Below are 72,089 nucleotides of genomic sequence, written 5' to 3' on the forward strand. Positions count from 1 at the left end.
ATAAAACAATCTGAGGCATCATTTACATATCACACAGACATCTCAAGCTGGCAAGCTTGTTGCTTAGTAAAGAAAATACAAATAAAGCGAGCTCAGCGGTGGGCTGGGGGACGCTGGAGTTAGTGGGGTAAGTGCTGGCTGGTTAGTGAAGCCCTGTACGCCTTGGAAGGGTTAAGGGAAGAGGCAGAGTTCAGTAAGGAGCTGTTTTCTTTCTCACTGTTCTCCACTTATCATCTCTCATCATGAGACAACAGCTCTGAGCAACAGAAGCAGTGATTGTGCAAATTATTTTCTTCCAAACACTGAAGTGATGTTGAATCGAGCGGGGAGGTGGTAGAGCTAGAAACCAGATCAAAATACGCAGATGTGTTTTCATGATGCAGGAAAAAGCAGCTCTAAGAACCATGGACAGTTTCTCAGCCCCCACCCCCTAATAGGGTGCTCTGTTCCCCGGTTTCCAAAGCTCATTCTTATTTGATTTGCCTTTCCTTCCTACATCCTCTTATTTAATATATCAGCTTGTCTTCCTTCTGCTACAACAGCATCCTCTATTCTTAGCATAGTATTTGATGCAGAGTAGATACTCGGTAAACATTTACGCAATCAAATGTTAACAAAGTGCACACATGATAATCTAATTTCCAAGTGAGATTTGCTATTTATTAACAAGGAGGAGGAACAATGGAATTCTGGAAAGAGCTTTTGCACTGGAGTCCTAAACAGCTTGATTCAAATCCTGGTTCTGTCAATTACGTAAACTTCAGGTTTTTTTATTTGTATTGGAAATGAAAAGGTAGGAAGGGTGAGAAGGGAGGAGGGAAAGAGGGAGGAAGATGGAGAGAAAGGAGGGAAAGAGAGGGAGGGAGGGAGAGAGAAAAGGGAAGAAGGAAGTTCATAATTTAATTAATATTGATTACTTAGTACAGGCACTGTTCTAAAATCTTTACATGCATTAGCTGAATACAACTCAAAACAATTATCCCCGTGAGAAAACTGAGACACAGAAGTTAAGTAATTTTCCTAAGGTCATGCAGATGGTATGTAGAAGGTCTGGGATAGAAATCCAGGCAGTATAACTCAAGATACTGTTAATCACTCCCCGCAAACACACACACACACACACACACACACACACACACACACACACACACACTATACTCCCTCTCATGAGACTATAATACACTAACTCCTAGGGCTGCTGTGAGACATCTTGCAGAGCCTGCCTTCCAGTGGTATTTTTAGCAAGCTCCTGGGACGCATGAGCACAAAAAGTTTTTTCATGCCACCTTGAGCCCGAGCCTGTCCTGAATGACAGCACATTCTCCGTCCAGTTTGCCTCCTCCTGGAAACACCAGCGCGTCTCCCCCTCTCGTTTTAGATGTTGCGACAAGACAGAACTTTCTCCAGCAATTCCCCTTCTGGGTATACATCCAAAAGAATTGGAAGTCAGTCTTGGGTTGCAGACCCATGTTCACAGAAGCATCATTCACAATAGTGAAAGGTGGAAGCGAACCCAGATGGTCACCAACAAATGAATGGATAAGCCAACTCTGATATAGAGACATAATGAAATATTACTCAGCCTTCAAAAAGAAACAGATTCTGACATATGACGTAAGGCAGATGAATCGTGAAGACATCATGCTAAGTAAACTAAGTCAGAAACGAAGGGACAAATAGTGTATGATTCCACTTGTATTAGGTGCCTAGAGTAGTCAAATTCATAGAGACAGAAAGTAGACCAGTGCTGTCCAGACACTGGAAGGGAGGGTGAAAAATGGGGTGTTATTGTTTAATGCATATAGAAGATTCATTTTGAAGATGAAAAAAGTTGTGGATGTTGGTTTCACAACAAAGCAAATGTACTTAACACGACAGAACTGGGTACTTAAACATGATTAAGATGGTGAATTTTATAATTTTATTTATTTATATTTTATTTATTTATATTTTACTACAACTAAAAATGAAATAATCTTTTAAACTTTTAAAGGATGCTTTTTTATTTTTAATAATCTCTGTACCCAATGTGGGGCTCTAACTCACCATCCTGAGGTCAAGAGTCTCAAGCTATACCAACTGAGCCAGCCAGACACCCCAAAAATAAAATAAAATTTGGAAAGGCACTGTTCTAAAGCTTACATCAAAATGTCCCGTTTGACTAGTGCATAACAGCATGGTCAGTGCTCCGTAAATATACCCAGCTAGTTCAGATATTTGAAGTCTATGACTATCTATAGCCTTTTGTTGCTAGCAAATTCAAAACAGACACTCTGATTCCAGAATTCTCTGATTCCAGTTTGAAAGTTGTTGGGAGAATTAAAAGGGTGCAGATGATTGTTATTAACCTGCCATATGGATTAAGGGAATAGAGTAAGGGGTATGCCTGGCAACAGGAACGGTTGTATCTTCTAATACCTGCCATTTCTGGTCCTTCCTTCCCTTGCCTTGTGATGAACCAATATTTTCCTCCTATTGCACAAATATTCCTTTCCCCTGACTTCTTACTCCTTCCAAAGAAATAAATTGCCCTTTATGTCCATCTGTGGGTCAGGCTAGTTGAGAAAGAATGCAATTTGAATTAGTTTACATTATATGTACGAATGCCTAATAACCACACACTCTTCTCCTAGGGTTTTACATATATTTTAAATTTGCATAACATGTATTATAAACAGGGTTTTGTATATATTCTAAATTTGCATAACATGTATTAGAGACACAGAAAAATTTCTAATGTGCAGGACTTAGGAAGCAATGACGATATGAAGCATTCTTGACATGTGCATGTTTAGAGTGGTCAGGGGGTGTCTCAAATCACGTCACTTGGTCCACAGCCTGCTTGTCATGAGATGGGGAATATTCTGGATGGATCTTAGGTTCACAGATCTTAAATAAGAGCCTTTCTTGGCATACTGATGGACTTGAGTGGCTTTCATTGAGTCAGACTTCATCAGGGCTCCACAAACAAGTCTTATTTTAGAATCAACACAAAGGGAACTGACCTTTGATATGAGAAAACTCAGCCTCTTGTTCCCCTCGCACCCTTTGAAGCTAAATGACAGATTCCAGGGATTCCAGAACAGTCTCAAATTTTATGATATCACTAAGCAGCAAATTCTCTTTCAGCAACAGAATAAATGTATATATATATGTATGTACATGTACATAGACATATGCAAAAGCATATACATGTCTGCTAGGAGATTGGAAACCGGATCCATGGACAGTGTTTGTCTACCAATTATATTTTAAAGCCTGAGATTTCTCAAAGGCCATTGCTGATTAGATACTTAAATACAACAAAGCGAAGGCTCACCCAAGCAAATTAAAACAGGCAAAGTCACTTTCTGGCAACTCTAACTCACCCTTCCAAGGAATGAAGGACTGTGCCCTTCATTCTAGTTACTCTCCTGGGTCCTTCTCCCAGCTTCAGTGAACTCTCCACCAGTCCTGGTCAGACCTGCTCTTTGTTTGACTCTAAGACACTGTGAAATTCAATCACAGAATCATGTCAATGACCAGTTGACTTAAATGCTACACCACGTAATGAGGATCTCAGTTTTATGATCAAATAATATTAGGTTCGAAAGGGACTTCAAAGGTCATCTTGCTAATTTTTCCACATAATTAGAAGAAGTTTATTTACAGTTTTTCCCTCCCCACAACATAACATAGCCTCTACCTGAACCCTTAGCTGCTGGCTGCCCATTCTGTTACAGAAAGCATTTCCTGTGTCTGATGGCTTTTCCAATTAGAAAGTTATCTCAAAGCTTAGTTGGTTAAGTGTCTGACTTGGGCTCAGGTCGTTATCTCATGGTCCATGGGTTCAAGCCCCATGTTGGGCTCTGTGCTGACAGGTTGGAGCCTGGAGCCTGCTTCAGATTCTGTGTCTCCCTCTCTCTCTCTGCCCCTCCCCACTTTCTCTCTCTCTCTCTCTCTCTCTCTCTCTCTCTCTCTCTCTCTCTCTCTCTCTCCAAAGTAAATAAAAACATTTTTAAAAAATTAGAAAGTTATCTGTGAGGTTTAACCATATTTTTCCAATATCTTTATTTCTGTTATTTTAGGTCATCATAGTTTCTGAACTTTACACATTCTTTTTACTCTCCTGTGAACATAGGAATAGTTATATCTTGCATATGCCAGGAACTAAGCTAAGTGCTTAAATTGATTATTTTATTTGTCCTTACCACAGTTCTGTAAGAGAGTTCTAATGATAAAATGAGTTATTTTTCATCAAAAGCATGGTTTCTTCTAATGATAAAGGAAGGAAGGTGTAGAAACTTGAGTGCACAAAGTCATGCATTCCTAAGTGGACAGAATCACGATTCTGTCCTATCCCAAAGTATTCAGATAAATTACTTATTACTCAATCTTTTATCAGAAATTTTCACACTGTGATGTATTTTTGCTTTCTACATTTTCTATTTGGTTTACTTAATGTTAAATATCATTGTAAATAATATTTATAAAGTTCTTCTTCAGTCATGGCAAATGGGTATACAGATGCTATTTACCAGTAAATGTAACTGTTGGCAAACAAGTCTAAATACTCTGGGATATTTCTAGAGAATAAACATATATTCTAGTTCATCACAGACATCAAACATTAGGGAAGGACTACTCTTGTTATAGAATGCCTGAGGGCTTTAGGGGTTTGATGGGAGTAGTGGGAGGAGCTAAAACTTCAGAGGTGATGCCAAATTTTAAAAACTTAATGTTTATTTATTTTTGAGACAGAGAGAGACAGAGCATGAGTGGGAGAGGGGCAGAGAGAGAGAGAGGGAGACGCAGAATCTGAAACAGGCTCCAGGCTCTGAGTAGTCAGCACAGAGCCCGAGGTGGGGCTCGAATTCATCAACTGCGAGATCATAACTTGAGCCGAAGTCAGACACTCAACTGACTGAGCCACCTAGGCACTCCAGTTAAAATTTTATTTAAAGATAACAGCAGCACTGTGAAGTGGCCTTTGTTAATAGACTCCAACTGAAATCAGAGAATGGGGTTGTTTATAGGAGCCCAGAGCACAGGCACATGCAGGTTCTCTTGACACAGATGGAGGGAAGGAGAGAACCTGACTACAGGTCAGGAAAATGTAGGTTTAATCCCATTTTTACAATTCACTGCATGACCAGGTAAACCCCTCAGACATCCAGAGCCTTTATTTCCTTAGCTGCAAAAAAGATTGTTTTTGTGTCCACCTTCCCAAATATTGTGATAATGGCACAATTGTTTTACACTATTTAAAGAGCTTTGTAAACTGGCAAGGAAAATGTGGGTTGATGTATTTGATCAACAAATATTATTTAATGCCAGCTATCGTGGGAACCACAAAACACAGCAGAACTAGCAGCCTGGGACTAAGTGCAAGATGTCGCGCCCTCAGCGTTCCCAGGAGAGCTATCCATGGAGGGCCACCTGGGTCCGAGAAGGTCAGTGAGCATGGCACAGCAGCGATAGGAGACCAGTCAAAGGACCGCCGCAGAAGTCCATGTAGCAGCAGCCGGGGCCCAAACAACAGCAGGTGAACTGAGGACGGGGAGAGGGAGGAAGAGTTGGGCATTATTATAGAGCCAGCAGTTAGCCGACTTCACGATTATTGTTTTTGATGAAATAGAGGAAATAGTGACAGATGGGGGAGAAATCAAACAATACTGTGAATTAATCTCAGCTTGCATGACTTTTCAGTGAGTATTAAGTCAAGAAAGGAAATAATAAGATGAAATTGTGGGGGAGTTTGGGGCATGAATAGATGTGTGTATAAGTTGAGGAGCCTAAGATCCAAAGACAGTGGCCACCAGAGAATTACATCTGAATCTCAGAGGGGGATTGGAGGTGGTTTGAAAGTCATCACCTTCCGAGTGATAATTGGATCCATAGAACAAGTGCACAAGGTAAAGAAAAAAAAAAAAACCAAGGTGAGAAGAGACAAAGTGACATAAGAAGAGGGCCAAAGACAAAACCTTGGGGGGAAAGTGACACTTAAAAGTTAGGCAGAGAAGTAAGAGTCAGAAAAAGAAAGTGAATAGTGACCAGAGGGAAAGGAGACCAGAGATAGGGGTTCTCATAGACATCAGGAGACAGAGAATATTCAGGAAGAGCGTGCTCAATTGTGTCAGAGGCTAGGAAGATTTCCTCACAACCATCAAGAGTTTCATAGTGAAGTGAACTTGACTTTGCACCCCAGCTTTGCTGGGTAGGAGAGCAACTTATGCCACCTCTCTAAGATTTTGATCCATCTTCTTTTAATTGGGGGAAAGCACTTACCTCTTTTTGAAGGGCTAAAATGCTTAAACCTGTGCTAACTGCATAGAAGGCACTCACTAACATTATCTGCTACTGTTAATTTTAACCCCTATTTATATAAAGAGGATTAAAAGGGAATTGTCGCAGGTGGTAGTTAGGATGTTACTTATGCATCTTTCAAGGGTGGATTCTGAGTGCCAAAGGCAGAAGGCCGAGGCCTGTGGGTTGAAAAACATTTAACTGGACCAGGTAAGATTACCATTTTGTTCATCAGAAGCAGCCAATGGTTGGCAATTTCTTCTGATTCACCATTAGTAGGCAGTCAATTCATTGTGGAGATATTAGATGCCCAGTACTTTTTGTAAAACTGTTGATATAGGATGAGGATAATGGGGTGGGGGGTTCAGGGCTGGGGTGTTGATGTTTATTTTGTTTTAAGGAAAGAAAGATTTGAGCATTTTTTAGAAAAGAGTTAGCAAGTGCAAAGGAAGAAGGTGAAATTACAGAAGAGGATTTTTTTGCAAAAAAGTAAATTCAAGGAAGCATAGAGTAGTCCCCACGAGATAATAGCTAGTATATCATATGTTATTGTGAGGGTTACGAATACTGTCTAGTATGTACGAGGGGTCCCTGAGTAATAGTACGTTTATCATGGCCGCTACTGTTAGGGTCCACATGACTAGGGTCCTAGAGGAGATGGTCCTCCTAAGACAACAAATCAACTGGGAAGATTATACAAGCAGGTGAAAACGTCTGTCACCTCCACGTCTGAGGACCATAAATAGAACCACCACGTAAACTCTAAAATTCTACCAGAAGATGGTCCATTGCCTTTAAGCCTTAAAAGCTTTCAGTGTCCAAAAGAAAGCTCAATTAAAATGAAAATGTGAGACGGGATTTATTCAGTGTTTTTAGGTATGTCATCACAGATACCACAAGCCTTGGTGGCTTAAAACAAGGAAGCTAGAAATTCTCCATCGAAGTATCAACAGACCTGCACCTCTTTTGCAGAAATCCTTTGCTTCTTCCAACCTTTGAGGTTCTAGATGCTTCTTGACTCTTAGCTGTCTAACTCCAGTCTCTGTCTGTCTGTGTCTCTGTCTTCACATAACCTTCTCCTCTGTGTCTTCTTTCTTCTCTCTTATGAGAATGCTTGTTGCTGAATTTAAGATGCACCAACGAATGTAGGAGGACCTCATCTCAGGACCTTTAACTCAGTTACGTCTGCAAGGACACTTTTTGCAAATTCTCTCACATTCTTTTTTTAAAATTTTTTAAATTTTTTAAAAATAGTTTATTGTCAAATTGGTTTCCAAACAACACCCAGTGCTCTTCCCCACAAGTGCCCTCCCCCATCACCACCACCTCTTTTCCCCTCACCCCCTTCCCCATCAACCCTCAATTCATTTTCAGCATTCAGTAGTCTCTCAAGTTTTGCATCCCTCTCTCTCCGCAAATCTCTTTCCCTCTTCCCCTCCCCCTGGTCCTCCATTAGGTTTCTCCTGTTCTCCTGTTAGACCTATGAGTGCAAACATATGGTTTCTGTCCTCCGCCTGACTTATTTTGCTTAGCATGACACCCTCAAGGTCCATCCACTTTCTTATGTGTCTCAGGTGCCATTCACACTACAGAGATATATCTTAAAGCCTTTTACCCTCTTCTTATTACTCTGTCAAAGATGGGGTGAGATGTACAGATTTCCCTTATAACTAGAGGTCATGAACTAACCAAATTTACCTCTGATTTTCAGCATCCTGTACAGTACCAAGCCTATTACGTACACAATACATCATGTTGTTAAGTAAGGACATTTTAAATGGGTAATTTATAGCTCTGCTTGGCCTGGAGTAGGCCTTGCCATCCACAACACTTCGGTGTAACTAAATCTTTTGATTTTATTTAATTCTACTCTAGATACCACCATAGCTATCAGGGAAAATGAGAGAAGTGATATAAAATTGTTCAAAATACAGAGATGCCTACTTGGAAAAAATAAAATCATAAGATTCTGTGGCATTTAATGTGTACGTATTTTCTAAAAGATGTTTTCTTTTATTACTCTACTTGGTACTAATGATCTCTTCCCTGAAAATATGAGACTTGCAAATACTTTATGAATCTATATTTTAACATTGATATAGGAAAAGATTTATATTACGCTGCTATTATGATTCATAATAATCACACAGATTATGTGTTATTGTGGCTTTAGAAGAAATAGATTTATATTAATCTCACAGACCCATCAAATCACAAATAGAGCAATATATTTAAGTTTTAATACTCCCTCTAAAATAGGACACTTGAAATGCAGCCCCAATTTTCCTACAGTTAAGCTAACTTGAGGTTGTCACCTTCCAACAGGCATTCATCTCTGTGTGGAGAGGGGTGCATTAGACTTACAGATACTAGATCTGTTATGTAAATATCGTAGGATTGCTTCTGCATTTAGATGCTACCCATTACAGGCTATTCTTCACTCTCAGATGATGTCTCTGAGAGGTCTGGAAGAGACGATCTCTAAGATTCCTCTGGTCTGCACACTGTTAAGTTCTCTGACCTTCTACCAGCAGGGGTGTTTTTGAGTTATTTTTCCTCTGGCAAACCGTACTGACCCAGCCTCCTTCTGTCTCCAGATTCTTCCTGTGACACACGACAAACATTTGACATTGCAAGATAAGTGATCATGATCCTAGGTGCAATCTGCGGCCTTTGAGCAGAATAAAGCTAATTGTTCCACATGAAAATAGATCAGTGATCTTGTTAACACAACACTCTAAGCCAGTGTGTGTATACAACAGATTCAAATGCTGCGTGCTCACAGAGATGGATACACACGGTAAAATGTAAGACCTGCAACATACAAAAACAAAGCCAGCTTATTTTTCATTGTCTAGAGCTACTAATAACTTTCAGCAAGGTAAAGTTTCTTATTTAACATGCATAAGCATTTCTGTAGTCGCAGAAGTACATCAAATTCTGTATTTGTACTTGTATTTATCATTCTTGGACAAAAACACTAGAACCAGTGTGTGTGTGTGTGTGTGTGTGTGTGTGTGTGTGTGTGTGAGAGAGAGAGAGGGGGGGGGGATGGGGGATTTTTATTGAATGTGAATATTTAGGTTAATTATTTATTATTACCTATGTAAATAATATCATTAAGCAAAACAAAAATCTGTAATCAATAGTATTTTCTTAATTTGGTTCTCTAGCCTTCTAGTTTAGTAGAAGACAAACTAACAATGTATAACCATATGCTCATTAATTTTATGATGTCCACCTCAAGGATCCAACAGGCTCTCTGATAAAGTTCAAAAATGACATTCCAATTTTCAAAAAGGCTGGCAAATATATTGCCCACTAAATCTCAATCTTCCATCCAAGTCCAGAGGCTTCTCTGGAGCTCAGTAATCCAAACAACATGTCATTCCTAGAGGGCGAGAAATATTGCTCTTTGAACACAAAACAATCTGGAAAAAGATGCCTTTCTGCTATGATATATAATAAACCACAAGAACTTTTGTTGACAATATAAGACATAAAGGAACTTTCACTACCCAGAATGAAATCTTGTAGTACCTGCAGATTCATATGAACATGGGTCCTTTTCTTTAAATTTGAGTCGCAGACAGTTCTATGGACATAGTTACACCATCTTCCAGACATCTATTGAAATATATGACTTATATTACATTTCTCTGAAGAAGTTAGACTTGTTCTATCCAAACTTACTTCCACAACACTTTGTGGGTTCTCTATGATACCTAGGATGTTAGGCACCCTACTTGCACAGAATGCTATACTTAATTTGTTTGCAGACTTTTGAAATTATCTTTTGCTTTTAATCATTTCTGTTTTGATTTGAATTAAATCCTAATCTTGATGATGTATTTCTATGCGAACTCATTTGGGAGAAGAAAAAAATCTGTCTGCTGAAAGAGATGAATTAAGTAGATAAAAGAGAGATTTCATTATCTGAAGGCCCCAAGATAAGAAACACAATCTCTTCTTATAAATAATCTTTTTTTTTTTTTTTGGTAATGATTTTACCCAGTCTGTGATCTCAGTCCTAGCCAGTTAGCCTGGTGTGGGGTGAGGAAAGGTAATTCTGTGGTCCAGACCATCACCAATTAAGGGACTGTATAAAGATACATTTAGCTCTGCATCAAACTGGTTTCCTTTACCTGCACTGAAATATTGTATGACCTGCTCTCAGAACGAGTAGCAAGCTGGCTTCTCGGTGAGCACCAGGTTCCGGGATGCAGCGTTGGCTGAAATTTAACACGATGTTACACAGCCAGGCTCATGCTGTACACAGCTCTCTGAGTCAGCCAGGCCACACGACGGCCAGTGTCAGCTGGCCCACCTGGGAAAGCTTTCCTTTCTTCTGTCTCACCTCCGTGACAGCCACCATCTATCAATAGTTCACTTCCCCTGTAGTACACCATGGAGTCTCTTGCAGTATGTTAGTGAGAGAGAGAGAGAGAGAGAGAGAGAGAGAGAGAGAGTGTGTGTGTGTGTGTGTGTGTATGCACATGCACACTCAGATAGGGTCATAAAGCATAGCAAATATCAAAACTATTTAATTACTAAAAATTTCCTTAACCATTTGGGTATTACAGTTCAAATTCAGCAATATCTGAATTTCCAGTGAATGGTAACACCAGATTTTTGAGATGTGGTTATTTCAACAAGACATAACAGTTTGTATGTAACACCTTACAATCTGACGGTATACTTTCCTACGCATTATCTTGGCTCCTCACACTAACCTAGTGCTAGAGACTGAATGTTACTGCCCCCCCCCTAAAAATCGCATGTTAAAACCTAATATGAAATGTGATAGTATTTGGAGGTGAGACCTTTGGAAGTAATTAGGTCATGGGGGTGGAGCCTTAAGAGAGACCTCACAGACCTCACAGAGCTCCGCATGCCTTTTCCCATGTGAAGTTACAGTAACAAGACCTTCTGTGATGGAGGGGCTCTCATTAGGCACCGAACCTACTCGTACCTAGATCTTGGACTTCCAGTCTCCAGAACTAAGAAATAAATTTCTGTTTATCAGCCACTCAGTCTATGGTATTGTTATGGGAGCCCAAATGGATGAAGACCATGGGTGAAGCTCCCATGAGGGGGTGTTATGCCCCGATCACAGTATCTTCAACGACCAGAGACCACCAGGAAGACCAAGGCATGCATGCAAAGGGCTTTATTTCAGGCTCGGGCTCACAGACTTCACCAGTGCAGTGGATTCGTGCTGTGAGCCCTGAACAAAGGCTGAGCAGGGTTTTCATGGGGTTTGGGAAGGGGAAGTTACAAGAAATTGTGACATAGGTACAGTGATCCAATCATTATCGTATCCCAGTATTGGCAACAACTTTAACCATACACATTGTTTAGAGTGTTCGTTACTTTTGGCGGGACCCAATCATAACATCTAGAGTACCTTTAAAATCAACCAATTACAGAGTGTGTCCAGGGTCTTGTTTGGCAGCTAATGGGTTAACTTTAACATTAGGCCACAAGGTCCTATCTATAGTTTCTATCTACAGGCCTCACCCTTAGGAATGTGGAGGTGGTTACTGGCCTTTTCTGACTGGGTGTTGCAGAGGTGGTCTCTCCTGCCTTGGGCAATGTGTAACTTGCCTGATAGTTTCGGGGAAACTGAAACTTAGGCCTTTAAGGTCAGAGGGAAACTTAAAGCCTGTCATGGAGTCAGTTTGGTTCAGACCTGTGTCCTTTCGGGAGCTGCTCTTACTTTCTTCAATAACACAGGTTAAAAAATAGATTCAAGGTGAAGGCCATGCCCAACTAAGTGCCCTACTCTAAACAACAGCAATGTTAACAGAGCAGGAGGAAAAAACTGAGAAGCGGATGCAATTTGTCTTTGTTCCTTTTTTTAATTTTCTGCCCCATGGGTTCTCCACAGCACGCTATCCAACGATTTCTCCAGCTCTATAGGGTCCTCTCAGAGAAAAACATATGGTTGAGGGACAGAGTAAAATCAGATTTTAAAAGTCCATTCACAGAGGGGCACCTGGTTGACTCAATGGGTAGAAAATGCGACTCTTGATCTCAGGGTTGTAAGTTTGGGTTCCACCCATTGGATGTAGAGATTACTTCTAAAAAACTCTAAATAAGGGGCACCTGAGTAGCTCAGCCAGTTAAGTATCCAACTTTGGCTCAGGTCATGATCTTGCAGTTCATGAGTTTGAGCCCTGCATGGGGCTTCTGTACTGATGACTCAGAGCCTGGACCCTGCTTCAGATTCTGTGTCTCCCTCTCTCTGCCCCTCCCTGCTCACGAACTCTCTCTCTCTCTTCTCTCTCTCTCTCTCTCTCAAAAATAAATAAACACTAAACAAATATTTTAATCTAAATAAATAAATATCCATTCACGGAAAATACCTTTAATGAGAAATAGTTTGTAATTTTGCCTGTCTTTGTCGGAGGCCTATAAAAACAGTGTGGTGGTAGTATGTTGACAAGTCGCTGTAAGAAATGAGCTAACATGCAAACAATTGCTTGGATCTATGTTCAGGTAACATCCATTCATGTAAAAGATGGAGTTTCAGCTAACAATTCATCTGCTGGCCATGTGTTTCTGTTACCATCAGGTGAGGCACCTCTTTGTTCTACTGAATTCTACTTAATGTGTTTCCTCCATTAGTGCCTAAAAGTGAGTGATCCTGTGCTTGTATTTCACAATTAACTGTCAATTCTAGTCTGCTCTTACTTTTCTCATCCAGGTCTAAGCCTCCGTCAACAAATTTTATAAGGTTGGCAGTTCTTATCCTGGCAAAGCATCTTATTGGGGTTAATAAACAATTACACATCAAAATAAACCTAAGGAACAGCAGCTTAATTAGTACATGTGCTTCTGACTGTTCTCTATTTATGAAATTGAAACTTGATATAGAATCATAGTCATGCAACAGGGAAATCATTTGCATACTTTCCTAAGGAGGCATGCAATGAATTTCATTAGTATTTACAAAATCTTTTGAGGGCCCCCCTGGAAGAGCTGTTTTGAGGATTAATTGTTGACTTTAAAGTGCTTATGATAACACAGAAATGCTAACTAATAACTCAAAAAGGCAGCAGAGCACTAGAAATAACGATGAGTTGACATTCCTTAGCTCCCTAGTTTAAGGAGAGAAGATTGTGTAACTTCCAAAACAGTGAATAATGGACACAGATACCTGGGAATGAACAGGCTTTGTGTTAGAAGACAGATAACTGGAATTCAGAAGTGTTTTGTGTGGCAAGGCAAGCGACCTCAACCAGGCCTAAAAACAGAATGGAAGAACAGGAAGGAATCTTGGGGATTCCTATATGAACAACAGGTTTGTTTTATGGACAGACCAAATGTCTTATGCAGATAGCGAGTAGGAAACATTCAGATCGTTAGACTTTCTAGTCTGATTCTTCTTCCAGTAAAACATGCAGCATCATATCTGTCTCTGGACGAAATTTGGAAGGCACATGTCTTTCTCTGCTATTCTCTCTGTTTATGTCTCTGTCTCACTTTCTTTTCCCTCTCCCCCTAAAACTGAGGCGCCAGATGTGCTCAGATGCTGACTTAGGCACCTTGTGTTCCTCTCTTCTTTATTTCAGCCCTTCTCCTTCCCAGGCTCCACTTCACACTGCACGTGCGTGTTTACCTCTCACCATTTTCTTCTGCCACTTCAGGCTTCTTTTAGTTCTTCACTAGTTTAGGATCCTTCATTCACAGAAAATCTGCATGCCAAGGACATTTTCATTGGATATTTACATTTTCATAGATTTACTAACTCCCAGAAGTTGCTTTTGTAATGATAATTCAGTTCCTGTGATGTCACATTGATGTCTGGCAAAAGGGTCATTTGGTGAGTCACCCCAAAACAAATGACATAGAGTGTGCTCCTGACCACTTCCTGCAAATCCTCTCGAAGGTGAACAAGGAGATAGGAATAAAGACCTCAGTTTTTCAAAAGAAGGAAGTTTGAGGGGAGTGATCCTATCTAAGTAAAATACTTCATTTCCATGGAAATTTTCAGAAGCAGTTTAAGTAAAACACAGTAAAGCACTTTTGCTTTCCTTAAAATTTCTGTGTTGAACAAATTTTCACACTCACTATTGTAAACATTTTGTTTCTTATTATTTGCTTACTCTAGTATATCTGCATTTATGTGTTCCCATTTTTATTTTCATATTTTCCATTTGAATCTTCAGTTTTTTATTTAAAAAAAATCTTACCAGCATTTTGTCAATTATGTTAATATTGCTTCAGAAAGCCAACTTTTATATAATAAGTTTGTTTTTAACTTTGCTAATTTATTTTTCTACCATAATATTTAAGTCCATTGTCTTTGGATGAATTTGATTATTTACTCTCTGACTTTTACTTTGGACACGTATCTTCTTCATTTGACCTACCTTCTTTCCTCACCTCGACAGCCTAAACTAAACTCTCTCTACGTTCTTCTTGAACTGTATGTCATAAGTTTGATAAAACATGTAAGCATTCATTTCCTATTATGGTTTTGTCTCTGAACCTCAAGTAATTTGGAAGTATGCATGTTTTATTGTTACTTTTCAAGTGAGTAGATACATTTTTTCCCATATTGATTTCCAATTTAACTGCATTTTACTCGGAGAACATAGTATATATTTGACCAAATATTTAAAATTTGTTGGGATGTGATGTATAGCCCCAAAATGATCAGTTTTCATAAATACTCAACACTTCTCCAGTTGTTATATTTAATTTCTATATATGTCTGTCGAATCACATTTTTTCAATTGTTCCATTTATTTTTATTTTATTTCTTATATTTAATTTTATTTAAGTCAAAGCTAGTTAACATATAGTGTAATAATAGTTACAGGAGTAGAATTCAGTGATATATCAGTGTTCATCTCAGCAAGTGCCCTCTTTAATGCTGATTACCCATGTAGCCCATCGACCTATCCAGCAACCCTCAGTTTGTTCTCTGTATTTAATCTTTTATGGTTTCCTCCCTCTCTATTTTTATATTATTTTTCCTCACCTTTCCTTATGTTCATCTCTTTTGTTTCTTAAATTTCACATATAAATGAAATCATATATTTATATTTCCCTGACTTATTCACTTAGCATAATACACTCTAGTTCCATCTACATTGTTGCAAATGGCATGATTCATTCTTTTTCATTAATATTCCATTATATTCCATTATATATAATATATATGTATGTATGTGTGTATATATATATATATATATATATACACACATATATACATGACATCTTCTCTATCCATTCATGCATCAGTGGACATTTGGGCTCTTTCCTTAATTTGACTATTGTGAATAGTGATGCTATAAATATAAACATCAGGGTGCATGTGCCCCTTCAAATCAGCATGTTTGTATCCTTTGGATAAATACCTAATAGTGCAATTGCAGGGTATAGGGTAGTTCTATTTTTAATTTTTTGAGGACCCTCCATACTGTTTTCCAGAGTGGCTGTGCCAGTTTTCATTTCCACCAGCAGTATAAAAGCATTCCCCTTTCTCTGCATTCTCACCTACACCTGTTGTTTCCAGAGTTGTTCATTTTAGCCATTCTTACAAGTGTGAGGTGGTATCTCATTGTGGTTTTGATTTGTATTCCCAGATGATGAGTGATGTGGAGCATCTTTTCATGTGTCAGTTGGCCATCTGGATGTCTTCTTGGAAAAGTGTCTATTCATGACTTTTGCCCATTTCTTCACTGGATTATTTATTTTTTGCACGTTGAGTTTGATAAGTTTTTTATAGATTTTGGATGCTTACCCTTTATCTAGTATGTCATTTGCAAATATCTTCTCCTATTCCCTTCAGTTGACTTTTCATTTTGTTGATATTTTTCTTCACTGTTCAGAAGCTTTTTATCTTGATGAAATCCCAACAGTTCATTTTTGCATGTATTTCCCTTGCCTCCAGAGATGTGTTCAGTAAGAAGTTGCTGCGACCAAAGTCACAGAGGTTGTTGCCTGTTTTTTCCTAGGCTTTTGATGGTTTCCTGCATTACATTTAGGTCTTTCATCCATTTTGAATTTATTTTTTTGTATGGTGTAAGAAGCTGTTCCAGGTTCATTCTTCTCTTTTTTTTTCAGGTTTTTATTAATTTTTTTTTCACAAAAGAACTTCAAATTTTATTTCCAGAAATGGATTTTATTTATTTTTTAATAGTTTACTGTCAAATTGGTTTCCATACAACACCCAGTGCTCTTCCCCACATGTGCCCTCCTCCATCACCACCACCTCTTTTCTTCCCTCCCCCTTAACCCTTCAACCCTCAGTTAGTTTTCAGTATTCAATAGTCTCTCAAGTTTTGCATCCCTTTCTCTTCCCAACTCTCCTTCTTCCCCTCCCCCTGGTCCTCCATTAGGTTTCTCCTGTTCTGTTAGACCTATGAGTGCAAACATATGGTATCTGTCCTTCTCTGCCTGACTCATTTCACTTAGCATGACACCCTCGAGGTCCATCCACTTTGCTACAAATGGCCATATTTCCTTCTTTCTCATTGCCATTGTGTGTGTGTATATATATATATACATATATATATATATATATATATATATACCACATCTTCTTGATCCACTAATCAGATGATGGACATTTAGGCTCTTTGTCACTGTCCAGTTTTCCTGACACTATTTGCTGAAGAGACTTTTTTCCATTGGTCATTCATTCCTTCCTACTTTGTTGAAGTTTAGTTGGCCATACATTTGTGGCTCCATTTCTGTGTTCTCTGTTCTGTTCCATTGATATGTGTGTCTGTCTTTGTGCCAGTATCATACTGTCTTGATACTTACAGCTTTTAGCCTGTAAGCCTGATGCTTACAGCCTGAAGTCTGGAATTGTGATGCCTCCAACTTTGGTCATTTCCAACATTCCTTTGACTATTCAGGGTCTTCTCTGGTTCCATACAAATTTCAGAATTGTTTGTTCTAGTTCTGTGAAGAGTGCTGAATCACATTTTTTTAAATACTTGGATTTACTGATTTTTTTTGTACCTCAACCTATTAATTACAAAGAGAATGTTTTAAAATATCCCATTATGGTATGAATTTAAACATGTTTACTTGTAATTCCTTCTATTTCTGTTTTCTATATTCTGGAGCAATGTCATTATTGATTCAAGTTTGGGATTATTGTATCTGCATAGTGAATTCAACTTTATAAGGTAACTGTCTTTCTCCATAGGGATAATTTTCACTGTTTTGTTTCTTTAGGCTTATATTAATTTTCTTACAGTAACATTTTCTTGGGGGATATTTATCCAGGAAATATTTTTCTGGTTTTGTACTTACAGATTTTTTTGTATCCTATTTTAGAAATGGCTGCAATGTATTAACAGCCAATACTGTAATCTTTAATAAACAGGATGGTGTTTTAAAACAGTCAGTAAAACTTTGTCTTTCAACTAGAATGTTTAGTGTTTTTACATTTATTGTGTTTCCTTGAATGTTTGGATTTATTCTTACCATCTTATTTCCACATTTTTCTTTTTTTTCTTTTTTGTTTTATTTTTTACTTTCGTCTAATAGCTTAATTATTTTCTCAATCTTCTTTTTTTTGTTTCTCCAATAATTTAGAAGGTACTCACTAGATTAGTTCTTTAGTGGATGTGAAACACTATACATTCTGTTTAGTATTAACACACATTTGAAATATGTGTTGTTGGTAATCAGTTTTACCCTCCTCCAGGAATACATCAAGATCTTAAAACAATTAAATTCCAATTTATATCATTTTGGATTACTTTATCATCTTGCTATATTTTAATTCAGTCTTGTAATTTGAAACCTCACATATTAGACATAGTTATTATTTCATGCCACTAGCTAATTTACCAATGAGATTATAGAATTTTAAAAAACTATTAGTCTTTCATCTAATATTACACACTATGGATCATATTCATGAAACACATCATTTAGAAGTAGCATTAGCAAGAGTCCACAGGGGTAAACTAGTTTATTTCTTGGCTTATTTATTATTATTTGCTTATTATTTGCTTCTATCTCACAAACAGAAGCAAAGTTTCATGTCGTATGTAATTTTAGATGGAATAGTTATTCTGTCTCAGCACTTGGAAGACATCTTTATGCTCTCTTCTAACTTCCAGTGTTGCTGTTTAGGAGTGAAGTATCTATGTAATTGCCTTTACTTTGCAGGAAATTGGTGTTTGACTAATATTAAGATATTTTCTCATTCTTGAGTATATGTCTGAAATACCTGTGTGAAGTTACCTCTTTATACTATTTGGAATTCATTGTAAATTATGGAGTTGAGGCCAGGTATCACTGATCAGCAACTCTCTCTCCAAATATTGTTATCTCCAATGCTTTCCATATTCCTTTTCTTCGTAGATCTCTGACTAAATGCGTATCAGGTCTTTTCATTCATGTCTTCTCCTCTCTTGTACATGTTCTATTCATTTCTCTACATGCACTCTTATTGTGTTATTTTAAAATCTCTTCTAATTCACTAATACTGTGTTCAGGTATTCCTGATTAATTATTTAACTTGTCCAGTAAGTTTTGTTTTATCCTAGATGTTATATTTGTTGATTTACTTGCTTCAGATCTGCCTAGTGCTTTTTTTAAAATTATCTAATCTCTTGCTCTTACATTATTTATCCCATGCTTTCAGTCTGTAAGTGTACGTTGACTTATTTCATAGTCTGTTTTCCTCAGCTGGTAATTCCAAAATCCACATTTGCAGTTTCTGTCCTGATGATTGTTGCTATGGATGTTTCTAAATTATAAACCTTATTTTCTTGCATTTTGAGGATTTTTTTAATAGTGAATATGTTTACTGGAACTTCACTTGTAAAAATAATTTGAGGCCTATGTTGAGCTTGTTGTGTGTTTTTTTTTCCCCTAAAGATCATCTGAATTGTCTCTTCCAGGTGTCTCAGGGTGTTCTTAGTACACAGCAACTTAAGTTCTCTGATTGTAATTGTTTGGCTAGCAAACAGCTTCTGCGCTAATTTAATTCTCTGGCTTTGTGTTTCTGCATTGTATTCTGCCATGGAAAATTTCCTCACTTTTTCCCCCAAACTCAACCATAGTATTCAATGAATTTGGAATGAGTTTTATTTATTTACTTATTTTTTAAATAGTTTATCTAGCATTTGTTAGAATTTCTATTCAAACTTTTTAAGACTATTTGGTCCACCATGTAGATGGAGATAAAGTCTTCAAAATATGTTTTCGTATGTAAAATCTCTCCTTCTACCAAAAGTCCCAGTATACAACACATTCTGAAACATGTATAGAAAATACATCTAATGCAGGTAGTTATACCATAATAGAAATCTTGGATTAAGAAAATATTCTTAGCAACATTTTTGGTCAATACCTTATTTTACATTTAAAAGGTGATTAAGTAGGAATTAAGTAATTTTTGCAAAGTCCTGGAATATTAGAACTTTGGTTATAACCTATTTCACTCAAATCCCAGCTCTGTATTATCTTTCCCTAAGTTTTAAACAAAATGTATGCATTTCAGACAACATCCTCCTCTCAGCACATCCACATCTACATCTACATCTCAGATATTTCATTACTTCCAGGAAAATTATATCCTGAGTTCCTGTGTCCTAGAATCCCCAGTTATTATGCATCAACTCATACTGGTGAAACTTTCTGCTGCATGAAGAACCACAGCTCTTTTTTCCAGGTCTGCATACATGAAATACTGACTTGTATGGGATTTATAAGCCAGAGTCAGACAGACATTAGTTATAGAGAAGGCAGTTATAGGGTAAAGGTTCAAGAAGTCTGTTAAGGGTTAATCACAAGTGACTATGACAGATATAGGAAAATTTGTCAGGTGAGACTGATGTGCTTAGGCTATGTGTGTGTGTGTGTGTGTGTATGTGTGTGTGTCTGTGTCTGTGTGTGTCTGTGTGTGTCTGTGTCTGTGTTTTAACTATACACAAATGCCCCAGTTTTCTTCAAAAGTAGAATAAAATGTCCTAACTATAAATATAACATTGAAGCAATAGCCAAGTATGGCCAGAGAGAAAACTAAAGGGTAGAAAATAGCATATCCCAGTGTATTGAAAGATCTTTTTCATCAGCATCTTGAATTATTTTTATTGCTTTATTTCCCCCCTAATGAACTATCATAGATAGTCATTAGTTACCAGTTTGAGCAACCATATAAACTGGAAGAATTTGAAAAAGTTTGAATGTCAAAGAAACCAGGAAAAATAAGAACAAAAACACAATGGCATCAACTCCCTTTGGCACCATATTGCATCAGGATCCTTGGATAACTCATATTTATTTCATCTCTTTGACATCGCAATAGTCCAGAAGTGTCCGTGAGAAATTTGAAAGACTTCTCTAGGTCAAGAGATTTATAGAACCAACGTGGAAGCTCCGGTTAAATGCCAAACTTTTAGAAACTTAATCAATCCTTGCTGCAGATAGACTCAAGTCCCTGAGTGTTGGCTCTGTGGAGATAGGAAAACGACAATGACAGCAACAACAAAACACACGTCTCTCCATCTTAAGCTTGGTGTGAAGAAAATTGAAACTACTCTTTGATATTGCCTTTCATGAAATGTAAATGTGAAATTAAAGCGATGAGTGCATTAAGAGAAAGACAGGGAGCCAGAGAAAGAAAATTAGGCCTGGCTATTATTTGCTTTATTTTGCCCTTCGGTTGAAATTCCATGTAATTTATTCAGTCATTGCTACGTTCAAAGGAAGAGTAAGTGCCAATTATCACCAGGTATTGCCTTAGGTACAGCAGTGAAACAGAAGGAAACCTGATCTCATGGAGCTTACATTCTAGTAAGGAAGCAAAAAACAATCAACAAAGTAAAATTAGTTATAATTTTTATTTTATTTTTTTAAAAACTCGGCAAGGGAATTGAGTGTCTTGGAAACTACTTTGGAGTAGGTAGTCATACAGCCTCCTGATGGAGAAGACATTTAAGCTGATGGCTACCTAATAAAAAGAACCAAACCAAGTGAATACTTCATGCAAAGATATTTCAGCAAGAGAAAGAGGGAGAGCAAAGAGGGAGGGACGAGGTTGATGTGTGTGAAGGACATTAAGAAGGCAAGTATGCCCGGAAAGTAATAAAAAGGAAGCCTGGTGCAGGATGAAGTCTGAGAGAGAGTTTAGGCTGGAATCCAGTAAGGCCTTGTAGGACATGGTGAGGATTTGAATTAAGTCCAAGATGATGGGAAGCCGTGGAAGACTTTCAAGCAGGGGACTGCTATTTAACCATACCCTTCTCATTACTCCTGCAGGCCCCAGGGCATTGAGGATGTTTGGTCTGTAAATTGCCCAGTTTCAACCCATCTTTAGTTTTACACCACATAAAGTTTGACTCCCAAGGTATAATTTGTAAACTAAATGATATTATTCTTATACGGTGACCTGGGGAAGAGAAAATATTCAGTGTATCAATTTCAAGTGCCTGGATATGAGAAGAAAATCTAATGTACTCTAGCTGGAAAGATTACAGTGCATCTTGTAAATATTTCTCCAGTGTATAATTCCCTACTTGGATGAGTTTTTACCTTGAATCAAACCTCAGTCCATTATAGCCAACAGAAAACGGAATACAAATTATGAATTCTTTCGAAAATAAAGGGGAAAATGCTATTCTGCAACAAATGCCGAGGTCTGTGCTCTATCATGGTTCTCTCTTCCAGAGATCATCATGGAATGACAGCTTTGCTAACAGGGCATTTCTTGGTAAGGCCACGGACTGCTGAAAGGGAGCTATTAGGAAAACAAATGATTCTCTTTAGCTTCTCGGTGCTTGCATAGGTTTTAAGCAGCAATATTATACTGTAGCCTCCGCTGATATACAGGAACTCTTCTGAAGTGTGCTGAAGACAAACCAGTGGCTGAAGTCATCCTTCTCTTTCAATATTAAAGATCAGCTAGAGTCATCGAATATCACTTAGCCTGCTCTCATTTACCTAGCATCAAAAAGTGACATTTTGATACATCTGTCCTTATTAATTAGAATCATTTATCTGATTAAGTTTATATCACTGTGTTAAAATACTTGACAGTCATGGAATGCATATGTTTATGATTCCTAATTGTGTTTGTTTTAGATCATTCTGACATAATCAACAAAGTAAGGTATCTACATGCTGTCTAACAAAGGAAAAATAATCTCACACTTAAGATTTACTCTAAAATTATCACTTGATGTGGCTACTTTAAAATAAAATATTCAGAATACTCTATCTTCACAATTGGAGGATCTGAGAGAAAGAGAGAGAAATTAGTTAAAATGGAGGCCAGGGTTTATGAAATGGACCAGAAATAATAAGCTGAATTGAAGCACACAAATTGGCTGTGACCAGCATACATTCTATTTATTCACACCTCTAACCAAGGCAATGATCCAGATGGGAGTAGGCATGGGTCAAGCTGCATGTAGTATTTAAGCCAAGTATGGTTTTCTACACCTGAGAAGTTTCTCACAGGATATTAGCTGACATTCCATGGGCACGGCAGCTGTTTATATTGGAAAATTTCTACTAAAAAGCATACAAAATCCAGATTTTCTGATTTAGAATTTTTCACAGTGGAATCCAGGAATATATGGTGATTCTAGTTCAGTCTTTCTCCAGGGATATCTGAACTTATCCCTTCTTAAAAAAGAAAAAAAGAAAAAAAATTCTTCAAGCAGATATTATTCTTTATCGTATTCTAAATATTTTGTCATCCGTGTTTTGCCCTAAGTTTTGAGTAGTTTATTTTAGATTTTCTAAAAACCAAGTCCTTTTGGAATCTTACAAATATTCTCAAGATAAATCTTTCTTCCCATGGCAATTTTTAGTGGTGATTTTCCTTACACACCTTTAGACATAAATAAAATTTAGAAAAGAGGAGTATAATAGGAAGCACAGACTCTCAACTGTGAGATGTACCCACCCTCTTGCTTGCTGTTGTTTTTTCTTTCTTATATTTTGTACTCAGAAGACTAAAACATATTTCATCCTGTAGGCCCTAAATTTAGGTGTAATGAACTGCAGACATTTTCTTCTCTAAGGATCTCAGAACATAATGATGTATACTTCTATCTGCCTCCAAGGTGCCGCAACATTTGTAGAAGATTTTAAAATGGCACTCTTGTCTAAGTCACTGTCAATGGGGGTTTTAGCAGGCTTGCCATAGCCTTCAACCTTGTGCATCCTGATGACTCCAAAACCTTCCATTTGGGTTCACCCAAACACAGCAGCAGGACCAACCATGCAAACCCATTTCCACTTGACAGCCAGAAATACATACACTTTCACACAGTCAATTTTAGAATGTAATGCATGGGGTCCTTCCCAGATCCTCAGCACAGCATCTGTTCAGAGCTGGTCCATATGACATAGTCTGACAGTTTTTTACTGCTTTTCCAAGAGAATCTCCTAATGATGTCAACTTCTTGGTTGTCTTTTCTGCAGATAAGTGCCATCTCTAATGTTAAGTGTTGGAATTTCTGGATCTGAATAGTGTTATGTATCTATTACCAAATATATTTTGTAAGACATTCATTCAACAAATGTTTATGAAGGTCTACCATTTGCCTGATGTTATGCTTATGACTAGGTGTAAATAAATGCAAAAAAAATGCATCGTTTCTACTTCCAAGCAGAACTGGTGGGAATCAGAATCAAAAAAATATGGGAAGAGACCCTAAAGGTCACCATCTCCATCTTTGGCTTCACACCAAAGGTTCTTCAAGTTCATAAAGACCTGTCCCTGTCCTGAAATGTCTGCAGTAATTCAGGAACAGAAAGGAGATTAAAGTACATGGGTGTACTTTCTGTATACAGCTGACAATGAAATTTAACTATCATTTAAATAAAAGTTTTTCTATGTTCATTCTTATTGCATATATTTTTAAGACAAAAGACAAAATACTTGCAAATAAAAAAAGGACATATAAAGGAGATATGCTCTCTTTGTTTATGAACCAGCAGCTTAGTTACACAGAAGAAAATTGTAGTTGTGCCTGTCTTCTGAGGCACTCACTATATTTTACAGATAGCATTCAATTATTCCTTGCAATATGCCTATGATGCATTGTTACGAGATTACCTGTATTATGTACAGCATCATTCCTCTTTGGACCTTGAAGGTGTCTTTTGCAGAATCCAGCATAAAAGATGGTAATTCTCATAGTGCCCCAAGGAGATGGAAAAAATATATTAAAACCCATGGAAAGACCAAATTGCTATTGGTAGCTAGGGAAATAAGAGTCACTGAGAGTTAAGGGGCTACACAACAACTATGGGGAAGGGCGGGGGAATCTTTGTTCCCACTTCTTAAAGCAACAGACAAACCTACAACATATATACATATGCCTGTGTTCAGGGAGCCTAACAGAAAATGGAATAGTGGAAGTAGGTAAGGGCAAAAGGAAACACATTCATTTGACATTTTTAGGAGTCAAGACAAGTAGAGAAAGTGGGTCTGCTTCATTGCTCTCACTCTTGTTCATTTAAGAGTCTTTCATAAACATGTTCAGTGTATTATACCATGCTAGAAAAAAGGATGGCAGAAATGAGGAAGACAGTTCCAGGTCTTCATATCTGCAAGTCCACACCCTAGAGCAAGGGCAACCAAGAAAGAGCATGTGAAATCCATCAAGAAAGTAATGTTTATAGCTGTGTCTTCAGTGTCAGGCACATTGTAGGCAATTCAGTGAGTGTTTTTGTTGTTGTCATTGCTGTTTTCATTTTTGTTTTAAATAAATGAATGTGTTCTCTGAGGAAAGTTCCAAAGGATAGTACCTAAGCCACTAACACCCTCTTGAACTTCTCCATTCTACCAAGAGTTCAAGTAGTTTTCATTTTGTCAGAGTTTCCTGTAATCTGATTGAAAGACATCCAAACACACACACACACACACACACCATTTTGTAGACAGCAGTATTAATTTTAAAAGACTTGCTCAAATTCACACAGGAAGCGGAAAGGACACTTATCTCAACAACATATCAGCATCCCCCACAGCTTGGAGGTTTCTACACTAAAAGACATGATTGCAAATTAAGTGCTTTGCTGTCATACTTGTACATCTGCCCCTCTCTGAATCTTCACTATGCCAATGTTTCTTAGTTATCAAAGACCAAAAATGTTGCTGCCTGGAGTTATTGATCATTGTAGCTCTGGTTTTCCAGAAGTATCTTAGCATCTTCCATCCCTGCAGAGATCGAATGAACCACCACATTCATCTTCTACGGAGGCAACCCAATTAGTGTCTGATGAATCTTGGGGATATTGTCTGCAGTTAGACACTGTGAATTTTAATTGATTTCTAGATCTGCAATCTCTTTCTAATATATAGTGGCTAGAAAGTATCTCTTTTTCCATTTTTTTCTTTCAGACATATTCAAATGTACCTGACTTAGAGTTGCCACTGAGATTTACAGAGTATATCTCTTCTTCCTGAAATTGGTTTTATTTTTTCAGAGATAAGTATTAACGTCCTCATTTCTGAAGAAATATTATGTGACCATAGTATCTCAATTTCAGGAAAAAGTAGTATTTGCAGATATCACCATTCTTAAACATCATGGAAAATATCCCTAGTTGCCAGGACAGAAGTAAGTGTCTAAGGATCTGTTCAAACAATTTGTTTGGGCCTATGGTTTAAGGAAATATTCAAGATTTATGGTTTGTGTAACTGGCTCATTTAATGATCTTTGATTTTAAAGAAGTGAAGATAAATAACATGTAAGGAAAGAAAGTAGTGAACAGACTTAAGACCAGTCCAAACTGATGTTTCACTAGGATCAACTTAAAGGCTAAGCAGCAAATATTTATGTTGGACTTGCTTTTTGAAAATATTAGTGACAAAATTTCTGGCAATAACTCATGGAGGCATTCATTTTTGCAGTGATTCATACACAAAGCAAAAATGAATGATATGTGTGGTAGTTAATTTGATGAGTCATCTGTACTGAATCACAATATAACTAGATAGATAGATATAGATAGATAGATAGATAGATAGATAGATAGATAGATAGATATAACTAGATAATAAGAGTTTAGAGATGAACAATGACAAACTGCAATTCTATATGTCAACAAATATGGAGGATGCTTGGTATAATGTAACTTATAATTTAAATATCAAATGACTGTGTCAGGGAGATTCTCAAATAGACCATCTGTCCAAAAACACAGCATATTTCACCAAAAACAGAGACACCTGGTTATGGCATACTTTTCTCTGTTTCACAAGTAGATATGCATGAAGCATTTACATGATTAGAAGTATATTTTTTAAGCAGAGATGAGATGTTTCAATAGCTTAAAATAAAAAAAGGATCATTTCTTGGCATAGATTTAGGTAGAGCACTAATGTGAAAAAATACAGACAAGAACATACAGGGAATTAAAAATCCATGTTTTCAAATATTATTTTTGAGGAAAGTTTATGGAAGGCCTAGAAATAAAACTAGAAGTCATAGTCAACTTAAAATAAATAATAGGCTACATAGGGAAATTATGTGGAAAAAAGGGAAGGAGAGATTTAGGGCAAGAAAAGGACCAGAGAGAAGTAGAAGAAAAAGGGGTCAGGGAAACAGCAGATAAAAGAGCAGATACTAATGAATTAGCAGATACTAATAAATTCCCCTCCATAACTAAGACAAAGTGGGACAAGGTTAAATGACCAGCTAGAAGGGGAATTGGTGGAAACATGTCAATAAAAATGAGAGAGAGAGAGAGAGAAAGAGAAAATGAGATGAAGCTGACTAGTAACAGTTTTCACGGTGGTGAAAAAGGGCTTTCGGATGAATGGGAAATGTAAGCACCTTCCTGACATCAGTGACTATAAGTAGAGCCTACAGGTGGTCTAAGGTTCACCTGCATGTGGGGCGATCCCACCCTGGGGACTGAATGGTGGCAGCAGCTACACAGGCCTGTCCATGGTTTCCTGACATCCAGCTATGGCCCTCCGTGTCTCCCCCGCATAGAGAAGTGGATCAGGATTAGTAACAGGATCACAGAGGTGTGATTGGCATTCAGTATACAGCATGTGTTTACTCCCATAATACCAATCAAAATAACAGTATCCATCAACCCCCAAACTTTTTCTTGGCCCATGTAAGCAAGCCCTACCACTGACTCATATCTCCCAATCCATGTTTTTCTAACCACATATTATTTTGCATATTCTAAAATTTTATAAACAAAATCACATAGTCCACACTCTTTCAGGTCTGGCTTCTTTCACTCAGGCTAATTGATTCCAGATTATTCCCCTTGTATCAGTAGTTTATTACATCCATTTTTCCTGATCACTCTAATTAGAGGCTTATTAATTTTATTGAGCTTCTGAAGGAACTAGTTTTTTTTTTAATTGACTTTCCTCTATTGTTTTTCTGTTTTCTGTTTCATTGTTCCTCCCTGATTTTTTCTTTTTGTATTTCCTTTCTTCTGCTTCTTTGACAGTCACTTGGTCTTTCATCTGTAAAAGGGAAAGAGCTTGCAAGCAGGGGAGAAGTAGAGAGGCAGAGGAGGAGGAAGAGGGAGAATCCCAAGCAGGCTAACAGGGAGCCCAAAGCGGGGTTTGATCCGATGGCCCTGGGATCATGACCTGAACCAAAATCAAGAGTTAGATGTTTAACCCACTGAACCACTGAGGTGCCCCCCCAAGGTAGAATCTCAGTTCATTGATGTAAGCCCTCAATTCTACAGAATTGCATTAAATACTGTTTTAGCTGCTTCAGTAAGTGTTGAGACATTAGGTTTTCATTTTCATTCAATACAAGTAAATTCTTAATTCCTCTGTAGATTTCTTCTTTGACCCATGGGTCATTATAAGTATCTTATTTAGTTCTCAAATGTCAGGATCTATTACAAATGTTTTTTTGATTACTGATTTTTAATGTAATTGCACTGAGATCAGACATCATACTTTGCATGTCTGAGTCCCTTCAAATTATTCAAGGTTTGTTTTATATCCCTCAATGTACATTTGAAAATATGTATTGTTGTTAGTGCAATAGTCTGTGTAAGTATTGATTTGATAAGTTGGTTGATAGTATTTCTAAGTCCTTCGTATACTTACTGATTCTTCTTATTCTGTAGCTTCTGGAGAGAAGTCAGATTAAATCTTTTACCCTAATTGTGATTTGTTTATTTCTTCTGGCACTTGTCAGTTTGGGTTTCATTATTTTTGAAGCTCTGTTCTCACATTTATATGTACTTGGGATTGTTATTTTCTTTTGAGGAACTGACCCTTATATAATTATTAAATAACTCTTTATCTTTTATAATATCCTTTGCTCTGACATCTACCTTACCTACTATCAAACTAGCCACTCCAGTTTCCTATTGTTTAGCATATATTTTGTTTAGTGGTTTCTTGTTTGTTTTTCTGTCTTTTCCTTTTAAACTATTTGTGCCTCAGGGCATCTGGGTGGCTCAGTCAGTTAGGCCTTTGACTTCATCTTAGGTCATGATTTCATGCTTCATGAGTTCGAGCCCTGTATTGGGCTCTGTGCTGACAGCTGGGAGCCTGGAGCCTGCTTTGGATTCTGTCTCTCTCTCTCTCTCCCCTCTCCACATTCTCTCTCTCTCTTTCTTTCAACATACATAAACATTAAAAAATTTTAAGCTATTTGTGGCTTTATGATTAAAGTGGGTTCTTGGCAGCAGCATGTAGTTAGGTCTTGCTTTTTGATGAATCTGACAAATTCTGCAACTTGGTTGAGGTATTTAAATAATTCACTTTTCATATAATTCTTGATATGGCTGAATGGACATCTACTCTCTCTAGGATCTCACTATTTCCTCTTTCTATTGGCTCCTTATTCCCTTTTCACTCTCTTTTGTCCTTCTTTGATTTAATGGCATTCTTCTTTAACATTTCTTTGTTGTTATTGTTGTTGATGATGATGATGATGATGATGTTCACTTATCAGCATAATTCTTTGTTGTGTTATGTTAATGGTTACTTTAGGGTTTATAATATATGTCTCTAAGTTGTTAGAGCCTACCTCCCAGTGATATTATACTACTTTGTGAGTGGTATAGTATAGTTTTGTGCAGTGTAGTACAGAACAGCATAGTTTTATTTCTCTTCTCCTGGCCTTTGTGTTCTTGTGGTCCTACATTTTCTTTCTACATGTGATGAATAAAAATTTAATAGAGCTAGTTTAAAAAATTTTTTTAAATGTTTTTGTTTATTTTTGAGAGACAGAGACAGCAAGAGCAGGGGAGGGAGGGTCAGAGAGAGCAGGAGACACAGAACCTGAAGACAGGCTCCAGGCTCTGAGCTAGCTGTCAGCACAGAGCCTGACGCGGGACTGGAACCCACAAACCATAAGATCATGACCTGAGCCAAAGCCGGATGCTTAACTGACTGAGCCACCCAGGCGCCCCTGTAGACCTAGTTTTTAAAAGTTTATAAGAAAATGTTTTAATACTAACCATGCAGTTACTGTCTTGTTAGTCTCCACTCATTCATGAAAGCCAGGTTTCCATCTTGTATCATTTTACTTTTGTTTGAAGGATTTTCTTTTAAAACTCTTAGAGTGTTATAAAATCTTTTAACTTTTGGGCATCTGAAAAGTTTTTGCTTCACCTTCATTATTCAAAGATATTTTCACTGGTCAATAAATCTTTACTAACGGCTTGTTTGTTGCATTACTTAAAGATGCTGCTACACTCTCTTCCCACTTGTATTGTTTCCAGTGAGAAATCTGTTGCCATCCCTGTTTCTACCCACCTCTATTGAATGTATCCTCTTTGCTCCCTAAGTGCTTTTAAGATGTTCTCTTTTTCCACAGTTGAGGTGCCTGGTGGCTCAGTTGGTTAACTGTCCAACTTAGGCTCAGGTCATCATCTCACAGTCTGTGGGTTCGAGCCCTGTGTCGGGCTCTGTGCTGACAGCTCAGAGCCTGGAGCCTGCTTTGGATTCCGGATCTCCCTCTCTCTCTCCCCCTCCCCTGGTTGTACTCTGTCTCTCTCTCTCTCCAAAATAAATACTTAAAAAAATTTTTTTTTAATTTTCTCATTTTCACCAGTTTTAAATAATTTTCTTATAATGGGCACTGATCTGTGGGTTTATAGTTTTAATCATATTTGGAGAATTTTCAGACATTGCTTATTTGGACTTCTTCCTTTCCCTCCCACTTTGGAGAGTCCAGTTACACATATATTTGGCCTCTTAAATTGTCTCTGTGTTCAGTGATGTTTTACTCATTATTTTTAGTATTTTTCCTCTATGTATTTTCATTTTAGATAGTGTCTGCTGCTATCTCTTAAACTTCATTCATTTTGTCTTCTGATATTCTGAATATCCACTGTTAATGTCATTAGAAGGTTTTTCATCTTTGACATTGCAGTTTTATTCTCTAGAAATCTTATTTGGATTATTTATTTTTCTAATTTTTTTATTATTTATTTTAGAGAAAGAGAGAGAGAGCACAAGCATGGGAGGGTCAGAGAGAGAGGGAGACCCAGAATCCTAAAACAGGCTCTATGCTCTGAGCTAGCTGTCAGCACAGAGCCCAATGTGGGGCTCATACTCATGAACCATGAGATCACAACCTGAACTGAAGTTGGACGCTTAACCAACTGAGCCACCCAGGTGCCTCCTAGTTGGATATTTTAAAAATTGCACATATTGCTTGCTAACATGTCCAACCTTTCCTCTAGCTTCTTGAGCACATGGAATATATTCGTAATTACTGCTTAAATATTTTTGTCTGCTAATTTTGCCGTGGGTCATTTCTGTGTCAATTTTGAATGATGGTTTTTCTCTTCATTATAGATAGTATTTTCTGTCTCTTTGCATGCCTGGTAATTTGTAACTGGATGCCAGATTTTGTACGTTTTACTTTGTTGAAGATCTAAGTGTTTTATGCATTCCTAATTTTCCTGTACTTTGTGTAGTGATAGTAAAGTTACCTGGAAAGAATTTGATCCTTTCAGGTCTTAGTTTTAAGATGTGCCAGATGGGCATCCAACATCATTGGTCCCATGTCAAATTACCTACTACTGAGGCAAGACACTCCTCAGTACTTTACCTAATATCCTATGAATTATGAGATTTTTGGTCTAGCCATTGCAAAGAAACACTGATCAGATGTCTCCTCCCTACACTGCAGTCTAGAAACTTCTTAGGGAGGAAGATAGGGCAATCAGAGAGCTTACCTCATCTTTTTGTATTTTTTCAAGGTCTCTGTCCTTTTTTGCCTGGATTCCAATTTTTTGAGTTTCATTGATTCATATATTTGATCCTATTTATTAGTTGTTTCAAGTTGTAAGATAAATCTGGTCCTTCTTATTCTGCCTTGACCAGAACTGGCAGTCCTCCCTGAGAGCTGCACTTTAAATTTAATTTTACTTCATTGAATTTTTTGAAGAAAATTATTAATAGGGTTTGGGTTTTTTGCTGCTATTTATAACATGCCTTTCATAATGAAGTGTGACCCACCATTATGTTGCCAGGCCCATGCCAAGAGAACATAAAGGGTGTGTTGAATTACACATATCCTCCCGAAAGGAAACACTTAGAAAGGTCAGGGATGTCTCCACACAAGTAAACTTTTATATGGACATTAGCACTCTGAGACTGAGAACAGATTTCTGGAAGATCAGGCTGGAATTTGTTGGAGGTCTAATAATCTTAAAGGGGAGGGATGAATACTTTACCATCAAGGGAGGGTTTTGAGAGGGAGTTTCCCTGAATATATCTGATGTTTCCAACATTTTAAGCAACAGAGTTGACTTAACGCAGCACTCTTCAGATAAAGGCAGCACGTGGGTAGAATCTGTCATATGGATCGTAGGACCTTAATGAAGACTGCTCAGGGTGTAGGGAGCAGGGCTACCATGGAACTGTCACCTAGAAATGTAACCATAAACCATCTAGCCAGAAGATTTCCCAGCCTTCCAGACAAGAATGGGTATGTGGATGTGTGACAGAACTTCATGCATTTTGCTCAAAAAAGACTGACTTAGGTAGCAGAAGTACCTTTTATCTCCCCGAGTAAGTCTCATCTGTTTCTTGGAATGCCAACATGATGAATAGTGTTGAAGCAGCCATCTTGGAAATTGCAGCAAACATGAGGATATGCTGAGGACAACAGAGAAGAAACTAAAGGGAGCCATATCTCCAACAGCTTTGTAGAGCTTTCATGCCAAGAGGATTGCCTATTCCTATCCTTCATTCATGAAAATAAACCCCTATTATTTTGTGTTTCTCTTTGGGCAGCTAAAACTATTCATAAACAATCCAAAGTACAATGGAAGAAAATGTCAAGTGTAAAAATGCTGGGAAAGTACCCGCAGGATACCGGAACCCAACTGATGCTGTCAGAGCGAGCCAAGGTGTGTGGTTAGGGGCCTGTACCAATGGTGGCAAGATACCAAAATCAGGGTAAGTCTGAGATCTGAGCCACTGTCCATGGAATAGTCTGGAATCATAAGTTCAGAGGACAGAGGATCATGAAAAGAGGGCAAGACAAACATTTTTCTGATCTTGCCATATAGGAGAAATTCCAAGGAATATTAGTAATAGTCCTGAGCTCCATTTATAGATATGGAAGTGTTGCCGACACAATTTAATCTGCTTTCCAAACTTTGATTTTCTGAATCCAATATCTGAAACTCTGTTTTAAATTAAAAATGAATAAATAAAACCCATCTTCCTTAAACTCATGGTATTCACAGTGGAAAAGCAAATGAAACAGGGAAATGGAAAGTTATGTGTATTAAGCCAATTCACATCTGTACTTCTAGACTGTAAAATGAAAATGTGTGTGTGTGTGTGTGTGTGTGTGTGTGTCTGTCTGTCTGTCTCAAAGTCAAAATGGTATCAGAGGCATTAAGGAATGGTAAGAGTGGTCAGAAAATAGAAATGGAAAATGAATCCAACTTCCACAAGTGAGGCAAGGCATGGGCTGTAATAAGGGAGCTCATTAAGGGATTGGAAGCAGAGGAGTGGCATTTAGATGCCAAAGGGAATGGAAGGAGGGAGAAGAGTCAGGGAGAACAGGAAGCTGAAAGCAGCGTTGGAAAGGGTCATGATGGGAGTAATGGCCTTGTTCATTGTGCTCTTTAGATGGCCTCTTTCAAGGTATAGCATCCTCTTCTTTCAAGGTCATCTTTCATCTCCAGTGGCAAGTAAACAGTAGCTAGAGAAGGCTGTGGGACTCTTCATCTGCCTTTCCTGTGCGCCTGGCCAGAGGAACACGCATAGCACCAGAAGAACCTGAGATATCCCCTCGTCCTCAGAGAATAGCTTTCCGTATCCTCCAGGGTGCACATATTCCATAAAGATACACCTGGTAATAATCTGTGGGTTTTCTCCTTTATCATAGCCCTTAGAAAAATATTTTGAGCAAAAAAAGTGGAAAGGATGTGCTATTTTAAAAAATAAAAAGAAGATACTTTTTTTTTTTATCTAGAGTTCTTCAACACCATGTCCTTGCTTCTCTAACCATTAAGCACTTAACCACTGAAGAAAAGACTCAGAGGCAAAACTGACTGGCATACCAAAGGAAACAAATGAAATGTACTAATTATAGAGACTGTACTCCATTCTGGATATTTTCTGAAGCTAATTGAATATCCTGAGCCTCAAAATTTGGCTACTAAAGACATTAGAAGGAGAGAAGGAAAATGAGAAAGATCTGTGCAGGAGACAGAGGGAGAATAAACACAAGAGCAGAGAGCACACAGTCTCTCCCCACGAAATCACCCAGCAAATCCAATTTTATCAAATTAAAAGGAAAAGGAAAAGGCTTATCCGGCATCCATTCCATACACTTTGGTATATCCCCGACACAGTTGGACTTTGAGACAATTGCAAGGTGGGGAAGAAAAAAGAAATCACAAAAATGTAAAAATTTCAAATGTGAGCTTCAAATCAGTGGTAAAGTGCAGAGGTGAGAAAGAATTTATCAAATTTCAGTCTGAAAAGTTGGAACAATTAATTGATAATTTGTAGTCAGCTCATGGGACTATAACTGTCTGAAATATAATCATAATATACAGAAACTCTAAAGGTGGAATAAAGGAATATGATTGCTGATGTTTTAAACTTTTCTGGGCCTATAGAAGTTGAGCAAAAGGTAAAAAATTCAATAGTAATCTATAGTTAAAGCTTCCTTGGTAGATAAAAATTATTGCTCTGGGCCATAAAAGCTAGGTTTGGGATAATAGAAGAGATTAGCTATGGAAATGCAGGAAACCATATTTTTCCCTTATGGTTATTTCTGGTTTTTACTGAAATGATGGAAGAAAGACAGGATTCAGGAAACCAAAAGCCATATAATTACAGTAAATTATTACCCATGTCCTAGGCCCATACATTAATTAAACATTCATGTTTGCCTTATTATAAAAACCCACTTTTTTTCTTAACATATATGGTTGTTTTTTTAAAAAACTAAATACAAGAATAAAAGGGCTTAGAATTACATTTAAAGGATTTTCACCCTCATGAAATATATCACTCTATAGACTAAATGGTAAATTGGAGAAAAATTTGCCTAACATAAAACCACTTCTGCTAATGTTCTGATTCTATATTTCTTAATAAAACCAGCTGCAATATTCTGCAGTCCTTTCATAAGTTCTCTTCCTCCAGAACTCTGGTCAAAGCATTAAGTTATTGTAACTCATTTTGAAGGATTTGTTGTACTTGAATTACCACCCTATATATCCCCAAGACTACACATAAATAGTAAACGACAACCAGGCATTGAGGGCAGAAAAAAAGCCATGCTCACAAATGCTCCTGTATTAAAATATCATTATCAGCAGGCTATGGAATGTAACCAGGGCAAGGGAAAAAAGGTGGTACATCACATACGTTTTATTCCTAATGAAGGTGAGAATTTTATGAGCTCTATGCTCCCCTTTCACCCCAAAGCACATGAGATCTAGAGTCCATTGTGACATCAGCAACATTAGTATTGTTCTCTGCTACAGGCACAGAGTATCATAGCTGGATAAGAACCCGGAAATCCGAGTATGAGGGAAAGAGACACTTGGGGAAAAGAACAAAACAGCAACAAAAACAAAAACAAAACCAAGGGAGCATCTCACTAAACAGCCAGATGAAGAGAAAATGTCATTTGCTGGAAATGACTCAGCAACATACTGCGTTGTGTTTTCTAAGCAGATCTGATCCTGCAAGACTTGACATGTTCACTCACGTCACTACCTCTCAGGCCCACTTCTAATGTGGCTTCACTGGGGGTCTCCATGTCTGACCTGGGGGCAGCCATCTCCACCACGGGGGAAGTGATTAGAAAGGGTGACCAGCTTGGAGAGTGATCCCCGGGGGTCTCTCTCTCCTCACCAAGAACCAGAGAGCAATCACAAACACACTCACACCTTTAGAGTCAAAACTCTCTTTCTCTGAACTAGAGGCAGTAGAAACTGGGATGATATTTTTGTTTATTTCGAAAGGGATTTCAAAATGGGGTGCTAGGTGGTGTTTGTGGAGATTCACTGTGAGCACATTGGGTTTCTCTGTTACTTGATCTTTGCTCCTCTTCATTGTTTTCCTTCTGTAACTTGACTCCACACTAACCCCTCACTTTCTGTGAAGGTAAGAGGGGAATCAGGCAGCAATGACTTGTTCTACAATCCAAACACCACCCTGTTGATTCTGTGCACTGAATATTACATGATCTTGGGGCCATAATCTTTGAGACAAAACTGGCATGACTAAGCAAAGATAAGTCCTACAAAATCCTGGCATCCTCTTCTCTTGATCTGACATCTACACGGTCTCCGCAAAGCTTGCCAATGGGCTGTTTCTATTGCTATACATGGACTCATGGCATGAAGTGGATCCCTAGCCTCACCTTTACTTCCTTTCTAATTCACACACACATATTTGGGTTTGGTCACTTGAAGCCATTTAGGTTTTTAGAGACACATATTTAGATTTTCTTAAGTCTTAATATGCATGATCATTCCTTTATCTGCCCTAAATCTTCATATTTGCCAAAATGTCATGTCAGATTTAAACACTGTCTGTGAACCTGAATGGTCTTACCACCTAGTGAGGCGTATACAACATGCCCCAAAACAATACTAAGTCCCACAGAAAAGATTTGCCCGCAAAATGCTCTTATAATAGAAAAGGGACTAATGATTTTGTCCACTTGGAGGTTGAGGGAGTGTGCAAAAAAGAAGGTGCCAAAGGAAGAAAGTACCATCTGAGCCCGGTCCGTGGTTCTCAATCCTCACTGAAGAGCTATTAAAAGTTAATGATGCTCTAATTCCAGCCTCTGACTCAATCGGATTCCAATATATTAGCACAAAGTCATGGTATACAACGAGTGTGAATTACAACTGTTGTATAATTGTTCTTTTCCAAAAAAGTTGAAAATATTTCTGCTCAAAACAAACTATGGCATTTCAGTATTCATGGCTTTTCCAAATCAAAGGATCTGCTCTATTCTTTGAACCACTGGCTGAAATCAACCATAGTGTCGTACCCCTGCGATGGCAAAATAACAAAAAAAAAAATGGCAGGGTAGTGAGTTTTTATTTAAAAAAAAAAACTTTCAGGAATTAAAGAAAGTGTTTATTTGCAAGAAATACAGTCCCTTCCCTTTTTTTAAGAAATAAAAATCCCACCAATAAAGCAAAGCAAATGTGTTTATTTAGGCAAATAATCATATGTATTAAAATTTAAGTAAATTTGAATGTATGTGTTTAAAAAAAGACATTCAGTGATTTTATTTAAACAAATCAAATGGATTTGCTAGAAAATTGAATTCAAATATTTAGATATTTTCGTTTAGTTGCAAGAAGACACTGACAGACTGTAACAATCTACTACTTTCAGCATTAGATGTTGATGTCCGTGCAGTCTAGCTAACTCATCTTCTTAGGGCAGAGCACTGACATATTTTAACAAATAAATAATAACATATGATAGAAGAAACAGTTAAAGGCTCCTTAGTTCAAGGAATCTGAAGTACTATATACTTTGAGAAGAGTTAGTAATATGTAAATAAAAGACTTAGCTGTGACCATGTAGGCTGTTGCTGGGTAATTTTCTCACATTTTCTGTTATTTTCCACAGATACAGCTCTATAGATATTTACTATCATATTGAGAGACATTTTAATCTCCCTGACCTGTTTGTTCTTTGTTTGAGGACAACCAGGGGGTGGAAATTGTTTTTATTTTTCCTCAAAAAGAAATCTCTGTCCTTGAAGACCTTGACACAGCACAGCACATCATTTCCAGACCCAGGTCACATTTGAAGGAGTGCGTGGTACAGTACAGCATCAACAAAAATAGGCTGAAGTTTCCCTAAATCCCAGTCACTGTAACTCTTGGTGACAGATTCACGCTGCTACTAATCAGTTTCACACCAGGGAGATACACACGGTGGAAACATGCAGATTGGGAACAGCACAGAAGTCGCTTGGAAAATGTCTGAAAACCAGAGCTTTCCAGCATCACCTCTCTGTGCCAAGAACTCAAAAACATATGCTTCCCCCTTATTTTTTGCTTTTTTTTTTTTTAATGTAGAAAAATTAGCTTCTGGTAGACTGTTGCCTGCTCAGACTTCTATCACTGGTAATGGGATTGAGTTTTACCATTTCTAAGGAGAGTTAGGAAAGAAACATCAGTCTGTTTGTCTATTACCAAGGCAAATTAGAAACCATTTCCACCCAGTCTTCTTTCTTTCTTCTTAAATACACTTTTCAGAGTTAAAATCAGCTATCTGAATTATTGCTATTACTGGCCTAAACTTAGGTTGCTATTTTCATCTCCTAGAAAAGAGATGCAGAAAACAGGTGAAGTCTTAGATCTTTGTCGAGTATGAAAGCTGAAATACGGAATCACTGCACTCATATGGTATGAGTAACGTGAAGAATTGAGCTCCTTTGTTAGCTTCATTTACATGAACAAACACTAAGATCTTTCAAATCCATTCATCAGAATTAAAATGCATATTTGGTATGAGTTTAGTATCTTAGATAATTGATAAAATGGGAAGTCTTATAGACCCAGTATTTGTCAGGTGAATTTTCAGCAGCATGGATGAGAAGTAGATCAGGTTCGCTTCTATGTGTAATTGGTGTCTGAAAATTCATCTTTCAAGGTAAGGGAAGATGAAAACTAAAATGACTGTCAAATAAACCTCCACAATACAAGGAAAATAGATTGAAATAGCCATGATTCAATATTTTTGTCCAAATGCAACAATAAAACAGGAATTATGTGCCCAGGATCAGTTATAATCAAAATCATCTGGCTAAGTTGTCCCATTTAAAAAAGTACGAAATGATTGGCAAATCTCAATTATTGGGTTTGATTTTGTTGTACTAATTGTTTCATCAGATAGATCAACAATGGTTTAACTATTTGACCTTGGAAAACATACCACAGTAGTGACAGGGGTTTGCTAAAGAAATAATTTCATAGATTTGTCAGGGAAGTAACAGGAACTTACCACATAAACACCAGGAGAGTGATCAGTTTCTTTTCACCCACCATCAGCCTCCATGCATGAGAACATACGCTTAACCAGACATGTACAACTGATGTGTAGGTTTTGGTATGACGTAGTAGGCGTATGGAGGTACATAACTTTCTTCTTTCCATGTAACTCCCTGAGGTTATAGTCAATGTTTATGTCATGAAGATTATATTGGCTATTTGGAGAATCAAGCCCCTAAAATTAGGAATACGTAGTTTTCCCTAACAGCCCCAGATGTTAACTCCCCCTTATCATGACACATGAGACCATGTCATTCTAACACTTCCCTCTACTCCCCTTTTTGGAACCCATGAGGCACTCTGGCTATAAATCCCTGATATTTTTACTCTGTATTTTAAGGGTTCCAATGTCATTTACCCTCCATTCTAGTGCCTTATCTTACCCATCTCCAAGTCCATTTGTCACCACTACTGAGTTCTTTTTGTTTTTTTAACACTTATTCATTTTATTGAGAGATACAGAGTGTGAGTGGGGTTAGGGGCAGAGAGAGAGAGGGAGACACAGAATCCAAAACAGGCTCCAGGCTCTGAGCTGTCAGCACAGAGCCCATTGTTGGGCTCGAACCCACAAGTGGTGAGATCATGACCTGAGCCAAAGTCGGACGCTTAACCAACTGAGTCACCCAAGCGCCCCTACTACTGAGTTCTTTGTGCTAAAGACAGGGGGATGTTGGAAATTTAAAAAATGTAACTTTTTCTGGATATCAGCAAAGTACTCTATAGACTTCATGGGAGCATCTTTAGTGGGAAACCCCTAGATAGCCTTTCTATATTAGCAAGCTTTGGTTTTAATGATCCTTGCGATTGAGTGTAAAGTAACAGCCAGTTACTTTATTTTTGTTTTATATCAATTTTGAAAAATGAATCCACAAGGGGCGCCTGGGTGGCTCAGTCTGTTTGGTGTCCGACTTCGACTCAGGTCTTGATCTCTCAGTCTGTGAGTTCGAGCCCTGCATTGGGCTCTGTGTTGAACAGCCTGGAGCCTGCTTCAGATTCTGTGTCTCCATTTCTCTGCCGCTCCTCATGCTCTGTCTGTCTGTCTGTCTGTCTGTCTCTCTCTCTCTCTCTCTCTCTCAAAAATAAACATTAAAAAAAATTTTTAATGAATTCACAACACCAAAAATTATCATGGCACATAGAATACTCAAGTGATTAATAAAAAATTAAAGTATATCTTAAATTCTAGAGAAAAAATTGAGACACCCAGTTCAGGAAATAATACCACTATATCAACCAAAATGAAAATTGTGTTTTTTACTTCATACAGAAGCATTGAGTTTTATTTTAACAATTTCATAAATGCACAAGATGTCCCTATATTAAATGCCAGAGTCTAAATAAGTATAAAGGAGTAAGATTTGTTTCGGGACTACTACTAATTTGCAGTCTATTTGCAGAAATACCAATGGCCAAACCAAAGGAGTTCTTTTTATTCAGTAAATGTATTTTTGAAGAGCTATGTCATAAAATAGAATTTTTAAATGGCGTCATAGCCTGGCTAACTTTCTCTATTTAAAAGAATGGTGGGTAGGAAGGCGGACTAAAGAGTTGAGTTTTTCCATTGTCCTTTTCACTTTCCCAACCTACTAGGGGATTCCGGGGATTCCGTGAGTACCATGTGAGAGCTAGGATAGACACATGAAAGGCAGGCATTTTATTGTATATCATTTTGGCTTTTTATTTTATTTTATTTTATTTTATTTTACTTTAAGTTTTTTTGCTGTGGTGAAGTCATCTTCACCTACTTGCTGGGGGTTTCCAATAAATTCTCTGAACATTTATTTAAATAATTTTCACTCTAAATTGTGTTACAGGCAGCTGGAATAAGAAAAGCTTTGTGGCTCTAAAGTGTTAAAACCACAATAATGTCTTGATTTGGGGATGGTATGTTTAGGGACGTTGATCTTAAGTTCTGTTAATGGAAGTGTTATCTAAATCTTATTCATGTAATGAAAATTTCTCCAGCTGTTAAACCACTGAATCTTCTGTCAGTTTGATATAGAGGTTAGACAACAAAATGGATTACCTTGTCCATCAAAATGTGCTAGGAGAGAATATCCTCGTCACATTTGGAAAAGGAATGGCACTGAGATATGGGGTAAAGGTCATAAGGAATTTGAGGAATTCAGGAAAATGCTAATCACTTGGAAAGGGGACAGAATAAGGGGAATTTGATACTAAAGGTGCTGCTAGAACTTTTTAGAGAAAAACAGTACAATGTTGAGCTTCAAAATACTCTGGTATGCTTGGGAGATGGCAACCATAAATCCCTGGGCCTTTTTTTTTTTTTTTTTTTTTTTTTTTTTTTTTTTTTGGTATTCATTTAAGAACATGTAAAGATTGCCTAAATTTAAAAACTGACCTGCCTAATTTCCACAATTGATGCCTGTGAGCTTTATTTGATGTCCTATTTTGCTGTTGGTTTGGATTTCAACATGATTTAACTCTTGGTATATTTTGTTCTCATGACAGCAAAAAATTTAAAATAAAAACAGATTGAAAGGACAGTCTTATAAACACTGTCTGAAAAGACAGTCTTCCTTATAAACATTGTATCTTAATGTTCCAGGAAATTAATTTTTACAGAAATATAAAATGTTAATTTTCTCTCCATACAAGAAGCTAAAATCATATATGGATATCATAGGCAGAATTTATTTAGAAGTCCTAGCAAATTTTAAAAATTTATGAGATCTAGTTCAATTGCTCTTTTTATTTTTCTAGGCTTAGAAAATGTTCTGGAATGATGAAGATCCTTAACTAATACCTATTTAAAGTAGTTGAAAGGAAACCAGTAGCTCCCTGTCATATGTCATCAGAAAAATGCAAATTAAAACAACAATGAGATATCATTACACACCTATATAGAATGAGTAAAATCCAAAACACTGACAACACCAAATTCTGGCTCAGTTGTGGAGACATAGGAACTCATGCATTGTTGTTGGGAATGCAAAATGGTACATTTGGGAGTTTCTTATAAAATGAAGCTCAAACTCTTAGCATATGATCTCGTAATTATCTTGGTATTCATTCAAAAGAGCTGAAAACCTATGTCCACACAAAAACCTGCACATAGATGTTTATGGTAGCTTTATTCATAATTAGAATAAAAAACTTAGAAATCATCAAGATACTCTTTATAGGTGAATGGGTAAATAAACTTTGGTATATCCAGGCAATGAAATATTATTCAACACCATAAAGAAATGAGCTATCAAGGCACAAAAAGGTGTGCATATTATTCAGTAAAATAAACAAGAATGAAAAAGGTATGTACTGTACAATCCCAACTATATAATACTTTGAAAAAGGCAAAACTATGGAGACAGTAAATCAGTGATTGCCAGGAATTAGAGGTGGAAGAGGAATGATTAGGCAGAGCACAGAGGAATTTTAAGACAGTGGAAATATTCTGAACGCCTTTTTAATGGCGGACACTTGTTATTATATATTTGTCTAATCTCACACACCATTCAACATCAAGAGTGAACTGTAATATAAACTATGGACTTTGAATGATAATGATGTCTCAGTGTAGATTCACCAATTGTAGCAAACGTGTCCCTCTGGTACGGGAAGCTATACATGTGTGGGGACAGGGGGGATATGAGAAATAATCTCTGTATCTTCCTCTCAATTTTACTGTAAACCTAAAACTGCAGGAAAAATAATAAAATCTTGAAATATTAAAAAAAGAAAAAACACAGCTATCCTCTCTGAAGGCAGAGGAAGCTTCCTCTCTTATCTATGTAACTAACATGATCTGCTTCACAACCTCCCATATAAATATGGATATAATCTCTTTTTAATTTTTCAAATGGATTCTTGAGTACTCACCTGCATTCCTGGCAAAAAGGTGTGTGTTCTCCCCTGATACCCACTTCCCTGCATATGCAGATCCTTTAATTGTCCAAAAACCCTTAGGGATTTGCATCATCCAAAGGAGGCCCATTCTTTTTTCCAATACAGGAAAAGAAAGTGTTGGCTAAATTACCTACTACTGCTTTTGCTACTTCCAGCCAAATAGCATTGCAACTGAAACCTGGTCCTTTCCCAGAGATGCTCGCCCACTTCAGGGTACTGGTCCAGGTCCCTTTACATGCAGCCATGGTGTTGTCTAAAGTTGTATCTTCTTTAGTTTACTCATTACATACTTAGTCATTTCTCAAGTGGGACGATGCATGTCATTTTTTTTATGTAATTCAATAACACCAATAGTATTAGCTAGATTCATACCTATTTCAGAGGCACCTGGGTTGCTCAGTCAGTTAGGCATCTGACTTCGTCTCAGATCATGATCTCGTGGTATGTGAGTTCCAGCCCCGCATCAGGCTCTGTGGTGACAGCTTGGAGCCTGGAGCCTGCTTTGGATTCTCTGTCTCCCTCTCTCTGCCTTTCCCTGTCTCACATTCTTGTCTCTCTCTCTCTCTCTCTCTCAAGAATAAGTAAATATTAAAAAAATATATATATGTATTTTATTTTGTAGTAAACCAGAGGTACACTACACTTTCTATTTTTGTACAGTGCCTGGAAGAATTAGCACTTTTACAATAGTCTTTTGTAGAAAGGGAGAGAGAGAGTATGACTATTGTAGTGTGAGTATGTGACAACGATGACTTTAAAATACTTCTAGAAACCATGTTGTGTGAGGGGATGGGCTAAATGGGTGATGGGCACTAAGGAAGACGCTTGTTGGGATGAGCACTGGGTGTTATATGTAACTGATGAACCACTAAATTCCACTCCTGAAATTATTATCACACTATATGTTAACTAACCTAGATATAAATAAGTAAATATGTAAATAAATATAAAATACTTCGAACTATTTATTGCAATATTAGGACAAGCTAACCCTAAAATACATTTATTTTAAAGATGAAACATAAATTAAATTCAAAACAATAATAATATTATAGAGAAAAGTTGACATTTTATTGTGTTTAGAGACTCTGTGTGCTGTCAAGGGTAACCAGAAATAGCTCTCATCCACCAAAAATAAAGTTTCTAGGTACTTATATTCATCTTCTTCCCTCAGCCCAGACTCTCCGTCTTCCTTTGTGAGATTTTGCCTAAGGATCCTGGTATCCTTTCGTTCCAAAGATATTAATTATTGTGATATTAATACTTAGGGTCCGTTCAACCAGATCCACTAAGTCAGGATTTACAGTCCTCAAATTTCTCAAACTTCAGGTACTACTGCTTGACTGTCTCTGGCACACATGGAGATGCAATGACAGATCTCCTGACGAAGGACTTGTGGCCGGCTATGGACGCAGAGTCTCAACAGCCAGCCTCCAGCATCACATCCGTCAGGACCTGCCTGAAATGCAGAGAGCCGTCTTGCTCAACATCACACCTTCCGTGGCAGCCCGCAGTGGAAGCAAAGTCCGACTAAAAAGGTAGGCGCATTTCAGATGATACAAAGGGGAAATTTTGGTCCAGAAAGCCTGCTGGTTTGGTGGAGACTTTGTCAGGCTGGCATAGAAGTTCACTTTCTTCTCACCAATCTTCCTTTCCTCCTTTTCCTGTTACATGCATTCATTTCTAATAAATATCTTTACATCACAACTCCATCTCTACCTCTGATTTTAGAGACTCCATCTGTGTCAGTTTGGCTTTCTTTCATCCTAGAAAGGAACACCTGATGCACATTGGTCTATCTCTTCTGTAGAACTGTATATAAAAATGATTACTGTCACTGGAGACTCAATGTCAACAATTAATGCAGACTTCCTCCTTAATTCATGAGGGGTTGCATACTTTGTCTTCCCTCTAGGAACCTATTAGTCATATCTAAGAGAAGAAATTTAAGTTTCCTCTGAACATAATACATGTTCCATGCTTGTTACATCCAACTATGAAGAGAAGTAGCTATCATAATTTCATTCAATTCAATACACCATTAAGTGTATTATAAAATGAATTCAGTTTATGCTGATGGGTCACCACAGAAGAGAATGCAATAACTTAAGATACATTACTAAAGTTGAAAATATTCTAACCTAGTCCTCAAACCATATGTTGATTAAAAAAATAACTAATTTTTAATGAATGCTTAATATAACCCATGTAACGTACCTGGTTTATGACATCTATTTCGGAAGCCTCTAGAAATTAAGAAACTTGCTCAGGATTGTTCTTCTAATAAATGGCCCAACTGGACTTAGTATCCTGGTATGGCAGACTACAAAGTTGAATCTCTTGACCATTTCTCTCTCAGTTCCTGAATTTGTTACTGGTTCCCTTCTTCTGCCCTTCCCTCTCTTCTCCCATGGGCTCCTTGAAATCAATGAAATAGTAACAAGAAGGAAAGAAGGGGAAACAAAAGGAGTCTGAATCTAAAGAAAATAAGCACAGTCCAAAACCATACTTGGGGTGCTAACAATGGAATGATTCCTATTCTTTAAACACAAACACACCTTCTGTCTTATAGTAAAGGTAAATAACTAGATTTTCTTTTTTTTTTTTTATAGTCTTGTTTCCTCCTGTTCAGGATTTTCTTTTGCTCAGATATCCTAAAATATTCTCCTGAACTGAACCTTTAAAATGTTGTCAATCCAGTGTGCTTCAGAAAAGACTTCCTCAAAGACAGGTTGTTTGGCTTGAATTAGACAGTGTCGCAGTGGCCAGATGGAAAGCTCAATTTACATTTAATTTTGTTTTCACTGATTTATCAACTCTTCCATTGACAAAGAGAGGTGTGACTTCATGGAGTGAGAAAATGCTATTTTCTGCTCATAGTTACATTAAAAAAAAAATCAAACCACAGCATGTTCAAAGTTAACATTTGACAACGATTTTTAATCGTGGTTGCCTATCTTCTGAACACCTTCTGCCCCCACTTCTAGAGGTTCAGAGAAGTTGAATTCTGCTTGTAATTCATTATGTGACAATATTCATGAGGAGGGAAAAGAAAGAAAGAAAGAAAACCCTTCTTCTGGTTTTGTCCTGCACTGTAGGAAGAGAGAGTTTTATAAGTTGTGCTTAAATCTATGTAATAGGTTTTCTAATCCTGCGTTACTTTCCTGTCTTTCCCATATGTCCCTAAATTGAGTAGGTTGGGGCAAGTCAAAACTGATACCAGGGGAAAAGGGAAAAATAATTCTAGTTTATAGAAAAGCAAATGATTCTTTAGGAAAAAGTATACATTTGTTACACATCTGAGTAGGGTACCTGTTTATGTTTCATCTAATTGGGTTCTAAAGTTTTTGATCTTTACAGTGTTGGAGGTTCTAGGTTTTGGAGAAGGAAGCTAAAATTCACTGAAAATGTGCTGCATACTAACAGACAGATATAGTAAGGTACTGTTCACAAAAAAGGAAATTAATGTTGTTAATAAAGCATAAACATCTTGTCCACATCTTCATAGCCATTAAATGATAGAATAAGGATTTGAACTTCAATCTTCTTTGTTTCAAAATCCACACTCTCTTCGTTATACGGCACTGCCCCAGTTGAACACATTTGTACATCATCTAGTAAAAACTGATGTAGATCATCTGGGGTGTGAGTTTAAAACAGGAAACAGCAGGGTGTACCTAGAGTCTGATTAGAATTTACTCAGAGGGGTGCCTGGGTGGCTCAGTCACTTAAGTGTCCAATTCCTGATTTCAGCTCAGATCATGAGCTCAAAGTTAGTGAGTTTGAACCCCACATCAGGCTCTGAGGTGACAATGCGGAGCCTGCTTGGTATTCTCTTTCTCTCCCTCCCCACCCCCTGCTTCTCACTCATGTGCTCTCTCTCAAAATAAATAAATAAATAAAACTTAAAAAAATTACTCAGAAAAGTCATTTCCTAAATAAATTCCCCACATTTTAATTCAGTTACATATACAATGAGTATCTGAGTTGCGATCTTTATTCTATCCCTATGAGAAAATAGCATGTTTATTATAAATGCATAGGCTTTAGAAAATTGAATTCTAGAAATATAATGGCAGCAGTAAAAATATAGATTCTGCATCTTCCTAACCCGCATGTAGGTAGTAAAATTACACATCTATCTATGGCCAATATTAAACAGAAGTAGGTGCGAAGATACAGAGAAGAGCCACAAAATATGAGTGATTGGGAGAAACCATCAATTCCTGGGATGCTAGCAATATCTGAATTAGAGGAGACAGAAATGACGAGGCACTATATAGACCAGAATAGAGAAATCCCTGAGTTGCCATTGAGTATTGCTGGAATTAAAAGGCAGGCCAATCTGAGAATGGCGGCTAAAAGTGGGAAAGGATTTACCTTCTCCGATGGTGGGCGAGCGAGAACACCAGAGTTAGGTTTAGAGGGACTAGAGACACCAGACCACGTATACTCCTGACATTATCCGGGCAGGGCTTCCCTCAAGGACAGGGACCACAGTGAAAAGGAACTGCCACAAGTGGGTTCATAACTGAAGTAGAATGAGGAATATAAAGGTAAAGAAAAAGAAAGGTCAAAACTAAAGTTGGGCTGGACCTGGAAACATCAGAAGATGAAAAAAAGCTGAGTATTTTAAAAACTGTCTAAAAACAACAGAAGTTACCTGTGAAATTAGAAATGTTACCTGAACTTTGAATCCAGCCTGCTAGTAAATGCTAGGGACAACTAAGCTCATATAAGAGGGAGAGAGACAGAGAGACAGAGAGAGAGACAGAGAGAGAGAGAGAGACAGAGAAAGAACGAAGGAGGGAGGAAGGAGGGAGGGGGAGGGGAGAAGGAAAGAGGGAAGGAAAGGGGGGAAGGAAGGAGGGAGGGGAAGGGGGGAAGGAGGTGGAGAGGGAAGAAGGGAATGGAGAGAGGGAATGAAAGAAGGAAGGAAGGAAGGAATTTAGGTAAAATCCCATGCAAAGTTACCATAAGGAAATAGAGAACAAGGGACAGAATATTTTCTTATCGATAATAAAAATATACCAAGGAGATATATTCAATAACAGAGCAAACTACAATGTATTAATTAAAAATTAGCTTTAAACATTTAAGAAAATAATACATGATGTGGAAAAACAACACATATCAGAGTTAGAAACAATAACTAGAAAGTAGGAAAAAACATTTTAGAAATGAAGACTAAAATAGAAGGAATGAACACAAGAGTGAAAAACACATCATAAAATTTTCTAAGATAAAAAGAGGATAAAAGAGGAAGAAAATTTGGGGGGATGTGGTGCCTGGGTGGCTCAGTTGGTTAAGCAACTGACTCTTGATTTTGGCTCGGGTCATGATCTCACGTTGCGTGAGTTCTAGCCCCATGTTGGGCTCTGTGCTGACAGCTCAGAGCCTGGAGCCTCCTTTGGATTGTGTATCTCCCTTTCTCTCTCTGCTCCTCCCCCACTCACACTCTGTCTCTCTCTGTGCCTCAAAAATGAATAAATGCTAAAAAAAATACAAATGTTATGTAGACAAAATGAAGTAAAAACTTTAAGTTTGTACTGAAAATATCATTACTAAATCACAAACTTCTTTATATCCTATCTCTGTGTACAAAAAGTCAGAAACAATTATCAACTCGTAGGAATTAGCATCTCTAGGCCCAGATTCTGATAGTGAAATACCATTTTCCATTCAAAGAAATAAGGTTTCTTGTAGAAATGTCTGATTCCAGGTATTTAGGGAGAAATTGACAAGAAGAGTCTGGAGTATCTTGTCATACCAGAGAGCCAGGAAGTTACCAGAAACTTCAAATGTTGTATCAAAAAAGACTAAGGCAAAGATTGAGAAATTTCAGCTTCAACATGAATGAGAATTCCAATAGATCAAAACATACCCCATGTATTTTAAAAAGGTAAGTAAAAGGGAAGAGTCAGCATATATTCCTACTTTTTTTAATGCACTACACTACTAAGTAACCAAATCCTGGATGAGTGAGCTTCTTCTTTTAAAGTCATTTCAGCAAATAAGTGGGAAAAAAAATGCCAGCACATTACCATTTGCAACTTCCGATGAATTAATGTTGTAGGCATTGAGCATCAGTAGATGCTAAAATGAAACGAGCAAAACCCAGAGCTCAGGTGCCCTTTGGTGAAAACACTCACTGCCTCTAAATTCTTGCCCGAAGGATCAAACCTGAGTCTGCTTAAGCCTCTGGATCCAGATGTCAATTAACAAGAAACAACACACGGGACAGTGGTTTGCATGACATCATGGGCATGCAACTACCCAAGTCCAGACAGCTGTACACGCTACCCAGTTAATGCAGCAGGTGAATTTTAAGGAAAAGAAAGAGGATTCCATATATTAAATGAGATATAAATATATACCAAGCCTAAAAGGATGTGAACATCTGAAATATACTATAGAGACTCACATTTGGCTGGTAAAACATAAACAAATGTAAGGAAGTGATTAATCCAAAAGTCAGGGTAGTGCTTACTTTGGGGGAGGAGGGTGCTTCTGGAGCAGGTGCAAACTTCCACTTCCTGACCTGGATGGTGGTTACAAATTCGTTCACCTTAAAACAATTCACTCAGCCATGAATTTCTTATGTTCTGTTTTCTGTAACTGTTTTATCTTACTACAAAAAGATCTGTAAAAGAGGCAAAGAACAAAAGTTTGGGAGTCAGATAACTCAGAGTTCAAATTGTGGCTCACCGTGTCCTCTCTGTGCAACTGGCAAGTTCATATCTGAAGCTTAGTTTCCTCCTCAGTAAAATGTGAATAAACCTATCCTCTAGAAATATCCTAAGAATCAAAGGCAATGATCTAAACCCAGAATCTGCCTACTCTGCTTTTTCTTTCTTTCCTTTCTCTCTTCACAACATTCTTAGCCTGCTTTGACATTTTATTGTCCCTCCCACACATTATGGATACTTGTGTTTAATAAGATAATAATATCAGGTATTGGAATAAACTTCATGCTTCTGTAGGTCTAGTCTAAATAAGCAGAATGTGTCTTTCCAAATCGCTACTGAATCCCAAAAGCAATGACTAGTGCCCTGGAGGAAGGGGCTGATTTCTATCGACACATCAGATCCCAGAGTACTGCATTACAGCACAGTGCCTCTTAATTCTGGATACAAATAATAATGATGATTAATATTTTGTGGGGTAGTATGTAATAATTTTTTAATGATGGCCTATCATTTATCATAAAAACCATGTTCCTTTTATTGAGTAGGTACTCAATATATTTTTTTAAATGATTGATTATGTAGACGACTTTAATAGCTTCTTAGTAATGATGGAAACAATCTGATATATAAGGCAATGTCAGTATAATTGGAGGACGTTTTCTGGAAGAGTTAGTTTCAAGTGGGATTATAAGAGAGGATGGCATGGCCCTATGGGAGGAGCCCCAGGCCACATTCAGGATGCCCGAGCCAGCATTTCTAGCAACAGGTGTTTGGTATTAAGTGTGTACCGTGTACTCAGCCAAGAGCTTTCCATTTATTAATATATTTAATCCTTCCAGTAATTCTGTGAGATGACTTAGGTCTCCATATTATAGATGGAGGAACTGTCCCAGAGGAATGGTAACTAGAAAAATAAAAGGCCGTATATCTAGTACAGCTAGGGGTTCATAACCAATTTAGCCTGACTCTCAGATTCTTACACTTAACTAGGTGGTCCCCATAATCCCTTCCAGGGCTAACATTCTATGGTTTATGATCTCTCTCCTCCAAATGAATTTTTCATGATCTATTAACTCATCAGTCCCCTTCAGTGACACATGTCTTCTTTGTTTAGCTTTGTCTCCTTCACCAGTATCAGCATCAGAAAACCTCACTCAATCTAGGAACAAGGTCTCACCCACAGTGACAGCCGCCATCGATGGTGAATGAGAATTTGAGGATCATGGTTGTTTTATAGCCAGAGACGTTTCTCAAGCCCTTTTCTGTTTGTGGGAGTCAAGCTCCTAGTATTGAGCTTGACTGTAATTCTTTACACTGTTTACTTAAAGGAAATGAAACACAAACTATGTTTCAGGAAGACGGAGCAACAATTACATTTTAAATTAGTCACAGGCTTATCAGCTGCTGCAACTTCTTGTAATGGAAAAATAACCCAGAGGACACTGTCATGTAATATTAGGATAACAGGCTTTGAGCGAGTGACATGTTTATATTGCATGACAGAACTGTTTCATTTTCTTCATTATTTTCTGTGTGGCAGTTTTGAAGTTACCTAGTATTCTACCCAGTTACCAGAAGGTCTCATGCTTCTGCCTCCTATTATCTAATGAAATCCTTATTTTCTGGGGTCAGATCCCTATTACCACTTGCCTGAACGTCTGAAGTCTCCCTGTTAATAGCCCTTCTCCTAAACTATTGTGTCCCTAATCAATGCATTATGGCCAAATGTCCCTCAGCACCTCCTGTAGAACAACTGTAATTAAGTCACCTACCTCATGTAAAAACATGTAAAGTTTCTCCTGCTTATAGAAAAAAATCACAATTGTTAATAGGACCTTCAGATTAACTTTATTAGGCTTCAAACTCTTTTCAGTCTTGTTTTCTACTAAACATAACATCATCTTATGTTTCATCTTAATATAATGTAGGCCAAATTGACCAAATCTCTGTTTTAGTTTAAGGAAGAACTCAGAGTTTTTGCCACCCTCCCTTGCATTGTTATTTCTTCATGTCCCCAAAACCAAAACTATGCATCTCTCAATGCTTTGCTCAACTGTTCCAAAAAATAACCTCCATATAAAAAACTCGTGGGGATCTTAGATAGATAGATAGATAGATAGATGGATAGATATCCTGACCTACTGCAATGTACAATAAAGTCTTAATCCTGTGGCCTATCATACTTTGATTAGGTTGGTTCTGAATTTCAACCTAGAAGGTCTGGAAGCCATCAGAGACCCTTGATGGCAGGCACACAGTGAGGCAGTGAGCCTAAGGAAGAGTGAGTGCCATGATGTTCTTGACTATAGCTAGGAGAGTCCATGAATAGCAGACAAATTCGCTGGAAATTATTTCTGTCAGCAACCTCTCCTGCCTTGGTCTGAGAAGAAAGAAAAAAAATTAGAAAAAATAGCCGGCCTTTTGGAGTGCATAAAAAGGAAAATATGGCTCTTTAAAGCCAGCTAGCTAAAGAGCTACAGAGTAATGGTAACATTCAACCTTTTTGTAGGTCCTGGACGCTGTATAAATGGTTCTCCTGAACTTAATTTTGAGAAAAACAGCTCCCCATTTTCTCAAGTATTACAGTCCATTTTTTATAGTTTTTTCTCAAACCTTATTGAAAATATATGAGAACCTTGTGAAAGAAACACATCTCCCACTTCCAAAGCTTATGGTAGCTCTGGTTTCTTACCAACAACTGGAAGGAAACGATGCAGAAGGGAATTAATATGTCCTAGAAACCCTTGAGCATCTTGTAGAAGTGGAAGGTAAAGTAACACTACTATGAAGCCCTAAGCAGGCTGCATCTTGAGCCTGATATGGCTTTAATAATGTATTACAAAAACATGGTGTCAGCCTAGAAGGAGCAACAGGGGGCATTTTATTAAGTGAGAAAATAGGATTTATAGATAAGTCACTAAAGAAGAGTTATAATGAATCATGCGTTTGCTAACAAAAGGTGTCGAGAACAATATTTTTTCCCTGCTTCGTCAAGATCTAATGCCCATTTATCTCTGTTACACAATTCGTACATAGTCACCATCACTCCATAAATTCATCACCATGGCTTGTAAAGCTTGAGACAAGGTCAGAAAGCTCACAAAGAGTGTCAGTAATCTATCCCATGGAGGGTTGAGGAATGTTAATGGTGGTAACCTGGTGCACAAGGGACCAGCTTCCATTACAAAAGTGACTGACCATCAGTCACTCTCTTGGTGGGTCATCCTGAAAAATGCCATGAGCCTGGAATGGTTAGAAAAAAAAAAATACTGCACAGATCAGAGCTGTCAGGCCAGACCACAGTTGCTTCTAAAATTCTGTGCTAGAACTTTGCCAAGAGTGAGTTCTCTTAAGAACACTAAGACATATTCCCAAGAGGACAGATACCAGAGTGGCATACTAGTTGGTGGCCTGCTGTGGGTACCACAACAGCACTTAACAATGAGCAGCACTTGTCTTTGTCTCCCGTATTTGGTATGATAACCTTGAGACATTGCTCCATCCTCTGTGACTTATAAGTGTTGTCAAAAAGTGTTATATAATAGTCTTCATTTTTTAGGTCATCCTTCAAGTTCAACAAAAACCATTTTGGCACCAGGAATGAGATTCAGGGTTCACTGTTAGCTTTAATTTCCAAATAAAATAACTTCAAAACTCGTTCCACATTTACTTCTAGAAACTTATTCTTTAGTCTTTCTTTGAATCTGGGTGTTTGGAGTTAGTGGATATTCTATATTCTGTATTATATTACATAACCTGGCCATTTATCAATCTTCAGTTCTGTAACTACTGGGTCTGTCACACAAGCTCCTCCTACGGTCTCATGTCCTGTCTCACTCCAAGCTGTGATCTTGGCCTCATGCCTATTTTAGGCAGAGAAACATAAGGCTTACTCTAATTTTTAATGGTTGAAAATAAATCTTACTGAAGACTGAGACTGAAAAGGTGATGGATAGGAAGAAAGAAATAACAAAAGAGAATCAAATGCAACATCAGGATAGGACAGGGTATCGGTCATCATTATTTCCAACGTTCATTGTTCATCTAGTGTCTCAGAAAGTCCCATTGTGATGACTTTCCTCGTCCACTTGTAGTCTTTTATTTTTTCTTTACTATTTCCAGTCTCTGAATAACATTAACTTTTTCATCTCCCCTCTCCCTAATAGTTTTAAGGCACCAAACACCAACTTCCAGGTCTCACTCACTAAGGTAGTTATATCTTAACACCAAAATAATTTCTATACTAAAAAAAAGTACATTTAGATTAATTTTCAGAAAAGTTTTAGTATTGCCTTGTCCCAAATCTCATTTTTCTTTTTCTTACTTTTAACTCAGGTCCATTCATATATTTTCCCCAAATCAAAATCTCTACAGAAAAGTGAATTCAGGTTTTCAAGTATCAGAAGACAAGGAAACAGCAGAGCCTTTGAAGTAGATTTCATCCGGTTGTTTTAGGATAAGTTCAAGAAATAGAAGTCTGACCAAGGTGATTTCACTGTCATCATCCTGAGTAGTCCTTTAAGTGGCAGGAAAGTGACTTGATGAGAAAAAGTGGAAAATCTATTTCTTCTTTTCTACAAAAAAAATTTCCAGGATATTATGTTTCCCCCTCTCATCTACATCTATATCTATATCTATATATGTTTATCTATATATATACACACACATATAAATATATGAATAAATGTGTATACACACATACACATATAGTTCAGATTTGAAAATAAACCTTACTGAGGATATTGACTTCTTTATTCACTAACGTATTTGTTGCATATCTATTATGTGTCAAGCATCCATGATTCATGGAAAATGATAGTAAAGTTATACAGAAAGGCAGGGGCCATATCATTAAGAGCCCCATGAAACATGTTATAGGCTTTGATCTTTATCCTGAGAGCCATATAAAGCCATTAAAAATGGTATCAGAGAAGTAGGAGAGCAGAGGCAGTTCATGCACTAATGCTGAGTCAAGGATGGGTAGCATGACCAAGGGCAAAGGCAGAATAGGCAAGAATAGATTCAGGAAGTACCAACAAATGCTACCAAAATCCAAGTAATGATGATTGAGACTGGGTGGAAATGAGAAATTGATAAAATAGTGAGAGCTCTTGGTAAAGGATTGTGTATCTGTAAAGGTTGATAAACAGGAATCATCTAGACTCTTGGAATTCTAGTTTCTGCAGTTGAATGACTGGTGAGCCTTCATGTTGAGCTTGATGTATCACTGAGAATTCAAATTTTAAGACTGACTAGGTCTTATATGGGATTCTGGAGCTTAGAAGAAATATGGAGCTAGATATATACATTTGAGTATTACAAATCTGTGATGGCACTGGAAGGTACGCAAGATGAGATCACCCACAGAAAGTGATAATATAGGGGTACCTGGGTGGCTCAGTCAGTTAAGCATCTGACTCTTGGTTTTGGCTCAGGTCATGATCTCACAGTTCATGAGTTTGAGCCTTGCATCAGATTCTACTCTGACAGCATGGAGCCTGCTTGGGATTCTCTTCCTCTCTCTGCCCATCCCCTAAATGTTCTTGCTCTCTGTCTCCCTTTCTCTCTCTCAAATAAATAAATAAACTTTAAAAAACTTAAAAATAAAAAGAGATAGTCTAGGAAAAGAAGAGAATTCAGCACTCCTCGATTAAATGACTAGATGTAGGTTGCATCTTTTACCTAGATTTGAGCCTGGTCCCTATGCAAGATTTGGGTCTCTTTTCTAAAATATTTTGTTTTATTTTTAGACCATTTTTTCTAAAAATTAAGTTAGGTAAATTGTTCTCTCAATATAAATAAAAATGTATCCACTGACCCATATTCTCTACTAAACTAAAAGTTCCTCTCTTTTCTTAGAAAACACCAGGTCATGTAAGCTCTGTTGTATATTTGGAAGTATCTAGTATTGGGCTACCCACAAATTATATATTCTTTCTTCACTTTCATAGTAATACGAACATTCATTTGGTGTCAACCATAGCCAAACATTGCTCTGAGATCGTTGTCACACTGATCTTTACAACACCATATTAGTCATGGTCATCCCATGATGGATGCAGATATCAAGAAATAGAAAGCTTGAAAAATCTCCCCAGGGCACAAACTGGCAGGTTGCAGAACAAAGATGAAACCCATGCCTGTTTCACCTCAATATTCATCCTCCTTCAATGCATAATATTGCCTCTCCCTCATCAAAATATATCCCCATTCCCATAACAGTTCCATGTAGTCATTTTTGTGAGTTGTTTTACCTATAAATGCTGTTATGTCATTGGTTTCAGTCCTTGGCCCTTTTTTCTTAAGTTTATAAATTCTACTTACCTGACTCCTTCCTGAGAGAAGGGAAATACACAACTTCAGTCCAGTCTAGACTTCCTATTCCACTCAATAGGTGCAGTGCTGAGAAGCACATGTAAAGTTCATGGAACCGAAACAGAGACTTGCCAAAAGATGAGGACCCAGTCACAGTCCTATAGAATACAACCCCTACCATACAGCTTACCACTCCATTAGTGAAAATCTATTGACGGTAGTTCCTGTGGCATAGGATATCATCTCTGATTATCAAGAAAAAAATATGAGGCATTCTAAAAGGCAAAAAACACACTTTAAAGAGTCAGAGCAAGCATTAGAACCAGACTCTGATATAGCAAAGATATTGAAATTATCAGATCAGGAACTTAAAATAACTATGATGAATATGCTAAGGAATTTAATGGATAAAGTAGATAGCATGCAAGAAAAGATGTGAGCAAAGAGATGGAATTTCTAAGAAAGAGAAGATAGGATGTGCTAGAGATCAAACACACTATTATAAATATGAAGATTGCCTTTGATAAGCTTAATTATAAACTGGACACATCTGAGGAAAAAAATATATAGGGTTGAGGATATCCCAAGAAAAATATCAAAAAGAGAAAAGCAAAGAGTAAAGACAAAAAACAAAACTGAAACAGAATATCCAAGGACTGTAATGAGAATATGAGAAAAAGAAGAAAGAGAGAAAGGAGCAGAATAAATATTTGAAATTATGACTCAGAATTCCCCCCAAACTAATGTCAGACACTAATCCACAAATTAGGAAATTCCATGAACACCAAACAGATAGATGACAAAACCTACACATAAGCATATAATTTTTAAGGTAGAGAAAAAAAAAAGTATTGAAAGAAGCCAGAGGAAAAAATACCATATGTATAGAGGAAAAAATATAAGAATTATATTCATCTTTTCCTAAGAAATCATGGAAGCAAGAAGAGAATAAATTGAAATACTTAAAGTGTTAAGAAAATAAAAGCAGCAACCCAGAATGCTGTATCTTGCAAAATTATACTTCAAAAGTGAAAGAAAAATAAAAATTTGAGCAGCAAATAAAAATTAAGGAAATTGTTGCCAATAAACCACCCTTGCAAGACATGTTAAAAGAACTCATTTAGAGAGAAGGAAAATGATATTGGTCAGAAACTAAGATCTACATAAAGAAAAGAAAAATGGAAAATAATATGTGAAAGTAAATAAAAATGTTTAATTGTCTTACTTGTAAAAGATCTAACATATAGCTGTTTGTTCAAAATAATAATAGCGGGGCGCCTGGGTGGCTCAGTCAGTTGAGCATCTGACTTCAGCTCAGGTCATGATTTCATGGTTTGTGAGTTCAGGCACTGCGTCGGGCTCTGTGCTGACAGCTTGGAGTCTGGAGCCTGCCTCAGATTCTGTGTTTCCATCTCTCTCTGCCCCTGCCCCTGCCCCCACTCACACTCTGTCTCTCTCTGCCTCTCAAAAATTAAAAAATCATAATAAATCATTAAAAATTGATAATAATAGCAAAAATATATTCAATTATACATCTTATCTACATATCTTGGTTGATGCAATGAAAATAGTGCTTAGAGGGAAACATATAGCATTGAATGCATATGTTAGAAAAGAAGACAAATCTAAAATCAATTATCTAAGCTTCCACTTTGTAAAACTAAGAAGAACAAATTAAATCCAAAGTAACTAGGAAAAAAATAAATAAATGAAATTGAAAACAGGAAATCAATAGAAAAAAATCAACAAAAGCAAAAGCTGGTTCTCTGAAAAGATCAATAAAATTGACAAGCCTCTAAGCTAAGAATAAAAGATAAAGGACACTCTATATTACTAACATTAGAAATGAAAAAGGGGACATTGCTACTGATCCCATAGACTAAAAGGTTAATAAAGAATTACTATGAAAAACGCTATGATCACAAAGTTGATAACTAATGTGAAATACACCAATCCCTTGAGAGACACAATTTACCAATCTCTCAAAAAGAATAGACAATATGAATGGGCCTGTATCTATTAAAGCATTGAATCAATAATTGAAAATCTTCAAAAATAGGAAAGACTAGTATCAAATGGGCTCATTTGTGACTACTACTAAACATTTAAGGAAAAAAGCACACCAATCATTTACAATCACTTTCAGAAGAAAGAAGCAGAAGTAGTACTTCTAATTCATTCTCTGAGGCCAGGATTTCCCCAATACCAAAGCTAGACAATGACATTACATGAAAAGATACAGACCCAATATCTCTCATGATATAGATGCAAAAATCCTCAACCAAATACTAGCAAATTGAATCCAACAAGGTATAAAAAGAATTATACACAGCAAGCAAGTGGATTTTATCTCAGCTATGCAAGACTGCTTTATACATTCAAAAGTCAAATAATGTTATCCATCATATCAGCAAACTAAAAAAGAAAAATCACATGCATGTATCAATAGATGCCAAAAAGCATTCAACAATATCCAATACCTATTTGCAATTTAAAAAAAATCAATAAACTAAGAATAGAGGGGGAACTTCCTCAACTGGATTTAAAAAAACAACTCAGAGCTAACATACTTAATGGTGAGAAACCAGAAGCTTAACCACTAAGATCAGGTAAAAGGCAAGGATATCCTCTCACTACTGGTTTTCAGCATTTGACTGGAGATTCTAAGTAAGACCAAAAAAGGAAGTAAAAAGTATATAAGTCAGGAAAGAAGAAATGACACTGGCTTTATTCATAGACAACATGATCATCTATATAAAACTCCAAAAGAATCAACAACAAAAATGTTTCTGGAACCAATATGCAGTTAGAGAAGGAATCAGGATACAAAGTTAATATGCAAATCAATCACTTTCCTATATTCCAATGATGAACAAGCAGAATTTGAAATTAAAAATACAATATCATTTACATTAACACCTAAAAAATTGAAATAATTAGGTGTAAATTGAAAATACATATAAGATCTATATAATGAAAACTATAAAATTCAGATAAAAGAAAGTAAAGAGCTAACTAAATGGGGAGATACTATGTTCCTGAATAAGAAGACTTAATGTTGTCAAGATGTTCACTTTTTCAATTTAGTTTATACATTCAATGTAAAACCAATCAAAATCCTAGCAAGTTATTTTGTGGATATCAGCAAACAGAGTCTAAAAATCACATGGAGAGGCAAAACACTCAGAATAATCACCATAATAGTGAAGAACAAAATTGGCAGACTGACACTACCCAATGTCAAGAATGAGGCTGCAGTAATCAAGACTGTGTGATATCAGTGAAGGAGCAGATATGGAACAGATCAATGGAATAAAATAGAAAGGCCAGCCTGCTTGGCTCAGTCAGTTAAGTATCTGATTTGTGATTTCAGTTCAGGTCATGATCTCACAGTTTGTGAGTTCAAGCCTGCCCCACATCAGGCTCTGAGCTGACAATGTGGAGCCTACTTGGGATTCTCTCTCTCTCTCTCTCTCTCTCTCTCTCTCTCTCCACCTCCCAACTTGTGTGCTCAAACACATGCACACTCTCTCTCTTTCTTCAAAAAAAAAAATAGAAATCCCAGAATTAGGTCCACAAAATATAGTCAAATAATGTTTGGCAAAAGAACAAAGGCAATACAATAGAGAAAATTGACTCTCTTCAACAAATAGTTCTTTTGCTGAAACTGGATAACCCACATTAAAAAAAAAAAGGAACCTGGACACTGACCTTACACCTTTCACAAACATTACCTCAAAATGGATCAAAGACTTAAATGTAAAATACAGAACTATAACCCCCTACAATGATCTCAGGTTTGGTGATGATATTTTACAAACAGCATCAAAGACATGGTCCGTGAAAGAAAGAATTAATAAGCTGGACTTCATTAAAATTTAAAATTGTTGCTCTGCAAAAGATATTGTCCACAGAATTAAAAAAAACACACACACAAACAAGGAGAAAAAAATTGCAAAAACCTATCTGATAAAGAACTATTATCCAGGGGCGCCGGGGTGGCTCAGTAGGTTAAACCTCCGACTTCGGCTCAGGTCAGATCTCACATTCGTGGGTTCAAGCCCCGCATCAGGCTCTGTGCTGACAGCTAGCTCAGAGCCTGGAGCCTGCTTCCAGTTCTGTGTCTCCTTCTCTCTCTGCCCCTCCCCCTCTCATGCTCTGTCTCTCTCTGTATCAAAAATAAATAAAACATTAAAAAAAGAACTACTATCCAAAATATACAAGGAACTCATAAAACTTAACAACTGAAAAGCAAACAACCCAAATTAACAAATGTGTTGAAGACCTTAACAGATACTTCACCAAAGGAGATTTGCAGATAGCAAATGACATATAAAAAATGATGCTCCACATCATGTCATCAGGGAAATACAAACTAAAACAATGAGATACCACTACACACATTTTCGAATGACCAGAATGCAGAACACGGACAGCAAACACTGGTAAGTGTTTGGAACAATAAGAATCATAATTCATCTCTAGTGGACATAAAACATGGTATAGCCACCTTGCAAGAGAGTTTGGTGGTTTCTTACAAAACTAAACAAATTCTTACCCAGATGATCCAGCATTCAGTCTCCTTGGTATTTTTCAAAAGGAGTTGAAAATGTATGTCCACACAAAAATTTGCATGTTGTTGTTTACAGCATCTGTATTCATAATCCAAAACTTGGTACCATTCAAGTGCCACCTGTAGATGAATGGAGAGATAAATTACAGAACGTCCAGAATATGGAATATTATTCAGTGCTAAAAAGAAGTGAACTATCAAGCCATGCAATGACATGGAAAAAACTTAGATGCACATTATTAAGTGAAAGAAGCCAATCTGAAAAGGCTATATACTGTATGATTCCAACTATATTACCTTCTGGAAAAGGCAAGTCTATGGAGAGATTAGAAAGTACAGTGGTTTCCAGAGAGAAAAAGGGATGAATAGTCAGAGCAGAGATGATTTTTAGAGAGGTTGGACTCCTCCAAATGATAATATTATGGTGTATACATGTCATTATGAATTTGACCTGTAGAATGTACAACACCAAGAGTGTACCTAATGTAAACTACGGACTTAGGGTAATAATGATAATGATGCTTCAGTGGAGGTTCATTAGTTGTAACAAATATACCACTCTGGTGGAAGATTTGATAATGGGGGAAGCTATCGCAGATGTGGGGACAGGGTATGTATATGAAGTCTCTGTACCCTATTCTCAATTTTGCTATGAACCTATAACTGCCCTAAAAACTAAAGTCTGTTGAAAAGAAAATTATCTTCCTCTAGAATAACTCTTGATACTACCATCTATATTAGGGTTCTTTCTAATATTTAAATATAGATATATAAGATATATATACAAAATAGGTTTATTATAAAAGATTGGCTTATCCAATTATCAGTGCTGAGAACTTCCACAGTCTTCCATTTGCAAGCTGGAGACCCAGGAAAGCTGGTAGAGTCCCAGCCCCAATCCAGAGACCTGAGGACCTGAGGAACCAATGACATCAGTTGTAGTCCACATCTGAAGGCTAGAGACTAGGAACACCAATGGTACAAATCAGGCTGACACCAGGAGACCAATGCTCCAGAGTATTTGAGCAGAGAGAGTGAGTTCTCCTTTCATTCACCTTTTTGTTCTATTTAACCCCTCAAGTAATTGGATAGTACCCACCACACTGGGGAGGGATGTCTGCTTACTCATTGATTCAAACACTAATCTCATCCAGAAATATCCTTATAGAAACACCCAGAAATAAATGTTTAGCCAAATATCTGGGCACACCATGACCACACATGACAAAGATATTTAAGATTAAGAGCTGACTTCTCATTAGACACTATATGATGACATATTTAAGGTACCGAAAGAAAAATATCATCATTCAAGAATACTGTATCTGGAAAAAGTATTTTTCAAAAAGAAAGGAGAAAATAAGATATTCCCAGATAAATAAAAACTGACAGAATTAGTCACTAGCAGTTCTGGCCTACAAAAAAACACTAACAGTAGTAATTTTGCTGAAATAAAAGAAAACAGAGAGTAAAATAAATCCACAAACAAATAAAGAGTACCGGGGGGGGGGGGGAACCCTACATAGGTAAATATAAGGGGAAAAATAAGTTTAATTTTTATTTGTAACTCTTTTTCTCCTGTTTTAAAATGTAGTAATCAAGACTGTATGATATGGAAATAAGAATAGACATACTAATCAATGGAATAAAATTGAGAATCTAAAATAAACCTTCACACTTACAGTCAAGTGTGACTTTCACTCTGGATGCCAAGAAATGTCAATGGGAGAAAGAGTAGTCTTTGCAAGAAATGGTGCAGGGACAGCTGGATAGCATATTCAAAACAGGGGAGTTGGAGTCTTACACTGTATACAATATGGTATATGTAATAATTAATTAAAAATGGATCAAAACCTTAATATCAGCTCTAAGCCTATAAACTCTAAGAAGAAAATATAGTTATAAACCTGTGTGAGTTTGGATAGGCAACAGATTCTTAGATATGACACCAAAAGGACAAGCAACAAAGGAAAAAAACAATACAATGGACTTCATCAAAAAGAACAGTTTTTGTGATCAAAGAACACTATCAAGAAACTGAAAAGACAATGGTAGGAAATATTTGCATATCACTTGTTGGATAGAGTCTAGTATCCATAATGCATAAATAGATTTTTCAAATCAGTAATAAAAAGTACAAACAACCCAATTAAGAAATGGGCAAATACTTGATTAGACATTTCTCCAAAAAAGATATACAAAAAAATATACAAATGGCCAACACACACGTGAGAAGTTGCTCAACATCATTAGTCATTAGGAAAACACAAATCAAAACCACAATGAGATACCATCTCACATCCACTACAATAGTAAAGAAATCTGAACTGTCATTACATTATAAGTATAAATATAAAATGGTCCAGCCACTATGAATAACAGTTTGTTGGGTCATCAGAAAGTTATCATATGGCCCAGCAATTCTACTCCTAGGTATATAACCAGAGTACTTACAATGTATTCAAACAAAAACTGGAACACAAATGTTTAGTAACAATATCCATACGAGCCAAAAAGTGGAAGTTATGCAAATGTCCATCAATTGATGAATAGATAACAAAATGTAATATATCCGTATAACAGCATATACTGCAAGCTTCCTTCTGACAAGAAATGAAGTATTGATACAGGCCACAACATGGATGAACCTTGAAAACATACTTGTAAAAGAAGCTTTTTATAAAAGACCACGTATGTGACTCAACTGATAGGAAATGTTGAGCATTGGTAAGTCTCTAGAGATTGAATGAAGATTTATTATTTCCAGGGACTAGAAGAAGAGACTGGAGAGCGACTGCTAATTGAGCATAGAGTTTGCTTAAATATTATTAAATATTAAGTATTTAATGAACTTAAATATTATTGATGACTGCACAAATCTATGAGGATACTAAAAACCACTTAATTTTACATTTTAAAGGGATGGATTTTATGGTATGATAATTATAACAACAAATCTGTTATTCTTAAAAGCTAAAACAAGCCAAACAAAAAACTACATGTGAATTAGATTTTCAAGCCCCTTAACAAGAACAAATGCAGCAGGAAATTTTTCCTGCCATCTATAAAGAAAAACTAATTTCCATGACTATCAAACCTCCTGAATTTTGTCTTTTAAGACAAAAGAAGAGTTAGAGTAATTGATATGGATAGTGAATAAAAAATAAAATGAAAACATTCTGCTAAATGAAAGTCAAAAGACAAAATACATCAGATGCTATTTTTAAAAGAATGAAAACATTCTGCTTAATAAATCTAAAAAGGAAAATATTTATGAGGATAGTACAGTATCAAAACGGACCATCAACAGTTTTTTCAACTAGCAAGGACCCAGAATCCACTTCAGAAGCTACTAGTAATGTATGGCAAAATATAACTGTGCCTGAGTACCCTTGAAAATGTATCATAATCTAGGCCTGTTTAGCAGGTGAGACGCCATCTGTATAGGGCTCATGTATCATTAACTGTCATGCTGTAATAAATTACACAATTAAACAGTTTTGCCCAAGGTATTTTTTAAAAAATGAATTCCACTGATGATGCCTGCAGATGCTACAGGATTGATTTTGGCAGTCACCCTCAGTGTTGATGAACACAGGCATAAAACTGCCCCCCATCACCACACTATGGGCAGGCTGGGGTGAGCAAAACAAAAGCCAGGGCCAAGTCATCCCTGTTAACCAATGAAGACAAAACAGGAGATTGCACACCCCCCTCTGTATACAGTCATGCAAAATTATGTCTTCCTTATTTGCCTGTATCAGTTCAACCTAGCATTCAGACCTGTGTTCCAACTTGCCCTACAATAGCAACAGCACCAACAACATAAACGTAACGGCCCGTTCAGTTTAACTTCGCCTTTACTGGATTTAAATCTGCTCAAGAATGGATTTCATCCCAGTTGTACCAACAGTCCTGCCTCTTGTCCACATCTCTTCCTGTTCACAGTGATAATTTCCAACTTGGTGGGGTAGAAGAAATCTGACATAGCACCATAGAATTTTCTGGTCTGAATACCATTCTGAGTCCTCACTGGCCTCCATAGTGAAACAATTTGTCAACCTAGTCCTGAGCATCTGACAGCATTTGCCTTTACTGCTGATATCCCAAAGTCTCTGTCATGTGGTCTGTTCCTTTAGAACAAGCAATTTGCTGTTGGTCTTGGGAAGCATAATGGTCTTTCTACACGCCCACCCCCCACCACCACTGCCAGCAGCAGCACTGACCTGCTCAACACTCATTGGCTCCCCCTGATATGGCTGGTTCTCTCAGCTATGTGCTACAACTTGTTCTGTATACGTGTGTGTGTGTGTGTGTGTGTGCGCACACGCGCACGTGCGCCCGGGCACTGCCCAGCTAATAGTCTCTACCACGGGGCCCCTTGTTCCTTTCCCCTCTGTAGAGCAACAGCCTGGAAAAAGCACACAACCACCAAAATTCTCATCTGTATTCTTTGTTTCTCTTGTGTGTATATCTTCGCTGGAGTAGGAGGGTAAAAGAACTAGAGAACATATGATATTTTTGTATGTCTTACCATTCTGCAGCAACCAAAAAGTTCATGATGGTGATCAGTGCTGTCCCAGGCCCTCTATGCCTACATGCAGCACACCACCTTTCCTGATCTAACTAGCACGGATGTCATTATTTAGCAGGGGACTTTCAGAAGGTCATCTCATCCAAGACATCCCCATTGAAATCGCTCAGTTGACTTAGATTATTTCTCCCTATCTGAAAAGAGCTCTCAGTGAGGCCAAATAATGGAAGAAGAGTAACACATAAAAGATACTAAAATATTTCATAGTTTAACATAAAATTATGACATTTTGTTTTTTTAATGTTTATTTATTTTTGAGAAAGGGGACAGAGGGCAGAAAAAGAGGAAGACACACAATCCATAGCAGGCTTCAGGCTCTGAGCTGTCAGCACAAACCCCAATGCAGGGCTCCATGAGATTATGACCTGAGCTGAAGTCGGATGTTTAACGACTAAGCCACCCATGTGCCCCAAATTATGACATATTCTATTACAAATATCACCTATCATTGATTCACTGTTATTATTGTCATTTTTTATTACTCTTATTATTTTCTTCTCCCTCTTTCCCAGCATGGCAGTTGTTGGGATGATAGCAGAGACTCACCAAAGAGGCCATCAGCTCCCAGTATCACAGACTGGGGAAGGCCTGGGCCCTCCTTCACCCCTTCCTCCAGGAAAGCCTGGATGGAGAGAGCCAGGACATTAAGGTCCACACACGCACTGAAAAAATAACCCCATTAGAAGAGTAAGTTAAAAGAGTAACACTTGACCTACCTAAAGGTCACATTTTGAATCTAGATAAAGTGGGTGGGGCAGGGGGGGAGGCTGTATGTGAAAAAAAGAAAAGTATTATAGAGCCTACAAATTTTGCTCATGAGAGAAATTGAAGTTGACCTGGGAGGAGGGGACTTTCAGTTACTCACTGAAGATTCAGTGTCCTAATTCTTTCCCAGGGTTTACAGAAGACAGTGGCATTAGGTCTTTATTTATCTTGGACCCTCAAGTCACCAACGCAGCAATTGAAATATATTAAGTATTTACTAAAATTCTGTTGCTTTGGTTGTAACTGAAACAAATTGAACTTAGCTGATAAAAACTTGAAAATTATAAGTAATCATAGAAAGAGATAGAAGAAACAGTAAAATCATTAGGAGACACTTAGTCAGAGCCTTTTAACATTGGAGGAAACAGATCTTCATGAATGATAACTACTATGTTATAGGACTCTACAATATACTTCACATCCATAACAATAATTCTGAGTTGCCAAAAAACAGCACAGTTATGACCAAAACTCTAAAAGGCAAGAGTGCATGACAGAGTTTTGAAAGTTTTTGTGGTCGTTATCATTTCTTTGTTAAATATTCAATGGTTGAAAATAAGAAGACTCAGTTTCTGGAAAGCACGTTTTAGCTCTCTGGAAAATTTATTTATGTGTGACAGTTCATTCTCTGAACACACTAGACAGACAAAGTCCTATTGCGCGTATCTGGAAGGTAATGCAAATAAAAATGGGAAATATTATTCTGGAGAAACTCCCCTTCATAAGAACCCCGACAACAATAGATCCCAAGACATTTATAAGCCAACAACTTTAAATAAGCAATATTTTCTCATTTGTTCCTAATGAAGCAAAATTCTGGTACTTACATGTCTAGGGGGGAGAATGTTCCTTTGATGTGACCACATTTGGCAAATAAAGCTAGAGCACTCTGATGCAAAGAGGAAGATGAATTACAGGGTTGAGTTGTACTTTTAACAGACTAGAATATATGGAAGGTAAGTTCTAAGGAAAAAGACAAAGGAAAAATACATACGAACTATCCAAGGTTGTTTTTAAATTATCAGTCCATTGATCAGTAGACTCAGAAATGAACCAGAATTTAACTGTGATCAATTAGAATGTACATGAAGTGATGAAAACCATTGGGGGTTGTTCATAATGTGTTGCATATAAACACGTCAACAAGTTGTATCCTGTGGCCCCTGACCACCCACAGATATAGAATGTCTGGCTGTTCCAATGACACTATTTTTTCAGGTTCCCTGGAATCTAAAGTACAGAAGCTACTCCATGAGAAGATTTTGGAGTTTTTTTATTAAGTTTCTTTTTTTTTAAGTTTATTTATTTTGAGAGAGAGAGACTGAGTTGGGGAGGGACAGAGAGAGAAAAACAGAGAGAGAAATCCCTAGCAATTGACAGTGCAGAGCTCGATGTGGGACTCGATCTCAGGAACTGTGAGATCATGACCTGAGCCAAAGTTGTATGCTTAACTGACTTTGCCATCCAGGTGCTCCTCATTAAGTTTTTTAACAACTTGGACTATGGTTGAAATAAAGGAAAATTATCAGTCCTGCAAATCACTCCATGAGACAACACTCTATTCAGTTTCTCAGGTCTCCCAAAGTTAATATTATTTCTTCTTCCCACACAGCTTCGTTCCTTATTTTCAGCTTGGCAAAACCGACTAATCCTTTAAGGCTCAAATCAGCTGTAACCTTTTCTCTGAAGCCCTCTTTGAAATTCCCTTAATCAGGACTAATCACATCATAATGTGCTTATAGCATTCCACACATGCCTTCTTTATTAAAGCACTTAAGAGGTTGCAGGGATTGGTTATTGGTTTATGTTCCATATGAGTTTATGGAAGTTAGTAACAGTGCCTTATTCATTTCCATATCACCGTCTTCCAGAACTAGTCCAGCTTACAAGAGATTCTCAGTAGTATTGGATTGATCATGAGAATGCATGCAATCCTCTGGACCAGGAAGCATAAGGGTTTGTTTGAGTAAGAAAGTTCAAATTTCCTTCCCAAAGATGTTCCTAAAAAGAGCTGATAAGCACCTAGCACTCAATCAGAGAGGAATGAACAGAGCCTGGATTCTCCTTAACAGGTATTCAAGGGCCGTTTTGCTGCTGAAGTGTCCATACAAGTAAGAGACCCATAGAAACCCTCAATACATGATGGATATAAGACAGGAAAAGCAATTCAGCATTGACTCTCTGGGCTGAGAGAGACTGAAGCTCTGAGCCTTGGGGAGTGGGAAATGGGCTAGAGGGATCTACAGGAGGGTAGTCTGGTTGAGGGAAGGAGCTTAATTCCCAAGTCCCACTGCACCATATTTGTGTTAGTGGTATAAAGACAAAACCACCACCATTGTGGTGAGGTTAAAAAAAAAAATTTAAACCTGTAAATTTAAAATTTACAATCCTCTTGTAGCATTTTATTTTATAAGTGGTTTAGGGCAGATTATTTACCTCTCAAAGACTCATTTTGCTCACTTGGAAATGTTGATGATTTTCTTACTTGATTTTTTTGTGAGAATTAAATTAATATATACGAATGTTCTTGGCGCACACTCATCGTAATTATTCAGTGAATGTTGGTTGGATACGAGTAATTTGGCGAGGGCGAGAATTTTTTAATCATTATGTGGAGGCCTTGTTGACATGGAAGAACCAAAAACCATTTAAAATGCTTCCTGAGACCTTGAAACAAACTCAGTCCCATTCATGTATGGAGAGTGATTGGGTCTTTTGCAGTTGGGTTTTCCACTACCAAGGATGAAAGCAAGAGCTGGGAGCAATCCTGAAGATGATTCCCTGATACTAGCCAATTCACTGATGCTAACCAACCTTTTATTTTAAATATCATACGATTAAAGAGACACTTCCTGAGAGCTTTGCAATTCTTTGCAGTGAACTCTGATCACCACTTTACTACAGTGTGACTCCCCAGCCATGTCTCGTTTCTCTTTCTTCTGTTGTTGGAAATCTTCCTAGAATACATTAGTCCTCTTTTCTGCCTGAGCAGATGCTGTCCTGCAAATATAATTGAATCTTTCTATGATGAGTGAGCATCTTGTACTGCCTTGGGGGGATCATTTGGTGTCTCCAGAATTGCAGTATAGTGTTGTAGTTGTAAATATAAAGAATAAAGAAGATTGGTCTGTGGCTATTTGACCTCAGGACATACCTTGATAGTCTTCTGAAAAAGAAAATCCTTTTTTACAGCTTATTTTCCTGTGTATTTCCTCTTCACTAAAATTAAGCACAGAAGAAACACAACCCTAGTTAATTAAGGCTTTATTGGATTCCCATTGATGGGCGGTGTAATGTACCTTATTTTGGAATAATAGCCTTGGGATGGGAATGTGGGAAATGGTCTTGCAAATGCACCCCCAGGTTCTCTATCACAAGGAAGAATTTCATATAAACGTTTCCTATTAACTGTTAAAGGCTTGGAAACACTTTGGGAGTTGCTGGGGAGTTTTGATGAGTGGCTTTCTCAAATGTATTGATAAATGCCTGTGTCTTTCATAAGGGGCTGGCATCGTTTCCTTGTTCTTCTGAAAATCTTTGATTCCAAATATGAAACTGCCAGGCCATGCTTCATTTATCTCAGCCTATTGTCTACAAAGTGTGACTTGATAATTGGAAAGCCCTTGATCTTTAATGATTACTCTAATGCCTTCATGTGCTTCTCACAGCCCCTCTGAGCCACACAGCAGTCCAGAAAGCATTAAATATAAGCAGCAGGGCTATTTTAATAGAAATGTTTTGCTACAGTGGCTTTGTAATGTGAACACATTTTTACTTTAAAAACGAGGCTGTTCAAAATGATTGCTTTTGCCTCAAAATGAATCCAGCATGGGCAATGTCTTCACAGTAGGAAATGGCCAAGTATAGGTGCCACAATTAGTAAATAAAAGTCTAGAGTCTCTGCCATAGGGATAGGTAATGCCGATTTGATTGATTAATTGATGATTTGCTACACAGAATCTAGATAAGCAGGTTAGAAACTGCATTACCTTGAGGCTCTGCTTCCCTACCTCACCCTCGTGAATCATTTAGGTTGCTGATGGTTATGCGCTTGATTAAATTATGCACTTGATTAAATGATATTCTCTAGGTCTAATGTTTTAATACAGAAGCGTCTAACTTGCTTGAATGCAACTTACCCTAATGAAATGAAGGCTCCGATCTCTGCTATCACTCACGTATATACAATCCAATAGTGCTACTTCTCTCTCTTTCCCTGGCATTACAAAGGGTGCCTTTATACTTAACAATTCTACTGAACAGGATTTCATCTTCTACCACATTTCACTCCTGCCTCATAAGGGGAATGCATTTAACTCACATACCTGGAATCAGGGTTATTTTGTTGGATCCTTGATTTCCCCCAAGGTAGGCCTGGCCTACATTCCTTCTCCTGTAAGCTCAGAGGGAGCCTACACAAAAGGCTGATTATGTCCGCACTTCTACACTCTCCTTCACAGGCGTCACCCACCAGGAGGACATCCCAGCTAGAGAGGTGGAAATCTGACCCACTTTTCAATCCACTTCTTTGTGACTCGATGCATTAGCATACCCAAGTGAGCTTGAAAGATCTGGGATGTCCTACAATGGCCCCAAACCTCCTTCCTTCCCTAGCCCCTCACAAGTGGGATGTTACGGTGGGTGACTTGCCACATTCCCAGAGCAATCAAAAGGAATTAGGAATTCCTTTTGTGTGCTGTTGAAATTCTAGACTTTCCTACTATTTTCCACCTCATAAACTAGACGCAATGGGGAAAAGTAGCATTCTTTAGATTTTCAGGCCACTCTTTTCAGAGTTTAGGATAGTCAACAGTTTTATGAAAAACCGTCTTCTTTTATAAAAGGAGTAGGCTTACAATTCAGAATCAAAGCTAAGGTTATCAGAACAGGAAAAGACATTCCTCCTTTGGTCAGACTTCACTCACTCATCTAGATCCTGAGTTGACAAAAGTAATCTGAGATTTTTATGAGGAAACCTAAAAATTCACAGGAAAATTAAAAGGGAGTTAATTGCCAAGTGCAAAAATTACAATGCAGATTTGGCCTTCAAGGCAGCCTGGGGCAAGGGTTCTCAAAGTGTGGCCTTCAGTCCTCAGCATTAGCATCACCTGGGAACTGGTAACAGGCCCTGTACCCCTTGATGTTTTCTCAGTGTTACTTTATTTATTTATTTATTTATTTATTTATAGAAAAAGAGTGAGGGGGGCAAAAAGGCCTGGGGTGGCACAGGGGACAGGGTCCCAAAGGAGCTCTGTACTGACAGCAGAGAGTCTGACATAGGACTTGATCCCACAAGCCATGAAATCATGACCTGAGCTGAGGTTGCACACTTAGCCAATTGAGCCACCCAGGTGACCCCGGTACCCTTTGATTTTTATGTGCTGGAGGTGAAGCCTAGCAACCTGGCAAATTCTCCAGGTGATTCCAAACTACCCAAAGTCACACAACCACAGCATTTGTGAAAATACCTTCCATTGTTCTATAGCAAAGGTACTCATTCAGCTCTGGGGAAAACTGTCAGGATACTTGGCTCCCTTAAGTACACTAGAGGGAAGATTCAAAGTGGCATCCTCTGACAGGTGAATTGTTTGCAAGCTGTTGCCTTATAGGGAGGGTTGGGGGTATTTCGGAAATGAAGTTCAATGTGTACAAGTAGGGGTAACTAATGAAATTTTAGAGCCATTCTTTTCTATAAGGATGAAAATAAGGTAGATGGAGATAACCACACATTTGGAATTAAACTGAATACATCCTTTACATTAGGGTTTACCGTAACTATTCACAATTTCTAGCAGGAAAGAAAGGTGGAAAAATGGTGAGCCAGATAAGAAAATACGTGTTTTTCTTTAAAATGTCCTTAGTAAGAATTTCACCCTGTAGACTGATCCAGAAATGATTTCAGTGTGGGGAAAGTTTAATCCACCTCAGGAGCCTCTTCAGTGTTGTAATAGAGCCAAGAGACTGCGCTGGCTTTAGCCCGAGCCCATGAAGCAGAATTTCTAAGAAGTTATTTTATGTCTTAGAACTTCAAATTCTTCCTTGAATTCATTTCATCGGGTGAAAAGCACTCTTCATAGCTTTCAAAAAATGTTTCTTCATAATAATCATAACACATCTAAATACAGTGAAACTTTGCAGAAAGAAAGGACCAATTACTATTAAATCTGCAAATTGTCTTAAAATCAAGATTTAAATCCTAAGGATTAGATCTTATGGGGGAATGTTGGGAAGCTATGTGTATTAGAGAAAACAATGTGCACCACCTGAGTGTTCTATCTATTTATTCCTCCTTTAACCAATGTTTATTGGCAGTTGGCTTTAGGAAGCTGTTTTGGTCCTAGAAGCATGGCAGTGGGCAAAATAAATTCCGTGACCTCTTGGATGTTATTTCTAAGGAAGGAGACAGACAAAAGGAATAAGTACATAATGTGATTCACAGAGCGATGCGTACGATGAAGGGACATGAAGTAGGGCGAGGAGGGAGTGGCTCTGTGCTTCTGCTCTAGTGACAAAGATCATTCTCTTCGTGACTGCC

The 72,089-nt window shown here is 37.5% G+C and overlaps 1 long non-coding RNA gene across 1 annotated transcript; it reads right to left on the minus strand.

Annotated features, from left to right (window-relative positions):
• Nucleotides 1-20,521: 20,521 nt before the first annotated feature.
• Nucleotides 20,522-32,310, minus strand: LOC115277593. The gene is made up of 3 exons (XR_003902430.1): nucleotides 32,243-32,310; nucleotides 24,341-24,417; nucleotides 20,522-20,723 (listed from the first exon to the last, which is right to left on the minus strand). It is a non-coding gene; the product is annotated as an uncharacterized LOC115277593 (long non-coding RNA).
• Nucleotides 32,311-72,089: the final 39,779 nt, after the last annotated feature.

The sequence above is a fragment of the Suricata suricatta genome, chromosome 14, assembly GCF_006229205.1.
Source record: "Suricata suricatta isolate VVHF042 chromosome 14, meerkat_22Aug2017_6uvM2_HiC, whole genome shotgun sequence".
Classification (NCBI taxonomy): Eukaryota; Metazoa; Chordata; class Mammalia; order Carnivora; family Herpestidae; genus Suricata; species Suricata suricatta.